Raw genomic sequence first — 72089 nt, 5'->3', positions numbered from 1 at the left:
GAAATCAGGTTAAAAATAGCAAAGCATTTACAGTGAAATTCTTTTGCTTGCCTTTTTGCTTTACTTTACTCTGAGGAATATGTTTCTGTTGCATTGGTTTCACATGTATATAAACATCCTGTGCTGTAGTTTGGGTTAGTCTGCTGAAGATATGGCTATGTGTGAGCAAGGCAAAACCATACAGAAATACCCATGTTAACTTTAAATGAACTACCTTGGAGATTTGAGGCAAGAGAGTTTCTTTATTGGGATCAAGCACTATTGTAAAAATTTCACATCACTACCATCCAGTACACAGACTGGCTTATTTAGGATAGGGTGCTCATCTAGCACTCCCCACTCTGAATTTACATGTGGTTGTTTTAATGGACAATCCTGGAAGGATAAATTCCTATGGCTTGGTCTAAGTCTACTGCTAAATTTTGGTTCAGAGTGTGTGAAGTTTGGACTGCATCAAATACCTTGATGCAGAAGACAGCACGTCACTTTTAGTAGGGCAATAGGGAGGATGCTGCCTGCCTTGCAGCCTGGCCAAGAAGCTGAAGAAGCAGATGGCAAAAAGATTTGCTGCACTATCATCTGCTCTAGCCTCACTCTCCAACAGTGATGGGTTGATATTACACTGCTTTATGCTTTAATTCAACTGCTCCTTTGATCTAGAAATTCTACAGCTAGACAGACATAAGGGATTTCCAGTTCAACATTTTTAATATTGTTATTTAAATTTAGTGCACTTTAATTCAGCAGTTGAGGTGGTCAGGAACAACATAACCATCCTCTTGGCATTTCTCAGCAATTGCCAGTATTCTCACCACCTGCTGAGTCACAGATGCAAGCCTGTGTCTTAGATACATCCACAAGTGTACATACATAGCTACATTAACTGTTTTGTTTAACTCCATATGAAAAATGTGTTGTTTTTTTTTAACAATTTTTGTCTGTATCTTTCTACCTTTTTTCATAACCTTTACTGATTCACTTACATAAATATTTGATTAGCATACTCAAGCATATGATTAAATCTCATCTGTATTGAAGTATATTAGTCAATATTTGATTCTCATTTGCTGCAGAATTGTTGAGGATCCTGAATACACAATATGTACACCCTTTACATCATGAGACATGCCATGTTTTGGAACACAATATCTACCACATTATCAAAAAATAGTGCAAGATTTGAGCTTCTATAAAATTGTAAGTGGGTTTAATCTCAGTGAATTTTTAAGCACTGATGCAGCAGGAAGGTACATCTGAGTTATCAAGCCAGATTCTTTTTATTGTTGGCAAGAAAAAGGCATTGCTAAATCAGTTTGCTGTTTTTGGCAGGGGTAGAGTCAATTTTCTTCATAGCAGCAGTTTTTGACTGTGTTTTTGATTTGTGCTGAAAACCACGTTGATAACGCAGAGGTGTTTTAGTTCCTTCTCAGTGGTGCTTACAGAGTCAAAGCCTTTTCTGCTCCTCACACCATCACACCAGCAAGGGGGCTGGATGTACAGAAGCTGGGAGGGGACATAGTGGAGACAGCTGACACCAACAGACCATATCACATCATATGATACCATGTTCAGCAGTCAAAGCTGGAGGAAGAAGAAGGAAGGGGGAAACATTTGGAGTTAGGATATTTGTCTTCCCAAGTAACTGCTACCTGTGATGGAGCCCTGCTTCCCTGGAGATGGCTGAACACCTGCCTGCTGATGAGAAGCAGTGAATTCCTTGTTTTTCTTTGCTTGCGTGCATGGCTTTTGCTTTACCAATTAAACAGTCTTTATCTCAGCCCACAAGTTTTCTCACATTTACTCTTCTGATTCACTTCCCCACCCCATTGAAGGCGAGTAAGCAGCTGCATGGGGCTTAGTTGCCAGCTAAACCACAACAATTGTATTTTATCTGAGACTTTAAAACTGTTAATTAGGATGAGATGAAGTGCTTTATAGGAGTATCTGTTTTCTTATAACTGTCTGTAATAGGAGAGTGGAATACCATGTTCAATATAGATTTCTACAGCCCAGACATGTACACTAGAGACAATTTAAAAGCTATCATTGTTATCTCTGACTGCAAAGGTGTCTTTTGAAATACAGCCCTTGAGAGAAAGCTATACTGGGCTCTTATGTACATACTTTAGGTTGTTGAGCTTAGTTACCAATTTTCCCTGTGATTTCTTTCAAATTCACCAGAGCTACTTCTTGGCCATATTTTTTCCTATGAATAATGCAGATCACATCCCTCTTTCCTCATGAAAAAAACAAAACAAAACCAAGCTTAAAACAGTTATATCCCCATATGAAAGGATTAAAGGAAAGGAAACTAAATATAGAGGATTTTGTGTATCAAACATTCTATTATTATATGTAGGATGAATAGGAAGATAGATAGATGAATGAACTTCTTGTATCCATTACCCTTCTTCAGGTATAATCTGTGGCAAGTATAGCATTGACTTCTGATAAGAGTGTCTGCTGCCCAAGTAAGATAGGAGCTGAAAAAGCAAAACAGGTGAATTTGATTTATGTTCTCAAGGCCAATTGCCAGCCCAAAACGTATTATTCCAGTACTCAATGGTATGTGAAATGACTCATGTTAATTCAACAGAAACCAGTCCAAAGACCTTTGCCTGTATCTTTTCCAAGCTGCACCACTAAACCGTTCAGATGAAAACAAATAAGAAAATAGATCATAAAGGAATTACAATACCAAAGGTAGTTGACTAAGGCTCAGATGCTCTTGGCAGCACTACAAATGATGGGCATATGATCAGCACAAAGCACAGAAAAGATGCAAAGGATAATGACATATTTTGCTATTGTGTTTGTTTTTCTTCTGTTTTGTTCATTAAGTACAAAATTAGAGGTGGAAGCCACAGCCAGAAAGCAACAGCTCAATACAAAGTAAAATATAAAGCCTATCCAAATAGCTGGCTGAAATAAACTGGGAACAATGAGGAGAGCAGCAACAACACAGAAGAGAGGCCTAGGTAGGGGAAAAGTTCCTAAAAACAAACAACAAAACAAAGCAAACCCTCATCTTTCCATGGCTCTCACTGGTGATGAAACAATTGAGAAAATAAGTTTAAAAAATAATAGTATCAGACATACTCAATGTTTAAGTCTAGCATCAAAGAATTCCTACCAGAAACTTCTGGGAGAATCCTACATCTTCCTTGGGGTCCTGCTGGTTCTCACCTTCACTTGACCACTCAGTCACCCTTGCCTCATCAGCACCTGCTGAACATGATGGCAAGCCCTGATGAGGAGCTGCAGCCAGGTACACAGGATAAGTACAGATGGACCTTGGGCAACTGTGAGATGTGAATTTCACCTTTTTTTTTGCTGACTGCTAGATGGTGGCTCCTGGTAAAGACTACAAAAGAGCAAATCATGGAATCTGAATACTACATAGCATAATTTGGCAATGAAGATAGGTAGATAGGTAGTAAGATATTGCCTGTCTCATTTACTCTACATTAAAGTGGATTCAAAATAGCCTACAAAAGCATCACATAAATTACTATAGCCTGAGAAAGCAAAGATGCAGCACTTCAGATAATTACAGATACACTGAGACTTACAGAAAGGGTTTCACCTCAAACCTTGCACTACAGGTACAAGTTTGATTAACAGCAACTGTCTTCCACTCAGTCCCACATAAAACTGAGGAAAGCATGGTCATAGTCATTTATGTAGGGTGGAAAATTTACTGGTCTAACCAGGGAAGAGGTCCATCTTTAGTTACTGTGAACTCTCATGAAGACTCAACTGTGGTGCTGATCACTCCTGGGAGAGGTGGGAAATCCTGCCCTCTCCCTGAGCATTCTTATGGACAGTCGATCTTGGGGAGGGGCTTGGAAGGAATAGAGTTTTTCTTGGAAATTATTTCAAGCATGAAGATTTTCCTTCCTGGGGTTTCTTTCCTCATATTCTTATACAAGTTAGAGTAATCACCCCCAAAACAGGTTAGACTTAGCATGTAATTAAATAAGCTTTTTTGCCACTTTCATAGCCAGAATTTTCTAAGTTGCTGGAAAAAATAATTTTCTTTCTTCAAAACAAAAACAACATGAATCCTACAAAATTATTTCCTACTTTTAGGGAAAATGTATTTACAAATTGTAAAAAAATATGAAAAGTCAGAGCATTAAACAACAACACAATCTAAAGTTTGTTGAAAGATACTCTATGCCAAATAAAAGTTTAAAATAAGTATTTCCACCATTTCAAATGTGTTGTTTCGGTGATTATTTTATGCTTATGTTTACAATGTTGTTTTGCATTCTTTAAATTCACCCAACCTTTTCTGTGGGCTGTAAAGTAGGATTTAGTGAATACAGGAGCCTCATGCAGCAATGCTCATGTCAGTAAGCTTTTGTGCTTTGACTCTAAGGAGATCTCCTGGTAGTTGTGCTTGTGATAGTGTGTCCTTGAAAACAGCCTTTTGCACAAAGGAATTAATAAAAAGCCAAGCACAGTGTGTTGTCTTGTTCTTGTGAACCCCTGCAAAACAGCAGCCTCAAGAGCTATCATTCAGATGAGCCCAGGGAATATAGAGCAAAGTAACTCAAGTGGCTTTTACCATCTACCCTTCCACTCTGTCTTCTGAGTTTCTCTCTTTATTTCACAGCTTCCCTGTGAGCCCCATAAAGCAAATTAAATAGAGAGTAAAAATAGTGCAACCATGTAATTTTTGTTTCCTTTTGTATTTTGAAGGATAATTTTTTATCCATCTTCATTCCCTCAGCTGTACCTAGTGCCTCTGAAATTTTGTGCACTTCCCTCTGCATTAAAATCCAGCCTGGTCTATGTTAAAAAAAAAAAAAAAAAGAAAAAATTAAAAGAGGAGAAGGGGAAGAGGAAGGGGAGAGAAGAAAAAGGGGAGGGGGAGGGAAAGGGGAAGAGGAGAGTTGAGTCTGAGGTTTTCTGATTTAATTTCCCCACCATCATAATTTTAAAGACAATTTTCCTTTCTTTTATGGGTTGATATCACAAACTGAAATTACATTACTACCAGAAAGTCTGTCACAGGAGTTTGGCAAACCAACAGAAATGGACGAGAGACTGAATCTCTATAAAAATGCATTAAAACAGCATTGGGGGATATTGCAGTTTAGGAAAGACTGCACTACTAGTCTTCATGACATCCTTGTTATGCATGTAAGGAGGGAAAATTGCTCTCTAGAACTGACAAAGTCACAAGCTATGAATTCTCTACATAAACAGATAAAATGTTAAATCATGCTTCTCCTTTCTTAGTATGAATTGCACTTGTAGCTTTCTTTTAGCAGCTAAGAAATCTATGCACACACAAATTTAAGGTGATTGTTAAAGACTTATATGTTAAAACTATAAATAAACTCTAATTAATCAATAGTTGTAATGTATCCCATCTTTTTGTTTTATCAGCCAAGTGTGAAACACAGGCACAGCCACTGAACATTGGTTTAATTGAATCACAGTTGCTTAAGTACTCTCAAGAGGTGATAAATTGAAGTGTTACGCATGAAATAAATAGGTTGCTGCAAGTTGGAGAAGCAATATGGCATGAACCTTGTAATAAATTGTTGGTTATGCACTAACAGCAAATTGCTACCAATAAAAATTATCTGCAGCACTTTAACAAGGAAGTAAACAGGAAATTCTGCCCCAGACATTACCATGGTTAACTTTTTTTTTTGTCAATTTTTTGCCAAGTTAACTGAAAAACTGGTCAATTTATATATTGAAAATTACTATTTCAGTGAATTTCAGAAGACTGTTCACTAGGTGACCTTATGGTTATTTTCTAAATTTTGAGACCATAACCTTTTGTTTTCTGCAATTTTTTAAATTAAAAATTCTTGTCAATTTTTAAAAGAATTGGAATTAAAAATTCAAGCTACTACATTTGTTTTACAAAATAATATTGCACAGATTATATAAATTCAGAGAAAATAGTTAAAGGTTTACAGACTTACCTACAAAAATATTTTCTATATTCTAATGTGGGTTTTTTTTTTGTTGTGTGGTGTTTTTTTTTAAAAAGCTTTTGGGTAAAATTCTGACCTGTCTAAAGCTAGTTGATTTCAGCAAGGGCAAGATATCATACTACATGTCTTGTAAGTAATTTAGAACAGCAATGGAATAAAACAGGAAAGACAGAAAACAACCAAAAAAGAATGTTATCAGGTAAATTTAACAATTTTGATCCCATGCTCCTTTTCCCCCCTGTACTGGTTTTGGCCAGGATAGAGTTAATTTTGTTCATAACAGCTTTTAAGTTGCTGTGTTTTGATTTGTGATGAAAACAATGTTGGCAACACCAGGATGTTTTAGCTATTGCTGAACAGTGCTTGCACAGTATCAAGGCTTTGGGGATTATCACAGCCCCATGCAAATGAAGAGGCTGGGGTTGCACCAGAAATTGGGAGGGGACACAGCCAGGATAGCTGAACACAACTGACCCAAGGTATTGCCTGTACCATATGACATTGTGGTCAGCAATCAAAGCTGGAGGAGGGAGAGGAGGGAGTGAAGAATAGGGGCAGGTCTGAAGGAATGACATTTGTCTTCCCAAGCAACCATCATGTGTGATGGAGCCATGATTTCCTGGAGATGGCTGAACATCTGCCTGCCGAGGGGAAGAAGCAAATGAAGTCTTTGTTTTGCTTTTCTGGCATGCATGGCTTTTGCTTTACCTATCAAACTGTCTTAATCTCAACCCATAAATTCTCACAGTTTCACCCTTCCGATTCTCTCCCCCATCTCACTGAGGGCAGTGACTGACTGGGTGGTGCTTAACAGCCTACTGGGGTTAAACTATGGCAGCCCCTTCAAATATGAAACATGAAGGCTCCCAGCATATTTGGCCAACAATCAGAGCAAAGTATGAAAAGATATTCAGTGCTGATTGAACTGAATGGAAAACCATCCCCTGGGCCTAACTGTACTATACTGGTATCCTGCAGATATATTGTACAGGGTAGAAGAGGATCCCAGTGGAAAAAAACTCCATCCCTTGAGTTAGAGATTTATTAACTCCTCAGATTGCAACTCCCACCAGCTCATAGTACTTCAGCTGCAGTCTTATCTGGACTCATTCTTAGCAAACTTCATAAGTGGAAAAAAAAAAAACCCCAAACAAAACAAAACAACAACCCAAACCCCCTCAAAAAAACAACCTCCTTTTTTCTTTGCTTATGTGTTGGGTTCTGTAGATGTATTTTTCCCCTCTTCTTTTTTTTTTTTCCTTTTTTTTTTCTCCCCCCCAGAGGTTTGTCTTAATCCTCTCTCTCCCTTTTCTTATTTCACACATGAGTAGAGGTCTGTTATGGAAGCAAAGATCATAGCCACAGTTTTACTAAAAAATTAAATGTAATTATGTAATCTCTTCAGGGGCCTGTTGAATAAATAATTGGAAGCAACCAGATACAAACACATCCCTAATAATACCAAACTGATAGATGCTCAGAGCTTTTCCTCCTTCTTCCCTGCCTGCAAACGGATACTGATGCTGCTATAGTTTCTATCACAGATCGGGCTGTGAACTCATTCAGCCAAAGACCTAAACTGCATTTGTGAGATAACAGTACTTGTTTTACACCCCACAGAAACATCCACCCAAGGGACCAATGCCTGGCTCCAGATCAACTGACAAAGGGTAGTTTGTGTGCATGCTGCTCAGGACAAGCTCTGCTACAAAACCCTGGCAGCAGCCCTACAGAGCAACTGTAAGCCTGAGTTGCCTTCAGGCTCCATTTGGCACTTCTGTAAATTTAATACACTATAAGTTCTGAGGCTTTTTACATTTTTTTTTTCCCCCCAGCTTTAACGCCCTGAAATGTTATAAGGAGTGTGTTACATCCTATCAAGCCAGTGCTTGTACATCATGATACCTACAGTGCGTGTTGCAAACCCCAGACCTTGATTTGAAGGCATATGAGAAGGCTCTGCAGGGAAGGACAGTGGCCATACTCCTTCCACAGCTGACCACTGGGAACAGCCTTGAACAGTGGTCCCCAGAAACTCATCTGACTTTCATCCCAGAAGAAACTGGTTGATTCATTCAAAAAAATTGATGAGGCCTGAATAAGGAAACTGAGGTGTTAACAAAGTGAAAGTATTCTCATATCCCTGAAGGTTTCCAACCTGGAAATCTCATTTTGTAGTGCTAGGAGTGAATCTTTCTGGTATATGATAGACAGGCATTTGATGTATCAGAGCATCAGAGATTTCCACTTCATCAAAAAACTGATAATGAGGTTTGGATATTTCTGAAAACTTGAAGACACTGGTTGAGAAACACCTTAAAATTTCACTAACAGAAACTAAAATTGAAAACACAAATTTAAGTAAAAAGCAAAGAAAGTAAAATAAAATTACTCTCTTCATTGTGCAGTCATTTCTAAAGGTCAACAACTTCTTCAGGTTTTATTGATAAGGAACAATATATTCTGGGGAAAAAAAAAAAAATATCTCTTTCCGTTCTGTATCTTAAGAAACACCTGTTTTTTTTCTTTTTGTTCATTTATCTGGGTGGTAACATAAAGTTATGAGTTTCCAGCAACAAAACATAATTTTTTCCATTCAAACTTACAAATTAAATACCTACATACTGGATCATTTTATAACAAATCAGTACATTAAATACAGTAATACTTCTTTGGGCTCACCTTTCAGGATTCATAATCAGAGTAAATATATTAGGTTTTTGGGGAATGTATGATTAAAAACCCCCTGTTTTTATATGTATGTGCCTAAACAGAGAGCTTCTAGTTCCACCTTATTTAATACAGAAATCCCAGCTGTTAGAACCTCATACACAAATAAATATTTTTCAGTGTATATTAGTGGTAAACTTGTTCCTCCATGATGTATGAGAAGAGCAATGCAAAGCAAAAGCCTAGGAACAATTCTTGCAAATCCAAGATGTTTCCCTGGGTTTCTGCCCCAGCATATTTCATTGTCATTAGAAAAACACAGGCACTTTCAAAAGGCTATCTGGACCTGATGGGATCAGCCAGCCTCTGTAAAGCAAAGATGACAATGCTTCCCTTAAAGCACTCTTCGCAAATGTTTCTGGAACAATAGATTGAATTAAGAAAATTTTATTATTATCTTTTTTTTCTCAATCTTTACAATTTCTTTTACCTCTAGATGGCTTTGTGCTCAGCTGATGAGAGTTTTGAGCAACCTTTTCATTTAAGGTATTATTAATAGGAAACTCAAAGCATTCTATTGTGAGAAAGCCAATTCCCTTTAGATTATGCTAGCTGCACAATACTTCAGGACAAAACCCTTCACCAAATACACAAAAGCAAAAATAAACCAAAAGCAAAAATAAACCAAAAGCAAAAGAAGTAAGCACCTATTGAGCTAATGCAAATTAATCTCCCAGCTGCAGGACAAAGCCACCTGCCCTCTTAGTGAAATCATGAGGAGTATGAGCAAGTCAGAAAAAGGAAGGATCTCTTGCACAAAGATGGACCTGACAGGTGAAATAACTTGGAACTGGGAAGCTGTCTCCACTTACTGAAGCAATGACCCTTTCAAAGAGCAAAATGCCTTCACCTACCTGGCCTTAGCTTCATGACAGAACACAGATGGAGAAGGAAAGGCATGTAATAAATACCCAAACATGGCAGCATGACAACCATTTCCACCTGAGGTTTATAATTCAGGCAATTATCAACTTGGAGAAAAGACTATATTTCTTTCATATGTGTCTCAGTTGAAAGCAAAATGGAGATGAACATGAAAAACAAGACCAATACATTTTGAAGGGACTTCATACGTGGGAAAACACTTTAAGAAAAATAGTATTTTCAGTCAAACACAACTAGGATGCAGACTAACGCCTCTCTGAGGCCATATGTGGTAGCTTCGGGGCATTTTCAACCATCTACCATTTGTTTTGAGGTTAATTTCACCCAGCTTTACCATCTAGCATTTACATATCCACTCTCTGTGGTGACAGAGGTTCTCTTTGAAGGGAGACTGATGAGCCAGATCTCCTCCTGGACATGCTGGTTGCGGGAAAGGCCCAAAGGATCACTCGGGTCATTGAGTCATAATCTGCCTTAATGGAAAGAAAGGCTCCTGAACCTCTGGATAGTCTGCAGCTCAAATGCTTTGTTACGTTCTTGAACTTAGATACAGGAGCTATTGCAGCAACCACATCAGACATGTAGGTGGTCTGAATATGACTCTATTTGCTTAGTTAATTACTTTCTGGGGCAAGTGGAGGTTTTGGCTTTTGTCTTTCATTGCTTTAGTCTTTATATAACATTTCAGGTTTAGGGCTAGAATGTTAAATTGGTACAGTGTCATTAAAACTAGTCACGCGTTTTAAACAACTAATATTCAGTGTGAACAGAACAGAGATTAGACAAGCTGAAATGTCAGAGTATGTTCATACTTTTCATTAAAATTCAGGTTTCTGAGAAATGGTACCTTTTGAACAATGATCAGATTGGTTTATTTTCCTTAGTTGTAAGTGCCAATTAAATGTTGGCTGCATGAGTGAGAAATTAGATCATTTTAACAGAAAGATCTAAACCCAGTGTCCCATTGGACTGTCACCAAACCCTTCAGTAGTCCTGTTCTTAACTGCTAGAACACTCACAAAATCTGAATGTAAGTAGAAATATTACCATTGATTTCAAACAAGGCCAACTTACATCAGTGTAACAAGACCTGCCTCAAAATAAGCCAGTGTCTTTTTGTGCTTCTGCTCAACAGAAATTAATTTTTCCCTTCCTCCAACTACATCAGTTCTTGTAGGCCTGCTGAACTTTTTTTGGGGCTGTATTATAGGCCCAGTGGACGCCACAAGATTTTTGTGAAACATAAAGGATACATATATATTAACTTTTTTTGTTCTTCTCACAGAATTCATTCAATATTTAACTCAATGTTCAAACTAAAGCTGTTTTTTCAAGTTATTGCCATTGTTGATCTTCATACAGTGATGTTTGGTTGGATTTACAAATTTAGAAGAAAGAGGTGACCAAAAAAGGATACTATATTTATTAAGGAAAAGACAAGTCATATTGAAAGAGAAATACAAAAATGGCTTCTTTAGCTCAGTAAGAGAAAGGCTGAGAAGAAATATGCTTGATCTTTATAAATGCATTGGAGTCTAATTACTGGATTCGTTCCACCCACTTTCAGCTACTGAAAAATGTTATTCCAAAGAGTAAATGCCTGTCTTGAGTAAACACAGGATGAAAATCAGACAGAGCAAGCAGAGCTACCTTTATGAGCAAGCATGTTTCAGGAAACATTTCTAAGTGTATTGGAGAAGGAAAACTCAAAAAACTTCTACAGAAGAAAATTTTCTGCAATAATTTGTCACAGTATTTGCAACACAGAACAAACTCTATCTCTAGTCCTCCCATTCTCCATTCCTTTTATGAGCATATAAAGTCAGCAGAAAAGAGTACCATGTTAATGATCTCAGGTTCAGCAACAGGTGTATCACAGATTACAATTCAAAAATCTGTTTTCCTGCTTGCAGCTGTTATAAACCCTTTTGGAGCTTTCTGAAGTCAGCTGAACTGTACTCTTTTTTTATTATTCCTAGTGAGGAACAAATACTGTTACAGAACAAGATTTACTCACATAGCCCTATATGATCAAAAGCAAGACTTAATTTAATCTGGTTGTCAGCAGAGCTGTGGACAGCCTTGAACAGCACTGCAGCCCCTCCTAAACGGGTTTCCAAGACACCCCGTAGGGGGAAGCATGTCCTGAGATGCCTATTGTTTATCCACTGAGTCCAGAAAACCAAGGCAGTTACAAGAGGCTAGAGGCCCAACTTTCCAACAGCTAAAATGAAGCAAAGATCTACATGTCTTTTAAACCCCTTGAGGGATGGTGATTCAACCATGTCCCTGATCAGCCTGTTTCAGTGCTTGATAGCACTTTCAGTGAAGCAGTTGCTTCTAATATCCAATCTAATATCCAATCTAATATCTAATATCCAACCAGACAAATTGGTTTTAAGTTATAGAGGATGTAGTTTTTAAGTTCGCCATTTTGCAACATGCGGGGCAGTAATTTTTAAAAGTAGGTGGATTTTGAAGTCTACTGAGAATAGAATTGTAAATTTTTTCTTGTATCAAATACTTTGATGGGTGAGAGGACCTAGGTTTAAGCATGCTCTGTTTGGTAAATGCTGGTCTAAATACTGATAAACACAGAACAGTAGATAGCAGAAAAAATTAGAATACTTACTGTTTAGTCTTCCAATTAAGTTAGCTGTTTTATTTTGCAGATTTTAAAGTCTAATAATCCTAGTCCATTGACAATTCTGTTGCATATTAATGAGTTTACTGTATTTGAAATAATAAGTGAAAAAGCAATATATATAACCATACTTAAGAAACTGCTTGTTTCCAAGCAGCTGAAGACAAAGTGTGTGAAGACATTGATAAGGCCAAATACTCCTTTTTATCTTTAACAAAACTTGATTTTCAAGTCCATAGCTGTGCAAATGAGCATTCCTTTATTCCTAGTTTTGTGTGCAGCTCACACGGTCCCAGCACCTGTGGACTATAAATATTATCAACTACCATAACTTGCTATTTTGTTCTAAATCATGTTTCTCTAGTCATGATTGAAATAATAGTTAAGAAAGAGGTTCTTAGGCTGAGCTTATTATTTGGTTGTCAAGCAGTAATAATTCCTAGCATTGATTGTAAGAAGAGGCAATATTAATAAAATTAGTGTTCCCAGAATCCAGCTTTCCTCTCAGGTAGCTCAGCAGAAAAGCTCAACAAATTTGCTGTGACATACTTCCAAATGCTCTATCCTTCGCTGTTGTGTAACAACTCCTTAGTAGTCCTGCAGTCATGGAATCAAAGGAAGTAGAGAGAAACTATTTCTTATTGGGGAAGGATGGTCTAACTCCTTGCCTGGCTTAGCATGTGTTCAGGTGGAGACCAGTTCCCCTAGGGGAGTCAGAAGGATCGGCATGGCCAGGCAGGATAGATGAGGCCTGCCTCATCATCATGGACCATTCAGTTGTATTAACTGTTTTGCTAAACATGATCATACCTTTAAGTGGCCTATGGACAAACAGAAAAAGGAAATATCCAAACATCTTGCCTCTCATAATTGTTTACATGAGGACACAGGAAAGCAAATAGTGTTGGGATAATGCACATTCCTGTCCTTGTCCAGTGCTGTGAACCATCGGCATAGCACTCCATTTCACTGCTGATTTCTCCTGAAGACAAGGAGCAGCTCAGCTCAGCCCTCTGAGGAGCAGCAGCTCATGGTGGGTGTCAAATGGCTCTTTCATCATCTGAAGTGCTGCTGTGAAGCTTGGCATGGCTTAGCAGGGCTGGCTTATACAGACAGCAGCAACAGACTCTTTGCTTCAACTTGCATGCACACATACTCTGAAACTTTGTTAGTAAGATTATTTTTATTTTAAAGAAGGGATTTAATTTTTTAATTTGCTTTAAGTAGCTGAACTACATAATGGAAGCCATGAACCACCCAAGAAACTCTTTAGGAAGATCGAGTACATGCAACCTCTACTCCCCACCCTCTACTACACACGTGCGTGCACACACACACACACACACACACTCTTTATGACTTTGTTTCCACCTGCACTGACATGGCTGGGAATTTTCAGCAGCATTGAAAAAGTTACAAGCAGTACCTCAGAAATTCCACATTTTACTGAACTGCATTACTATGGCACATCTGTCAGGCAGCCAAGTGCTATGTCAGCTCTGAAATGGATTTACAGCAACATCTGTAAGAAACTTTGGGGAAGAGGAGGAAATCAGTGTCCACTTTTGAATCCAGTGTTTCAAAGAAACTAATGGTTGTAAGAAATTCACAAACAGAAAACTCTAGAAAAAAACATGTTTATAGGGACCTATGCTAAAAGTTACAAAAAGAGGGGAGGGGGACATGAAAAAAAAAGTGCATTACTTTTCAGACAGGAGAATAAACACAACCTTTCCAGGCATGTTTTAACATAGCTATATAAAACACCTGGCCCTAAAAAAAGCAGACCTTTTTTCTTTTTTTTTTTTTTTTTTTGTCCTCTGGATGAAATATGAAGCTTAAACAAGAAGCCCACATAGGCTCAAAACTCCTTTGTGAAAGACCTCATTAAAAAAAAAAAAAGAAAAAGCAAAAAAAATCCCATCAAATTTATATAATAGTTACTTTGTAACTGCTATGAACTATATGAACAAATCCCTACTTTTCCATTTAAGAATGCTTTGTGGGGAGAAAAGAGGTCCAACACTACTGAAGAGCTAGAAAGGTTTGGGTGGAGGAAAGAGGTAGGAATGCCTTTCTCAGATCCCTCTCCTTAGCCTCAGCACATATAATAATTTGCTTTTCTGTTTGGTGATCAAAAATTTTGTCTGCCAGACAGTAAGATGCCAAAGAATGACAAAATGGTAGAACTGTTAACGTTGGAATGGACCTTAAAGATCATCTAGTTCCAATCCCCCCTGGTATAAGCAGGGAACCCTACCACTAGACCAGGTTGCACAAAACCTCATCCAACCTGGCCTTAAAAACCTCCAGAGTTGGGGCATCAACAACCTCCCTGGGCAATCTATTCCAGTTCCTCACCACCCTTATAGTGAAGCAGGGAAGACAGCTGATGATATTTGGGAATGGTGATTATTATTTCCACCATCCTGCAACATGGTACTTTTTAGATTTGTTTGTTTTTTAAAAAAACAAAGAATATTAAGTTGATCAAACATCATAAACTTGAAGAAGTTTCCTCAGTTGCTTTCTTTGAGACATGACTGTGATGCAGCCTTTTATTTTCACTTCAGCTGAACAGGAGGGATGATTTGGGCAATGCTCACACAGCTTCTGAAACTGAGGTGCTCTTTGAGACCTGCCAGAGCAAGGCACGGCCTGGGGTCAGGTTCACCTCTGTCACTGCAGCTGCCCTGCCCACAGCACATGTTGCAGCACCTTTGGAGAGTCCACTCAGTGCTTGTTCAGAAGCCAAACCAGCTTGGGTTATGCAACAAGTGGAGAGACTGGCTTCCTACAATTTTCAAAGTCTACAGAGACAAGCACATTTCTAATCACAGAGAAAAATATTAAGCGTGACTCCTTTCAACTACAGAAACTTGTTGAGTCAGAACTGTTAAGATGAAACCAGGAAAAGAAACATGCTCTGGCAGTAATGAAAATCAATCTGCAGGGATCTATCAAACTCAGATCCGATGTATTTGGGAAGAGGGATGTTCTGTGCGGAGAGAACAAGCAACAGGTCTGCCCACACCAGTCTCTGCGCCTCATCTGTGTTGCCTTAATAATCCAAAGGGCTCTGCACTCCAAATCCTGCATGGAAAACCAGGAAATTAAAAATAAAAATGAAAATAATTTTGCATCAACAAGTAGTTTCAAAGTGAAAAATCAAAGCTTTTCAATATTTTTCAGAATTTTTTTGGTGTTCTGAGTTAAGCAATTCAGCAAGATGAGTTCAGCAGCTCAGCATCACAGGGCTTCTTTTTTATTTCATCCTTTTTTCTTTTAAACCCACTTTGAATGAAAATGTTATTTCAGATGAAACTGCTGGAGTGTGCTGTTAGGTGAAACAACACAGTTGTTACAAGCTACAGAGCAATAAGCAAACACATTTTTAAAATGAGGTACTTTAGAACCTCAGTTTACATTAAAGCATAATTTTATCCATTAATTTAATACAGCTTTCTGATTACTCATATTTTCCATCATCGCCATCATTTTACTATTTTGCCTGCTGTGTGGTCACAGTTACATGAAATTTAATTCATTCTAAGTACTATTTTACACACCTTTTTGTCCCCTTGCCAAAATATGAGAGCAGATTAACTTTTCCCTGCTTACAGCAAATACCTATGAGGCTGCTGCAAGTGGCCCTGACACTTTCCATTCTTCAGCTGACTCAGAAGGCTGTATAAGCTAATTACGATGGGGGCCATGTTTCCCCTCTCCTGAGGGAAGGTTAATAGAGAAAGAAGTTTATGCTAATAAAGAATAGGATCAGTGTGTGGCAGAAGTGAGGCTCTGGGCAGTTGGCAGCTACAGCACTGATGCTTTCTTAATGCTGTTGGCACACAGACCCGCAGCAGGTAGCAGTGCAAGCACAGTTTCTTTTAAGCCAGGAGAAGCTAGTTTCAGTTATAAGAGCTGACTTGCTTGTAGATTGATCTTCTACCAGTTACTCAAATAGTAGCTTCTTCATTGCTATGCTAGTGAGCCACAGCTGTTAAAAAACTACAGAAAAAAACTTCCTTTGTTAAAATTATGGTGTGGTACAATTTTAATGTGGCATTGGTGGATCAATTTCACAGAATCACAGAATTTTACGGGCTGGAAAGGACCTCGAAAGATCATCTAGTCCAACACCCTGCTGGAGCAGGATCACCTAGAGCACATCACACAGGGACGTGTCCAGGCGGGTTTTGAATGTCTCCAGCAAAGGAGACTCCACAACCTCTCTGGGCAGCCTGTTCCAGTGCTCTGTCACTCTCACAGCAAGAAGTTTTCTCTGATGTTTACGTGGAACCTCCTATGCTCCAGTTTGCACCCATTGCCCCTTGTCCTATCACTAGACATCACTGAAAAAAGCCTGGCTCCACCCTCCTGACATTCACCCTTAACATATTTGTAAACATGAATGAGGTCACCCCTCAGTCTTCTCCAAGCTAAAAAGGCCCAGCTCCCTCAGTCTTTCCTCACAAGGGAGATGTTCCACTCCCTTAATCATCTTTGTGGCTCTGCGCTGGACTCTTTCAAGCAGTTCCCTGTCCTTCTTGAACTGAGAGCCCCAGAACTGGACACAATATTCCAGATGCAGCCTCACCAAGGCAGAATAGAGGGGGAGGAGAACCTCCTTTGACCTACTATCCACACCCTTTCTAATGCATCCCAGGATGCCATTGGCCTTCTTGGCTACAAGGGCACATTGCTGGCTCATGGTCATCCTTCTGTCCACCAGGACCCCAAGGTCTCTTTCTCCTACACTGCTCTCCAGCAGGTCAACCCCCAACCTCTACTGGTACATGGGGTTGTTCTTCCCTAGATGCAAGAATCTACACTTGGCCTTGTTGAATTTCATCATTTCGCCCCGCCCAACTCTCCGGCCTGTCCAGGTCTCACTGAATGTCAGCACAGCCTTCTGGTGTGTCAGCCACTCCTCCCAGTTTAGTGTCATCAGCAAACTTGCTGAGGGCACACTCTGTTCCCTCATCCAGGTCGTTGATGAAAAAATTGAACAGTACTGGTCCCAGTACCGACACTTGAGGGACTCCACTAGTCGCAGACCTCCAACTTGGTTTTGTCCCATTGACCATAACTCTCTGACTCCTTCCTTTCAGCCAGTTCATGATCCACCTCACTACCTGATCATCAAGACCACACTTCCTCAATTTATCTACAAGGATGCTGTGGGAGACAGTGTCAAATGCTTTACTGAAATCAAGATAAACCACATCTACCACCCTACCATCATCCATCCACCTAGTTACTTCCTCATAGAAGGCTATAAGGTTGGTCAAACATGACTCCCCCTTGGTAAAACCATGTTGACTGCTCTTAATTACCCCCTCATCCTTGATATGCTTAGAGATAGTGCCAAGAACAAGTTGTTCCATCACCTTTCCAGGGATGGAGGTGAGGCTGACCAGTCTATAGTTACCCGGGTCTTCCTTCTTGCCCTTCTTGTAGACTGGAGTGACATTTGCTATCCTCCAGTCTTTAGGCACCTGTCCTGTTGCCCATGACTTACCAAAGATGATGGAGAGTGGCCTAGCAATGACCTCCACCAGTTCCCTCAGCACCCACAGGTGTATTCCATCTGGACCCATTGATTTATGGATGTCCAGATTGCTTAACTGATCCCTAACCCAATCCTCACCTACCAAGGCAAACTCCTCCTTCATCCTGACTTCTTCTGGGGCGTTAGGGATCTGGGGCTCCTGGGAAGAGTCTGTAGCAGTAAAGACAGAGGCAAAGAAGGCATTCAGCACCTCTGCCTTCTTCATATCCTCTGTCACCAGGGCACCCACCTCATTCAGCAGTGGGCCTATATTGCCTCTAGTGTTAGTTCTATCTGCAATGTATTTGAAGAAGCCCTTTCTATTGTCTTTAACCTCACTAGCAAGGTTTAGTTCCAAGGAGGCCTTAGCTTTCCCAATTGCCTCCCTACATCCTCTGACAACAGTCCTATATTCCTCCCAAGTGGCCAGCCCCTCCTTCCATGATCCATAGATATTTTTTCCACTTGAGTTTGCCCAGCAGTTCCTTGTTTAACCATGCAGGTCTCCTGGCTCCCTTACTTGATTTCCTACCCATTGGGATGCTCTGATCCTGAGCTTGCAAGAAGTGGTCCTTGAATGGTGACCCACTATCTTGAGCCCCTTTACCGTTTAGTACCCTGTCCCATGGGACTTCTCTTAATAATTGATTGAAGAGGCCAAAGTTGGCCCTGCGGAAGTCCAGGGTTCTGGTCCTGCTAGGTATTCTGTTCCTCCCACACAGGATCTTGCACTCCACCATCTTGTGATCACTGCAGCCAAGGCTGCCATTGGCTGTCACTGCTTCAACCAGACTCTCCTCGTTGGTGAGCACAAGATCCAGCAGCACTCCTCTACTACTTGGTTTGTCCACCATTTGTTATCATCGATGCATTGGAGGAACCTCCTAGACTGTGAGTGGCCGGCTGTGTAGGCCTTCCAGTAAATATCTGGGTAGTTTAAAATCCCCCATGAGGACTAAGGCCTGTAGTTGTGAGGCTGCTTTCAGCTGCCTGTAGAAAGCCTCATCAACTCCTTGATCCTGATGAGGAGGTCTGTAATAGAACCCCACAACTGTATCACCCATGCCAGCCTAACCCTTAATTTGTATCACAGACTTGCTCCTCATCTGCCCCTGGACAGAGCTCAATACATTCTAGTTGCTCTCTCACATAAAAAACAACTCCACCTCACTTCGCTGACCTGGCTTTCCTAAAAAGGACATAGCCATCCATGACCACATTATAGTCACGTGAGCTGTCCCACCACGTCTCTGTAATTGCCACCAGATCATAACCCTTAGAGCGCACACAGACTTCTAACTCCTCCTGTTTATTCCCCATGCTGCCTGCATTGGTGTGCAGGCATTTCAGGGAGTGAGCTGAGCATGCAGGTGGCACCCTTGGAGGCGGGAAGCCTTCTGGTCTTCATTAATAGTAGAACAATGCCCCACTAGCTCAAACCCAGCTACAACCCCCTCCCACTTTTAATCTAGTTTAAAGCTCTGTGAATGAGCCCGGCTAACTCCTGCCCTGGAACCCTTTGTCCCCTGCGGGACAGGGTCTTCCCATCCAATGCCAGCAGGCCTGGTGTCCTGGAAATCAAACCATCCAGGACTTTTGTCCCCTACCCCCTTCAAGTCTAGTTTAAAACTCTCTCAATGAGCCCCGCTATCTCCTGGCCAAGAATCCTTTTCCCCCTTGTTGATTGTTCGATGCCATTGTTTGCTATTTTGCATATTTATTTATTTTTTTGTGGGAGCTCTCTGGCTTTCAGCTATGTCAGTCAATAGTCTACTATACTTTCTGCATGCAAAAAGGTGAGTCATGAGGTGAGCAGCATGAGGGAACTCCTGATGCCAAATGAAAGACCATGTCTTTCTGGTTATTTCTAGTCATCTACAATAAAAATGAGTTTTAAAACCACTTTCAAGACCTCCTCTAATATCTCTAATATGGGTAAAATGTCCATATCTCTTCAGATGCAATTCCCCCTGCCACCTGGAGGGCTCCTTGACAACAAGAATTTTGCCATATAGGGACTGAGCATCAAACAAGTATCTGAGTATCTTCAGCTCAAATCTACTCTGCTCTCTACACTCTGCGTCCTGCAGAATATGCCACAACTGCCCCATTCAAATGCTGATAAAGTGGCAGCTCTAACTCCCTGCGAAGTTTATTGGACTGTGTTATGAGGAATAAATGTTCAAACCTGCTCAAGTTACTCCCTTGGAACAAGGAGGCTGTTCAAAAGCACTTTATTACAGGAACTCCAGCCTTTCCCTGCATTCATTTTGGAGTATCCCTGTAGCTCTGACTTAGAGTAGCTCTGACTACTTCCCTTACATGTGATGTGCCAGCAGTTTAGCAACAGGACAGAATTAGATATGGCTGTCAAGTGCTGGCACATCTAAGAAAATCAACATGAAATCCCACCATTTGCTGACAATGGAGGCTGGAGTCACAAATTCTCCATATTATAGCAACAGGAAATGAAAGACAGAGGTCCAAACAAAACCTAGGTACATAAATACCAATTTATCCATTAGTCTTCTACAGTAGGTTTCTGAAATAAGTAGACTGGACACCAGGATTAGTACCAATGGTAGTTTCTTTAACTGGGTAGGAACTGATGTGGTTTTGCATCATTTTGCTGTAAAGGAAGCTGAAACCTCACAGTTCAAGTTACTTCAAATGGCTGTACAATCAATACCTGAGTTTTGATTATCCAGTAGTGGACCCAAGTCGTAAGTCGTAGCTTCTCCATGTACATCGACAAAGCAAGTGCTGAAAGTAAGATGCACATCAGGGGGTCTTATTACTTCTGTTAAGGAAGCAAAATCTTCATTTCCAGTGCCATTATATTTGAAATTCACAGGGTTTTAAATCAGTCACAATTCATTTGAGAACATACAGGTGCTCAGGTTGCAAACTCCTGCATTGCATTTGCTGGTAAACAGCCCACAGTCCAGACAAACTGAACAGGTATAACAGGAAAGCACTTGATGGCTAAGGAAAATGGTCATGCTGAATTGCTATCAGTGGTCAGTAATCTAGAGTAATTTATAGTTCTGTTCTCTGTTGTGTGGGAAATAAAATCCTGGACCCAAGTCACAAAGCCTAAATCTGTTTTACAAGCAGTGAACTTATATTCCTACCAACTTCACTCTCAGGTCCTGTTGTCCCACGGCATGCTTGAGTCACATTGATCACAGACATTCTAACACAGTGGACCCTGCTGACCACACGACTCTGGGAAACTGCATTGCACCAGCAATATTTAGTCTTAGAATCATAGAATCATAGAATCCTAGGGGTTGGAAGGGACCTCGAAAGATCATCTAGTCCAACCCCCCTGCCAGAGCAGGGTCACCTAGAGTACATCACACAGGAAGGCATCCAGGCGGGTTTTGAATGTCTCCAGCGAAGGAGACTCCACAACCTCTCTGGGCAGCCTGTTCCAGTGCTCTGTCACTCTTACAGTAAAAAAATTTTTCCTGATATTCATCTTAAACCTCCTATGCTCCAACTTGTATCCATTACCCCTTGTCCTATCACTGGTCTTCACTGAAAAAAACTTAACTCCATCGTCTTGACACTCACCCTTTACATATTTGTAAACATTGATGAGGTCCCCCCTCAGTCTCCTTTTCTCCAAACTAAAGAGACCCAGCTCCCTCAGCCTTTCCTCATAAGGGAGATGTTCCACTCCCTTAATCATCCTTGTGGCTCTGCGCTGGACTCTTTCAAGCACTTCCCTGTCCTTCTTGAACTGAGGGGCCCAGAACTGGACACAATATTCCAGATGTGGCCTCACCAATGCAGAATAGAGGGGGAGGAGAACCTCTCTTGACCTACTAACCACACCCTTTCTAATACACCCCAGGATGCCATTGGCCTTCTTAGCCACAAGGGCACACTGCTGACTCATGGTCATCCTCCTGTCTACCATGACCCCCAGGTCCCTTTCACCTACACTGCTCTCCAGCAGGTCAGCCCCCAACCTGTACTGGTACATGGCGTTTTTCTTCCCCAAATGCAAAACTCTACACTTGCTCTTGTTAAACTTCATCAGGTTTTTCCCCGCCCAAGTCTCCAGCCTGTCTAAGTCTCTCTGAATGGCAGCACAGCCTTCTGGTGTGTCAGCCACTCCTCCCAGCTTGGTGTCATCAGCAAACTTGCTGAGGGTACATTCTGTGCCCTCATCCAGGTCGTTGATGAAGATATTGAACAACACCGGTCCCAGTACCGACCCCTGAGGGACTCCACTAGTCACAGGCCTCCAACTAGATTCTGCCCCATTGACTACAACTCTCTGACTTCTTCCTTTCAACCAGTTCTTGAACACAAACACAGAATAACAAATGGATCTTGTTTTTTGTCTACTGGAAAAGGAGATTTTCAGATGCAGTAAGACATGACTCTCCAAATGACATGTTCCTTGATGCATAGCTGCTTTTGCCATTTCAGAGCACAGAGAAGTGGAATTAAATATATAAAAAGTTTTGTGAAGAGCACAGGAATGCATGTATTGCACTATAAATATTTTATATCTGTCTCTTCAGTTATCCATTTACTGCACATTGATACCAAGAACTTCCCAAAGCTGTGGCAACCTGCTTCCCCATGCTTCCTCTCATCTCCACCTAACCACTACTGACTTACTGTCTTCCAACTACACTGTGCTCTGTAAATTGAATATGTCTGTTCTACCCTGTAACCAGAGAGACAGAGTAAATAAAGATACTGGGAAAAAGAGTAGTGTGTGTTACCAAAGAGGGTCCCCCAAGGACATGGGAGTGATATTGAACTACAAGAGAAAACACAACATTGGAAATGGGAGACTGCTTCTGTGCACGTATGTTGTTTCAGCAGAACTACTGAACCTTAATACTTGGGCACAACAACCGTGAGAAACACTGTTCCACAACAGGTAAGGGAGCAAAGACACTATGGCTTTTATTCCTGGCTGTAACACTTTTCTAAAAGATAAAGGAAGGCATCAGGTAAGCTCTTCATGTGAGTAAAACCCTATGTACAAGAACTGCATGTTGTTAGACTTCGGTTTCCTCCTTCGACTAAACAGGCTGAGTCTCCCCCCACTTATTTTCTTAATAAAATGTCATACAGCTGCTAAACTTAATATCCAACCAGTGTGACACATTCTGAAGGCAACAGCCTTCAGCTAGGAACCTATGCAGGTATCCCCTGGTGTCATCTCAGACACACCATTTATTCAGTTAGGAAATGTCTGCTCCAGAGAGATTCTGGCAAACAAGTAACTCCATTTGTCTAAGTCATTAAAATATTATTCAGGGCTTCCAGAAACTATACCTCAGCAAATGTTCACGAGAGTTAATTGGGTAAAACACTTTGTTAAGAGGATACTGCCTTTAAAGAACATTTCACGAGTTTTAAGTGAGCCTATGACAAAATTCCAGTTGCTGCTGATCATAAAAACTACAAAATGTCTGTTTTGTCATTCAGGAACACTTGTTTCTCCTTCTAAGACTCAGATGCAGCATAAGCTTTACTCAGTGTTGGCTGCAATTTATTTCCCCATCACATCACCATAAAATTTACCTTTCAGCTGTGTAAATACCAACTACCAGCTCCCTAATGTCTGGATCTTCAGAGAGGGAAAGAAAAAAGAAACAGAAAAAAGAGAGAATGAAGGAAACACTTGTAAGCCTTTAAAACAGATGTTTGGTTACATCAGTAGTCTTGAAAGAACTATTTAGATATTTCAAGTATCTTGCAATTTACAGATTGCCACTGTATTTGGGCACACTCAGCTTACTAAATATAAAAACTCACACTGGAAAAAAAGGACTCAGGAGCATTCATTTCCATTTCTGGGTATTTAAGACATCAAATAAAGTTTCAGTCATTTGTATTTTTAGGATGCTAAATGAAACCTGATGGGAAATATTTCAAATTCAGTCATTGACCCTGAATATTTATCTGGGTACAGAGATCCATGTCCTTGAGAGATTAGGATCTTTATACTATCCAACAGCAAGTCAAAACAAAGTATTTGAGGGAGAAGATGTAGAAGGAATATAATTATATCACCGCTGTTGCCAACTTTCCCCCGCTGCAAAAAATAAAGTTTGTTTTTCATGACAGAACTTTTAACATGGAGTCTTAAGGATAAACATTGATTCTGGAATGAAATATATACTTTGTTTTTTAATTTCTTTTTGTTTTTAGATATGTCAAAAAGCAATGTCTAGTTACCAACACAAGTTATCATGGCCCCCAGCTCTCCTCCCCTTACAAAAAAGTAGGGTCACTGGAGGAAAAGGAGAGTTTTTGTGTGAATCAAATTTAAGATTTCTTGTCTTCCTGATTTATATCTCTATGCTTAACTCAGGAAAAATTAATCTCTCTCAAAATGCACTCAGTTACAATCAAATACCCGTATCAATGTCTGTCACCACATCATCACATCTGGCAGCAATGAATACAAATTAACAATACGAGTCAGAAAATCTGGCAGTATGATCAACTAAAGCACGCAAAATCCATTCTCTACGCTTAGACCACCAGTGACTAAGGATGGATTAAACTTCCTGCCTCTAATACTGGTGCCTAAATTAAAGGGAAATTGCACTGCAATCTGGGTACCAGGTTTCTGGCTACAAACAGAACACCCTTAGCTCAGCTGCACCAGGCAGTGAAACTTTTGCTCTAGCTTTAGCTGTGATGTCTGTGATGGCCTACTCCAACAGCTGCTTTTAATTTAGCTTAAAAGAAGCAATTTGACAACCATGTAAGTTTGCACCTTCAAAGTAGACAGATGTAAAGAGCTCGTGTCCCTGTAATATTAACCATTTTGAAGTCTCGCTGTTTTAACGCAGTGATGACAACAGGATTCACAACTTTTCAAAATAGTAGGCACCTGTATATAGAAAAGCAAAATAGAGTATTTTCACTTAGTTTTAATTACCACTTTATAGTAAGCAATCCTTCTTCTCTGGCTTCATACAGTTAAAATTATTGGGTTAACTATTGCAAATTTAATCCAGCGAGAATTTACAATTGTTCAATTTGACTGAGCAATTGAATAAAGCACAGATCTCATAAATAACCAGAAAATGTCAGCTGAATAACGAACAGAAGCATGAGTTAAACCAAAGAAAACATTATCTTGTACTTGGATTACCTCCTCATGTTGGGTGTGGAAGCAGTTGCAGAAGTAAAAAAAAAACAGGGAGAAAGGGTATGGGAAAGCAAAGACTCAGGCATGCACTGCATTTTTGGCAAACACTTAACACTAAGTCACTTAGAAGAGTGATGCCACCAGGCAGACATCCAGTGCCTTTTTCTTCTTCTACTAAATAGCTTGATATGGATTTGAGCATCTACTGTGCATACCCTCCACCAGATGCATGCACATTATTTGCACACAGGCATGGGCAGACTGTTGGTATTACAGCCTCGTGTGCATGAAAACTGAGAACATATGCACAGACACCTAACAGTGGGAACTAACAAAGTGAAAGATCTCCATACTTATTTTGGCATAAATAGCTTCAACCCACCTTAGCAGCCATCAGAAGTTGTGGCAGGATGACACTTGCTCTTAGAAGCTGAACATACTCAACTCAGTAAATCCAGAGATACAAGCTTAAGACAAATAAAGGTACAGACAGGCAACAAAAAGCACCTATAGATGCAACACTCCTCTACCTATAAACATAATTCACACTTTTCATTCTTCATACACAAATGTGGGTCAGAGACCACATGGCAGCATGTTTTATTAAAAGTAATGTGCAAATAAGATGCATGTTACCTGCAAACAGCATGGGGTTTCCATTTGTAAAAAGGTACAAGTAACAGTACAAAATTAGAATGAATACTACTCATTTCAATAAAATGAAGTCTGACATAGAAATACATATGCTGTATTATTTACACCATTAATTTACAAAAGATATTATTTGTATAAAACAAAGCTATAAAATAATTAGAAATATAGTATTTTTGTAAGGAATGTTTCCCTGTATAAAAACTTAGAACATTCTGGCAATTCTGCTTTATTTGAATAAAAATGCATTTATTTGTTCTGAATTCATTGCATCATGTGGTTTCTTTCTTCTCTTCTTCCTTTCCTTTTTAAATAAAATTTCACACTGAGGTAGTAGTAGTATGTCAAAGTATTTCTTTGGTTTCAGAAATCAATGGCAGGTCCAAAAGGAGCTATGTATCCAAATCACAGGAATGGAAAGTTGAAGTCCTAAAGTTTTCAAAGGATTGTTTGTAAGTATAAATGTTATTTTCTCCTCTACAGACTGTCCTTTCCTTTCCATCTTCGTCTGCCTCTGCATCAAAGTCCAGTGAGGCATGAGGATTATTATGGGAGGTTTTTGGTTGGCAAGTTGCTGGCTGTCTACAACTTGAAAGAGAGTCCAGCTGAGGCCTCCATAAAGGCTTTCCAAATGTTCCTGAAAGACAGTAAATGAGTAAGTAAGTACAGAAATACTGATGCTAACAGTTTTGTGTCTCACTAAGGGCTGTACGTTAGAATGCAAGCCAAGAACAGACATAAGCAAAAGTTCACCAAAGTTAGATTTTACTTAACTGTTATTTTACCCCTTAAAAGAAAACATGCACAAGCATAAAGCAAGATTCTGCCACCTGAGACATTAAAAACATTTCCAAAGTAAACATATAGCCACACACAACTTCATTACTTCTGTTTTCCTGACTAGTCCCTTGCCCATTTTTCTTTGGGAAGGGTGGTCAGGAGGGATGGTGGGCACATAGACAAAACTGCAAACATATCACAAGACAGTTTCTCATGTGAAAGTCAGAACAGTCTCCCTGTTATGTTCTTCAGTGAACAAATGGCACATAAAACCTGCCGTGCAGTTCAGCAAAAATTAAAAAGGAAAAAATCCAACATTTGCAGGGTTATACAACATTCTCTCACTATACAATCTGAATGCTAACCTAGTGTTTTTCTGTCCCACCAGCCGAATTCTCCATTCACACCTGTTCATTTCTTTGCCCACAGCTGGCTAGAACAGACATAGCCCAAAACGAAGTTGGCATTTCAGTTGAACCTTTATTAATGATCTGGATTTATCAGCCTGAAAATAATTAGTGTGCCTGTCACGCTTCACCATTGGGAAGGTGTTAGCATTAACCCCTCTGCAAGAAGGGTCTTCTCTTTTTTCACTGAAGAAAGAGATGACTGTTGCAAGTCATATTGTCTGTGACACCCAAAAGACTTATTTTCATAGCACAATGTGCCACCGGCTGATTTTTAAGAACTCAGTTTTTATCAATAATACTAATATGGTTCATAAATTTTACACCCAAAAAGCCATGCTTTTAGTTTTGCTTAGTTACAAATGTTTCAAGTGAAACTGTAATCTGAGATGTTACTAAAAATGGATTTGGACAAGGTCCACATTTGCCATCAATTATTTGCAGAGCAATTTTGCTGTTAACACAATATGAAAGGATGTGCCTCACAGCACCAAAGCTACAAATGAATCCTGTCTTGAAAAAAATAAATCCAAGCTGTGAACTTTCTCTCGTGCATCCACAGTGATGTCAATGCCAGCTGTCTTCTTCATTTTGATTGCAGAGGCACAAGGAGGGCTGAATTTGAACACAATGCTGAAAAAGGCAACCCACAACTAAAGAAGAGAAATCTATCAAGACTTCTTTGACAGGCATCACCTACAAAATCTAACCTTAGGTTCTCTGAGTGAAGAATTCTAATGATTATGACACATCAAAGGTATGAATATGCAACTTGGGTTGGGTAGTAACTCAGTGATCTGACAAAATAATGTAGCTCTGCAGAAATTTTTAGGGCAGAAAGTGGAATATAAGACCTCGAGGTTGCATTAACTCCTGTGTATATCCACATACAGTAGAACTACTTTCTGCAGGAGACATGTGGAAAAGCCCTATCTGCACGGTCCTACCAAAGCAATAGTGGTAGGCAGTCAGGAGAACATTGTCTAGTCCCAGGGCCTCTGCCAGATGTCATGGCATCTGCAATGTTTCACAGACCAAGCATCTGGCTTTTGAAGGGGGAAAACTTCAGAGCCTGTACCTCCCACCCCCTGAGAACAAAGAGTCCAGTGATGCACATTCCCTCAGGCACCCTTGCAGAGCCAGCAGACCTAGACCTTGATTAACCATGCTGACACACCAGCCAGGAGATGATCCATGGACCCAGGGCTGTACTTGGTGCTCAGATATCACAGGGATGAAAGCAGTATGTGGCTTTATATGTGTTTTAAACTAACCAACCAAACCAACACCCAAAACATGGGGAGCTTCAAAGGTAAAGAAACACTTTACTCCTTCCTCCCACCTCTCCCTGCAATCTGGAATAAAATTGTAAACCCTGAATTAAGCTTCAGGAACTCTTTTGTCATATGCACTGAAAAAAAAAGACAAAGGAGGGGTGGAGAGGGCTCATTGTATCATACAATATAGACTCATACACTGCCATTCAAGTATCTCCATCTGCCCTGAGCCCTTCTGGGACCTTGCACAGTTTTTGCCTGACAGGTAAGATTTCTGGCATGCCCGAAGTTTGTTAAGGTGTACTTAAGTAAGTACTCTAATTTTCATGGAATCTGGCAGCTATAAAAGCTAAGAATCACAGCAGTGATGTGATTTTTATGTAAGCATTAGCTATTAAGATCTCTCAGTAATCTAAATATTACAGTAAAACTGCATAATGAGCATAACTTTTCTGCTCCTGAATTTCAAACATTTTGGATGGTGTATCTAATGGCTCTTTAGAAATCAGGTTTCCTGAGGAGCAGAGAAGGCCTCACAGGTACATCCAGGGGTGAACCACCTCACTGGACTGCCACCTTTGACTTAAGGACTCATTCAAGGTATGTCAGTTATGCTTCTGATCCAGCCTCAAGCTGCTCCCTCTGTAACACAGGATAGAGAACATCTGGATAACTCCTGGTAGGATCCAGTGGGCAACCTGTGTTTTGGAACATCCAACTGTCCTCTTGCACTAGAGCACAGAGAGAGTGAGCCTGTGTGTTGTCCTGGTTTGACCTGGGATGAAGCCAGTTTTCTTTTTACTGTTTTTTTTTTTCCTTCAGCGAACTCTCTTTAAAGCAGCACACTTGCTGAAACTAACAGCAAGTTTTCCAGCTGGTGGACTGATAGCACTGGAATGCTTATAGTACCTGCTGAGAGACCAAGGATGCTTTGCTCTGCTTGTTGAATCTGCTGCTTTGACACTAAAGGAGCAGAAGGGCCATTATCTACAACCCTCCCATAGGGAGAAGCAGACTAGACAGATGGCAAAATCGGCGAAACAAAATATTCCATCTATATATTTATGTGGCACTTGGTATAAATTCAGGGATCACAGAAGTCAAGCCCTTTTTCTCTTCTCTTCAGTTCTGTCCACAGCCAGCGTCCAGGGAAGACTCCATCTATCCATCTCCTTTCATCCCTAGGCCCATGCGTTCCTGACCCTCATAACTACTCTCAGCTCCTGTTGGCTCTGCCACTCTCTCTGGCAGCGCTCCAGGACATTTCAGAACTGCTCACAGCTCAGAAGATGCTGTGGGAGTTGCTGAGGTTGGCGGGGGCGAGGTGATAGGGCTTTTGCACATTACTGCACCTACTTGTATATATTTGTACATATTTTCTTTTATCATTGATATGTCATGAAAGCTGTCTAGTTTAGTTTTTAATCTGCAAAGTCTCTCTCCATTCTCACTCTCCTTTCCCTACCTGGATGGCAGGGGGAGGGGACCGAGAACATTGTTGTCATTGATTTAATTGCTGATCCTGAGTCCACCCGTGACAGTGTACAGTTCAGCTGTTTGGGCCTTAAAAAATAGATACTGCAGTACTGCAAGTTACTCAGGGGAGGAAAAAGGGGCAAGAGAACAAAAAGACAAAAACACATGCAAAATGTCAAGGACAACTGCCCTTCCTCTGCTACTTCCACTCCTCCTTTCTGAAGTATTTATATTCCACATGCTGCATTATCTTACCAAATTCACAGACACCCACAAAAAGAAGCTCGCACAAAATGTTTTTCACAACACTAGCTATACGAGTATCTAAACACTAATTCAGAACTACCTATTGTAAGAGTGGAAAAGTTGAGAAATCAGCTCAGCTTAGTATTGGAAGTAGAAAATGAGACAGTAAGGATACCAGCAGCATAAAAGAAAGCCAATAGATAGAACATACCCATGAAAGTGCTGTTATTGATAACAGATGAGGGTTCCAAACTTCTGTTTACATCAAATGTTTCTGAGTTTAGAATTTTGCTTTTTTGTTCAGTTCCTTCATTTTGAGTACAAATGGAGTTAATCAATTTGCTACTTGTAGCCTGCATCCCAATAATGCCAACACACTGGTCAAAGGGATCTTCTGGTGAAGGTGAATATTGGTAGCATTCCTTTTTCTTTAAATATCCAGACTCATAAGGGTCCAGGCATGCTGTTCTTTGGTCAGGGCTGCAACCTAACAAAAACAAAAATTGTCTTTATATAGATTCATCATTGCACAAGATCAAATTAGGACTAAAACTTAAACCCTTCCCCTCAACTTACTTGCACTGTATGCTTCGAACGTCTCAGAGCCATATCTATTTCCTTTCAAATACAAAGTCCCTGAAGTCCCCAAATAGTGACAAAGAAACTGATCCGCAACACCCTCCAAGTCCGTTTCACTGCCGTTATCTAGATGGCAAATGCCTTTAAAAATAAAATTGACAAGTCAGGGTACGGTCTCTTCTTAAGCTTCAGTTTATAGTTTCTTGAATAAGTTTTTTTCTTTTAAGAATCCAGGCTGTTCAATTAGTTTCCTGGTGTATTTAGAGCTTACTTAAGTTTAACCTAACCTTTTGATGGTAGCTCTAATCCTAGCAAGTGTTCAATGAATTAGTTTAACAGAGAATGTGTCACACTTGGCATCATTACACAGTCCCTGGATAATGGAACAAATCCAATCACAGGGATCAGAACCAAGCACTTCCTTCCTTCAAAGCACTGGAAGCCAAGCTCATGCTCTGTCACACAGCCACCTTTCAGAGCACAGAGGCTAATGAGAAAGTCCCAGGTGGAAGAATCTGAGGGGGTCACTGGCTGCTCTAACAGCTATACTGACTTTCAGCTCAATGGTTCCTGAAAGCTGTGGATATGGTCTTGCTCCACAAAGAGGCTGCTCCTGTCATTACCCTACAACTGCAGAACTATCTCACCTCTGCTCCATTTCCACCTGCCTGAACTCTAGACTGTATCTCAACTCCAACCCCCTCCCAGCGAGGTGCCTTTTCCTCAGTAACCCAGTGGTCTGGATTCTCAGGGGCCAGATGTATAAATACCAAGTACAGGAGCTTTGAAATTGCAGTCACCTTAAATCCTTTATTGACTCTGACCCTAATGAGTTTTCTAACAGAAAAGTTTAATCACTTATATTATACTGAAGTTGCACTGATATTACCACCCGTTCCTACATTCCATTTAAAACAACCTTTCCAAGCTATAACAGAGGAAGCCATACTGTTGTAATTCCTTTTGAACACTCTTGTTTTGGAAATGTGATCATCAGTTTAAATTTACCCTTGAGATGAGAGAAAAACTTCATGATTTAAGCAAAGCCATTAACATCATTTGGATGAACAGAATGAAGCTTCTGTTATTATCTTGTTGAAGCAATCCCAAGCAGTAAATTTCATCCTCTCAAACTTGAGTAAAGATGTTTATTTAGTGTTTTTTCTATTAGTTGGAAAGACAATAGCCAAACTGCAGCTATTCAAGCAACACAGAAAATCTGCTTAACCTACCATTACTGTCCCTCTGCTGCAAAAAATACCCTCCCACAGAAGATGTGAGGAACTGATGATGACTGCCATTTTCCGATGAACCATATCCATCCTGCCTCTCAGCCAGTGTACCCTGGGATGACAGGTAACTTGGAATGTCAGCAGGCAAATTTGTTTCATCTGTGGGAAAGCAAAACACATAGAAAAGCCATCAGCATGCTTCAGAGTTTTTAGAAGTATTTTTTAACTTTTCAGCAAAGCCCCGAAGGTAAAAAGTAATTCACTCTTCTGACTCTGAGTCAAAGCACACAAATGTTCCTACAATAAAGTAATTGCAAAGCAACCACAAACAATTTTTTTTCCTTTCCAAGGCAAACCTTCAGTTAACTCACCTGTATTTGTGATGCTGCAATCTTCATTTCTCCTTCTGGTGTGGTAGATGATGACCACCCACACCAAGGAAGTGCCCACCACACAGCAAACCACAGCTATGATCACAATGCCAACTGTGGCCCATCCATCATCATCAAGTGATGGGGCAACGTTTTGAGGAGAATCACAGGTGGGAGTAGGAATTACATTAAGACGGATGTTGCCCCGTTCTGTTCCAAGTGTATTAGACATTTCACAAGTGTACTTCCCAGCATCTTCTACATCTGTATCCACAATAATTAGCAACTGATTGCCTGCAGCAAAGAAATGTCTTTCTGTTACCACGAGAGGGCTGTCATCCTTAGTCCAGTTCAGTCGGGGCGGAGGGCTACCACCAGCAATACACTGCAAGACTGCAGTTTCACCTTTTGTTACAGTTCGATCCAGCAAAGGCCGCAAAAATGATGGTGTTTCTGAAAGAAAGCACAAGCCTTATATTCTACATGACCTTGCAAGAATGGGAACATATCCCTTTACTTCACAGTTCAAGAGGAAAAGCTAAATTAAATGCATCAGTAAGGCCTAACGAAGCTTCCTCTCATTCTCAGAAAAAACACATTAAAGGAACTTTAACTTAGAGCCTACAGTTTACTTCTCAAGTCATCAGGCCTATCTGCTTCATTACCTTAGAACGTAAAAAGGACAAATCATACATGCTTGGAGAGAACTAGATTAAAAATGGTTAACAAAACATGAGGAAATTAAAAGTTAAACAAAATCTCCTGTCTCTAAACAAAAAATAACAGCCCCCTTTCTTTCCCCCTGCATATCAGACATTGTGTATACACTGAGAAATGTAACTAAATTCTATTATTTTTCATCATGATAGTGATTGTGTGCTGGAGCACATATTTTTCGTCTGTGTGTGTCAAGACAAATTATTTCAGAATATTTTTCTTTCTAAAAGCTGACCATTTGAAAGTGCTCAGCAATAGTACTGTTCAAAGAGATTGTGTCAAGGATTGCCAGCGTCTTACCTAGTACTGTTAATGTTGCATTAGCTGAAATGCTCCCAGCAGTGTTTTGAGCTGTACAGCTATAAACGCCCGTGTCCTCGATTTTTACATCAACAATAAAGAATACATCATCTTCAGGCATGACATGCATGCGCCTTTTGCGTGCTGCAGGAAAATCTGTTCCACCATCTTTCTGCCAAGCAATCTGTGGGACAGGATGCCCCACTGCAGCACATTCCAAACGTGCCATTGCCCCAGCCCGAATGGTTAAGTCCATGGGAATCTTTGTAAATGAAGGCAGCACTAAAGAAAAATAAGTGACACCAAAATGAATAAATGAAGCACAGTTTTCCTTTTTTTTCGCACAGCATATTCTTAACACCTTTCCCAGACCTAAAAATACAGAAGCATACAATCTACATTTATCAGTAGCCAGCAAAGACAAAGGGAGGGAGCCATAAAATACGTGAGACCACCTAGATCAAAACCTCCTTTCTGCTAACAGCATCCTCCATGACCTTTTAATAGTACCTTGAAACAGAGTATACACTTGCCTTCTGTGAAGAAAAGACTAATGTTTTCCCATCTTGTTACACAGACTTTGTCAGACTTATTATGAATTGGTTCTGTTATTTGTTTTTTCCTATACTATGTTTCAGCACAATGGGACCAGCTATAAAACAGTATGGTGACCTTGGAACTAGATACATTTTAAGAAATATTCTCAGCTTATGAAGGGATCTTCTAAAAGACACAGATGATGAGAATGGAAAAACTGTGTTTATATATCTTGATTAAAATCATTCTACTTCAAGTCCACAAGCAAAAAGTAAAACACTTACTGTTCACTGTAAGTTTGGCTTTGACAGAGTAGGATGAACCAAAATGATTTGAAATAACACACTGGTATTTCCCTTCATTACTGAATTCAACATTGCGCAGTCGAAGGATGGTAGTGTACTCCATTACTTCGCCGCCCTGTGCCCGGAGGTGTGCATAATTCTCCATTTCAGCATCTTGCAGTAATTCATTGTCTTTCTTCCATGCAAAAGTCATTGGGGAATCACTGCTGCTGGCTGCTGAACATACAAAACTCAAATTGGTGCCTTTGATTGCTGACTGGGTTTCTGGCTGGACAGTGATCTGTGGTTTAGGAAAATCATCTGCACATATGGGAGAAAAAGTAACACAGAGGAAGAGAAAAAAAAATTATGTGAGGCCCAAGGACTCTTTTTAGCAAGAGTTTGTAAGCCTCATTTTATAGGTTTGACAGAAGGACCAGATAATTATTAATAAAATGGATATGCAATGTTTTCATTTTAAATTTCCCTAGCCTTAGGCATTTTTAAATGCCATATTTATGAATGTATTGTGCCAAGTCATCATTTATTGAAAGGAAAGCATGCTTAAAAGCAAACTGTTTGTACAGTTTGCTCAAGACCAGCACTAAAGAGGAGAGAACCAGCCCCTGACGTCCGTAAGAACTATTCTGAAAGCCAGCCATGAAGCCTATCCTTCATCTTTACAATGCCTAAGGCTGCTGTAAGGTTTTTCTTTATTGAAAGCATAGTTCTTCTGCCATAAGAACCTGCAAGTTAAAGTGGAGGGTTTTCCTTAAAGCCACAAAAAACCCAAAACATGTACAAAAGTCATTTTTCCAGTTATCTATAGCTGTTTGTTCCACCTTACAAACACAGCAGTGCTGAAACCCCCTTAAGAAGGGCAGCAAACAAGAATTTCAAGATATTAGCTTCTGGGGGTTCCTTTACTATTGGAAAGTTACCTTAAAAGTATCATTTTGTGAGTTTACAGAATTAGTTGCTTCCTGAACTATTTATTCTGTCAAATGCGTATATGTTGCATGTACAAAAGGAACTGTCAATTATATGCTTGGCCTCCCAAAAGCAAAAGCCTTAGCATATTCCCAACTTTCAAGATGTCTGCTACATCTTGACAAAGACACAGGCACAAACTTCACAAGCACTGCAGAAAATGCCTTTGGCCTCAGCTTCTTACTGCAGACCCTGCCTGTACTGTAGAGAGTCAGGATTTAACCTAGCCCCTTTGCCTTCTTTCATCTCATCTGTTTGGGGACAATGTACCATGGCCAAAGTGTAATTTCCTTAAACAATCTCCCCACTGCATGTTACAAAAGAAAAAGGGATGTGCAGATAGGCTGAACTTGAGCTGCCTTGCAGGACACTTGTAAGTCTGGAGCTGATCTCCAACAACAGGGCAACATGGATCTCAATCTGGGACTCTAAGAATAGGACTTAAGAATCTCCCTGGCCAACTGGTTTTCATGCTTCAGATCCACGCTCCTCCATGACAAACTATACCATTTGCAACTTGAGTTGACAGTTAGCCCTGTGCAATGTCAATGAAGTAAGTAAAACATGATAAATACTTAAATTAGCCTGAAAGGACAGAAGAATGTTCTTCATTCTAATTTAGTTGTACTAGCAATTGGATAATAAAATATTTTAATATCTTATTTATTTTTTCATTCCATAGAAGCCACTTGGCTACTGTGTAACAGCAAACAAGCTATTCATCACCTAGCTGGTACTCTTCTAGCATCACTATATTAATTTGAAGTAATTCATACAGGTCAAGAAAGCATCTATTCTGTTTTTCTTTCACAGTTGTCTTAATACAGAAATGTCTCACCATTTGCTTCAGCTTAAAAGACATGATCTTCAGAAGCAAAATTTACACAGATTTTCAGGTTTTTTTAGTTTCAGAGATACGGAACCCTTGCCTAACACAGGCTTTCCTCTAACAAATTTAGGATTACTCCCTTCTATTTCCCAGATGCCTTAAAATATGTATTTTGGCATGATTTGGAGGATTTATACACTCATATAAATCATACATATTTGATTTTTTTATTTGAATTTCAGAGGATTTAACACTGTCCTGCTGAAAATTCTACAAAAGCAAAAGTGGCCATTGTAAAAGTGGCAAGGCAAGGTGTGCACCCAGACATATAGTGATGATGGTACACTTTAAAGATTTAATAAAAAATGAAACACTCATTGATTTCAGTAAGTTTTTAGCTACTTGTGCATGACAATTACTTTCTGTAATAAATCTAGCAACTTACTCTTAGTCCATCCCTTTTTGCTAATATATCTTAAAGGTTTTTAAATTAATTCAGTAAAAATGGCATTCAGCAGCTAAAAGAAAAATCCTGGTGCCCCATGGTTCAAGATACAAGATGTATTTATTTAAATCTCCCAATTTAATTTCTTGCCAGAATGAGTTTCTCATAAATACAGATGTCTACTTCCTCTATACTCCATTAGCTATTGAGTAATCTGTAATTTCCTGCACTGTGTCAACTTCTCCTTTTCAGCAGCACCTAGATTATGCCCCATCCATTCATTATTTAACAGTAATATAGTAAATATTTGACTGCTAAAAGGAAGAGAGAAAGCAACATTTTTGTGCACTATTTTATATTCTGTGCCTGCTTTTCCGTTGAAAAATAGGGTATGAGAAGCAACAGTAAAAATTAAGCAGTCTTACTTGCTATGAGAGGAAAGTTATTAAGACAAATATGGTTACTGTTTTATCTCTAAAGAATATGAAGTTTGAATTTTCTTCATTAAGAAAATAAAATGTATACAACACAAATACAGGAAACTGAGTTAGCTTTTAATTTCTGGACATTTTCCAAGTTCTAAATACACCAGAGTACTCAAACACACTTCTTTACTCCGAATGCTTAGCTTTGCTTTCCTTTTAACAGAGAACATAATCCATAGGTGATAATGAATACTACTAAACATACACAGAGAAATTTCATTTTTAAGGCAGATGCTATCACCTCAAGTTCTCAAGTCTTAATATTTTACTAGCATTTACTATCGGGAGTACTGAAATATAAAATATTAGCAGTGGAAGCATGGTAATCAGATGCTTTAAAATACAGTTTACATACAGGCAACAACTTATATGGTCCAAATAATTTTTAAAGTGGACAACAAACACACACAAAAAAGGCCACAGCTGAGGCCAGTATGGCTATTTTACCTTCACATATTCTCACCTCTGGAATAGCCTCAAGACTGATGAAGTATGAAAATAATTTACAAATAATCAAAACCAAAAATTGCATCTGAAGTTTGCCAAGAGACGTCTCATTTAAAATGTTCTTTAAACAATATCCATCTCTTAAATATAGAGGCATATACATTTACCACAACAAACTACTGAGCTTTCCCTTGCATGCTATGTTATGTACTACGGAAGCAAGCTGTTAATGAAATAAAAGTCAGAAAACAGTCACTCCTCATGTTGTACAAAGCCACAAGCTTTGAGCATCTACATCATAGTTTGGGAACAGAGAAGGAAATGTTAACAAATATTAATGCTCTCGTTTTTATTAGAAAGTAAAAACATAGCAAAGAAACCACAACAAAAAACAATGCATTCAGCAAAATTTGTTCTATGGAATGAAGAATAGAAGCTATACTCACCACAGACAAACCCATCCAGGCTGACAGCAAAAATACTTCTCCCTTTTAGCAGTTGAGGATGGGCACAACTGGCATTTACAAAGCTTTGAAAGTTGTTCTCTGACATCCACTGTGGTAGCCATTTTAACTGGCAATCACACAAGAGACTGGATGTGTTTAAGTGCCTAAGAAAAAGCAATTACATTCAAAGCCTGTTTGCTTGTTTTTTCTGTTTGCAATACAGATTTATATGAGTGTGTCAGTAACAAAATGGAATTTTTAGGCCAAATAGGTATAACACAAAAGAAAGACAATGTTATTTAGCTCATATCTGGTGACACCATTGGCATGACCCCTACATTCTGCAAATCAGACATGTTGTCCTGAACCCTGAGCTTCTGCTACAAATATGAGTCCAGGCAGCCCAGCATGTTTGTAGTGTCTTCATTACAAAACTACAGTTGGCAATAGGACACACAGGATGGACATGTAAGAGAACAGTCCAGAAGGGAACTATGGAAGCTAATATAAAAGAATTCTGAGACAATTTCACTCCCTCATTTCCATTTCAGTCAGAATTTATCTTGGGGAAGATACTTATGAAAGGGAGTGGGGAGATGAAGAGTAGTCAAGTGTTGAAATAATAAGTGCAGACCTAGTAATCAGCTTACCTGACCTAAGTGAATAGCTACTTTCACAGAGGGAAAAAACAACAAAGCAAAGGGATATTCTGTGAAACATCTAGAATCAGGAGCTGGAAGTAGGAATAGTTGTCAGTTTGGGCTGAAAACTCAGAATCACCCTTAAGAAAACGTATTAAAAAACACAATCAGCAATAAACCTCCTCTCTTCCAATCTTACCTGTTCTTGGAGAAAAAGCAAAAATAATTTATAGATCCAGTGAGAGAAACAGCTTTAAAGATAAATGAAGACATAACAATTCTTGATTTTTTTTCTGGAAGGAAGAGCATCCCTGTGCTCTTTTTTTCACACTAACACTGCATGGATAAAACCTAGCGGTGCCAGCTCATCAGTTCACACTGAGATGAAACAGGTCTTCCTCCACTGAAGTTCAAGGGGCATTCTTGTTATTCTTAGGCAGCAGAGAAAGCACAGCATTTTTTGCTAGCCTGATATAGTAGATATCTGTCATATTATTTTAAGATTTACTTTCTAGGGGCCTCAGAATAAGATTTCTAGATGGGAATTTAAACTAAAAAATGTTACTTCTGGGAAAGGACTTCCTACCATCTGTCTACATCTTCCTCAGCCATAACTGATGTCTAACAGGTGTTTCAAGAAAAGTACCAGAAAAAAAAAAAATCACCAACAAATCTTGAATAGTTGAAGTGTTCATAGTCTGGTATCTTGTACAATCTTACACCTCTTGAAGCAGTGTTAGCCTGTCACTCCATCACGTTTAATCACTCTTCAAATCATCTGTATCATTCCCTAATTGTCAGCACTGTGCTCCCACCACTTCTCTTGTGCCAAATACAGCAATTGTCCTACAACTGGCTCATTGAGTTCAGCAAACTGATCAAAGTGATACAACCAGACCCAACTCACAGAAGAAGAAAGGCTGAAAACACCTGGCTATGGGTAAAAGCATGGTGGCTGCTTTCTAGAACAGCTGAAGCTATGCCAAGATATGGGTAACATCAAACTGAACTTCAAATGAGCCAAGTATTGTCTAGATAAGAAAGATTTGACAGCGTGAAAAATAACATGCTGGAACAACCTTCCCCAGGGACATGGCAGAGTCCCAGCACTGGAGGTTTTCAAGATGCAACTGGACAGCGTGCTAGATAATCTCCCTTTTCCACCAACAGTTGGACCAGATGACCTTATGAGGTCTCTTCCAACCTGAGTTGTTCCATGACTCTATGAAGTACATACATAAGACTCCTTGTTATTTTCTCTGTGGCACTCAACATGAAGTAACACCATAAGATATAGTACTGAACCAGCTGCTAGGGTGATATTCGATAGAAATCTGGAGAACACAAATTAAAAGTTCCAGACAAGCTTTAGGCAGTCTCTACTCATCATGAGAGCAGCATCTTTTTGTTATTCTTCAGTTAGATAAGATTATCCATAGAGCAGTTCAGAACAGCAGATCTGACTAGAAAAGGCTGATGTGAACAGAGGAGACATTAAGATATATGCAAGAGGAAGAATTAGCTGTGCTCAAAACACAGGGAACAGTGGCAGCGTTTTTCTACATTGATCACCAGAAAAAGGGGATAAGAGGACAAAAAACCCTGAAAACTCACTAGAAGAACACATGCTTCCCAGTGACCGCTTCATGACTTCTCTGAAGATCTGTCCCTTTGCTACTACAGGATAGAAGGACCCAATTACAAGCACTGACAACCAGCTCTTTACAAAAGAAATACAGCATTGCATTTCACTGGTCCAGTAAGCTTTAGCTCAGTGATAGCACTGCTGATCTTATAGCACTTTACATCAAAGTCTCCCTTATCTAATACGCATTAGGGATCAGCCAATTTAAAACAAGGATTCTAGACACCACATGTAGCAGAAAACGAATGCCTGCTATCCCACACTATCTCTCTTAAATACAGTCATCACATAAAAAATAAAACCAAAACAAAACACTGACATAGCCTTTTTTACATCATTTCAGAGAGATTACAGTGGGAGTTTATCACTGTATAAGGCAACATCTCAAAGCTTTTTTTATTTGTACATTTATGTGGAAATATATATTTAATACAGGTGATGCCTTTAGACAGAAACTTACAATTCTTTGAGTTTCTTCATTTGTGAAAATGCATTTCCTTGAACTGACATAATTGCATTGTTACTTAGATCTCTAGGAAAAAAATAAAAAGAAAAATAGTATTAGAGGAGGAAAGATAACTTATTGAACTGAATGCTTTTAAGTATCAAGGAACAGTTTGCTACCTTAGTCACATACAAAGGATCCTCTCTATTTCAAAAACTAAAGAGACAGGATTAAGGAGTTTTACAGCATGCCTAATACACACCACTTTCTGCAGTAATTCCAAAATTCATTTTCAGAATAACTCCAAAATAAAATAACTTTCTCAAGACCACAGTAGCAACCAGGGTAAGTGTACTTCATTCAGAGTCCTAAGTAAAGTTTGTTAGTCCTACTTTTATTTCAATTATTATAAAAATTATTTTTTCCAATGTTGGATTAAATGTGAATGCCTACTACTTACAGGTGTTCAAGTGCATCCAAACCAGAAAATGCTTTCTTTGTAATGGATCTAATCCTGTTGCCTTGGAGTATCCTGAAAAATACCAGTACACAATGCAAAAAAAGATGCAATAAAATGGAAGCATTTTCTTGAGCCGAGTATTTTTGGCATTTATTTCTAAATTGTGACTAATATAAGCCATTCAGTCTTCTCCAATGCAGTAAAATGTCTCGCCTCTAAAATATACTAATTTACTCTCCTTGAGTGAACAACCAGGTTTTACAATTATTTTAGAAGACGTTTAATGTATAAAAGTCAGTGATATGGATTAGTCTATATGTATACACATAAGCCACTTTTTATTTCATAGATTTGCATTTGAAAATTTGGATGTAATGAAGCCAATTCTATTGGATGCGGTGTTACTTTACCAAAGACTATCCCTCTCATTATGCCACTGTTGTATGAACTTACTACTTCTTATTATGTGAAACCCTCATTTTTCCAGAAATTATTCCATAAACAGTAGTAATATTTAAAATAGTTCAGATTAGTTTGACTTGACAACCCAGACATTTTTTTAATAGAAAAGGAACATTTTATAGAGAACAAAATGGTAAAAAAAAAAATCGTATCATAAAGGCTTGTCCCTTGAAACACACATCATCTCAGCTAATTTTTTTAAGGAATGATGACACATAAATATTGTAGCAATACTCACAGCTTCCTAAGTTTATCTAGGCCAGAGAAGGCACCATTCATATCTTCAATAGTCCATGATATCTCATTGTTTTTCAGATCCCTGTTTCAAGGAGGGGAAATCAAATCACAAGAGCTATTAAAAGAACATGGTACATACTTCTTCAAGAATATGTAGTATTTTAAAACAATTTCTAAAAAAGCCTCCTGGAATGTTGGGTTTTGTTTGGTTTTTAAGTGTAGCTTTTCCTGATTAGCTATTTCATTTCAATTTTTGCTGAGAGACAGAGATTACTAGTACTTTTTCCAATGATAATTCAAAAGATATAAAACCCAACAATTTTAAGAATCATTAGAAAACAAACCCTTATTCTCCTACAGGAGTATTCAGATACAGGACTACAAAGAAGGAATGCCATAGGAAAAGCAGGGATCAGCTGTTGCCCCTTTGAAACAAAATACATTCATGCCTTTGTAAGTTAATGAACTCAGAGATTTATTAATAAAGTGAAGCTTTCCTTCCATCCTACAACATCCACAACACTAGCTTAATTCTCTGTGAAGCATAAAGATTTACATTTGTGAAAAGAACACTGTGTCAGCAAAGACTCAAGTGTAGGGCTAGAGAAGAAAAAAACGTATATAGGAGGAAAAGCCTAACACTTAATGCCTAGACACCTCTCAAGTCTCCAACTTCCTCTCTTTATGATCTGTATCTCTCTGTATACTTGAAAAACACAGCATATACCCCTCTGAATTGCATCTTTGCTAGATGCCCAAAGTGTGAATATGTAAGCAAACTCCTAAGAGTAAAGTGTAAGCACCCTTTTCAAAGCCTAGAAGGAAAGACAACCATTTCATTCATCTGGCGAACAGATGGGTCAATGGTATGCAATTGGAAGATTTTAATGAAACTGACTTTATTTACATTAATTTACTTCTTTCTTCTCCTTCCTTTAAGAAATGCTATTTCCAAAAATGCTCAAATGCTCAACGCAATTGTCCAGACATGACAAGCATCTGCATCCACAGAAACACACAGTTTTGAGTTTTGTCTTTTTATTTGTAACAGGAGGCCAAGTGTTGATTCAATTAAGACTCAACTATGATCCAGATCCCTAAAGCTGTGGGTAGCAGTGGTGCTTGCTGCCTTCGCATAGAGACATGCTTTTTCCATAATAATGCTACTGGAAGCTCTTATCATAATGTACACAATCCACTGTGCATTGCTTTAATGAAAAGGGAAGTCCTCCCTCCCCCAGCTATTCTGAAAAAAAAAAAAAAAAAATTACTGTAAGAAAAACATGCTGATCTGGGAAAGTTAACAAAAGGTTCTTGTATACTTCATAAGAAAAAAAAAAATCTGTAAACACTGAGCATTTTTCTTAAGGTTTTTGACCTTAAAAACCAAACCTGTCAACTTACAAAATCTGTAGACTGGAAAGTCCCCGGAAGGCACAATCGGCAATGTAATTTACTTTGTTGTTTCCAATATACAGTCCAACCAGCACACTTAAACCAACAAAGCTTGAATCATCTAATCTTGCTAAGTGATTGAACGTCAAATCTCTGTAAATTCAAGGAAAAAATATATTTTCATGTTTATGCTTCAGTGCTTATTACTCAGTTCAACCCAGGTGAATTTTCAGGGGGGGAGTTTTTTCCCTTACAATTATCACAAAACTTGTTACACCATTTATGACCACATACTTTATTTACCACTTCTGACAAATTACAAATTGCTGCAGAATTTATTTCTTTTGTTTGAAAATGACTGTGTTACAGCCTTGGTACAACTGCCACAGTGAGATGAAGCAGTCACGGTTGCCTTCAAGTTCTTTCAGTGAAATATAACTCTCTCACACACAAAAAAGTTGTTGTCACCTTGGTAACTTTGTTATGAAAAATTCACAGATCAGTGGTAAGAAGCTCGTGCTTTGGCATGTATCCTGCTTTCAAAAGTGGAATAGAATAAAAGCTACTCACAGCTCACTGAGTTTTTGGCAAAATTCCCAGGCATCAGGACTGATTCGGCTGATGGCATTTTGGCTGAGATGGAGTTGCTGCAGCATCAGCAAGCCATAAAGCCAGCCTTTGGTTACCTCTGTTAAGTTGTTATGGTCCAGCTGCCTACAAACACACACAAATACATACAAACAGATAAAAACCATAAGGTTCAGAAACTCAGTGGCCTGTGCGCTTTGCCATGGGTCCACATCTGACTTCACAACACTGGCTAGACAGCTGGAGCCTCCATTTACATTTAGAGTTGTATGTATGCATTCAGAACGTGCTATCCTACACAGTCACCAATGATGGCTTGCTGCTTTTCATACCACACTAGAACAATTTGAATAAAAAACATTTTTAAATCTTATGAAGCAGTTCTATTGATTTTGTGCAATTCTACTTAACATGTTATCAGCAGAATCTATCAGAAAAAAATTCATACTTACAAGACTTCCATGTTGGTCAGTCCCCAGAAAGCACCATCCATGAGCCTAGTAACCCCATTTCTCTGCAGTTTTAGTGATTTCAAAGCTGGGAGTCCTTGGAAAGTAAGCCCATCTATTTTTTTAATTTTGTTGCGATTCAGCTCCCTGCATCAACAAAATTTACAGTTACAGCAGAGTAAGTTTACCTGCACGTCAACAACTTTTCTTCCCTCTCTGGAAAGAAACCTTATAAATGCTTTTCTTGCAAATAAAACAACAGAGACAAGATGTAATGATAATCAAGCATTTTACTGTCATACATTACGTTTAACCATACTAATACTATTCTGCCTTTTTTTATACCGAGGACAAGTGTTATTCACTTGATATTCAGATTTCAAAAACCTTTGTAGACCTAGAATGTCATGGTTAATCCTGTTGGCAAATTCAAAAGTGAAAGCAAGTTCTTGGTGTTTAACCAGCAGTAGAGCTGTTAAGGTTAGCTTGTAACTGCAATCAATAATCAGTCAGATGGAGAAAGTAAGAAGTTTTACTTGTCATAACTAGGCAAATTTAAATATCCTAGGTGATCCATCTTTCTTCATCTGGAGTCAAGCATTCATTACACATTCCTCCCTCATTCTCCACAGCTAGCTACAAATATTTGCTTCCCTCTTCCTCAAGTAGTCTTGGCACTCACTCTTCTGCCACTACACACACCCCTTGTGTTTCTGTTTTCTTGCTCTCCACACCACTTTCTTGACTTTGGTCCTTTTTAACTCCAAACCCTGCACTAAACCCAAGCAGCTTTGCAACTTTCTGAGCCATGTGGAAAGGGAATTCAAGCCTCACACAGACACAAAGAACAATGATGTTAACTGCTTTTATAACAGTGAATTCTACACTAGTCACAATCTATTAAATTAACAGTTTATTTATTAGCAACTGATACACAGTATAGTGAGACAAGGTTAGACAATACTGAAAAAAGGCCCTCACACAACGAGTGACCATCTGCCCCTTTAGAGCAGATGAAGATCTTAGACCTTATCAACCTGCATCCTACCAAACCAAGAAGAATCTTCTCCTTTCAAAACTTACTTCCCCATGGGAAGCAATGGTGTAAGTAATTCTCTCTCCACTTATACCCCAATGCCTTTTGAGAGTCTCAGTCTAGTAAGAATTTAGCTTTCCTCTCTGGCAGCTTGATATGAATCCTACCTGAAAACAGGTATCCAACAAGAGAATCCTACTCCTCCTCTATTTAAAGGTGTATAAGCATGAAGAACATTCAGTAAAAACAGCCTTCAGTTCTTCCCTGTTCCTTCTCTGAATACCTCTCTCAGATGATAACACTAATTTTTGGCCTTCATTGCAGATTAGCTACCTAACATAACTAGGTCAGCCTACCAATTAAATTGTGAGTGAAAATTATGTTAGGCAAGAATATCACCAACTTTAAATATCTCAGTTGAATCTAAAGATCTGAAAGTCTGCTAAGATCATTAACAAACCCTGACCTTTGCAGGACTATTCTTGTACTCTTCTACTGATGCTTGAATCAAACTGTTTCTGCATTTATATACAGAAAAGACACAGTCACTGTTTCCAGATGCGTCAAGCACCCTAAGACCTCAATATTCTTACAATCTTTCACTTTCAAGGTTAACCTAAGAAAATTAATAATTTTTAGCTCTTGACTATCTAATATGAAAAAAAAAATTGTTCAGGATTTGAAGTGCAGTCCTAGCCCATCTTCTTATCAACTTTCTGCACTATTAAGTTTTCAATAAATAAATAAATATTTTAAAAAGGAAAAATATATTTCCCCCCTCTCTTCCATAGTAAATAACTTTTTTATTTATTAGGTAAAACATTTACAGACAGCATTGTGTCAGTGAAGCTATGGAAGTCTATTTAGTCAAGCACACTGCTTATCAGCATACCTTCTGAAAGCAAACTCATTCCCTTAATTTCACCATGAAAGCACAAAATAAATGAGAGACTGCTGTAGTGAACTACAGAAGTTTACCTCACTTAGTATTTTTACAATTATTTCTTACAGGAACACTGCTATCACCCCTTCTCTAGCCTTTCTTTCTTTTCTTTTAATAGGCAAGTATGATTTTAAACATAAAGACCATTCACATCGCACCAATATATAAGACTAGTTTTGTTCAGTACAAAGCTGCAGTTAGTAAGGGTTGTAGTAATATGTTTTCTATGTCTGTCTCACTCTGCCTCTGGTTAAATTAAAGGCTAAAGTTCAAGCTCTGCCAGTGCTTTGGAAAATCTGAAAACAATTAGTCAATTGTATGTTGCACTTACAGGTGCTGCAGATGGGAGAGTTTAAACATCTTTTGAGGGATTGCTGAAATTTTGTTCCTGTTCAGTTTCAATACTTGAAGTGTCGCAGACAAATTGTCAAAGGTACCAGGCTCCATGGAGGTTATTCGGTTACTGTTAATGTACCTGTTGAAACAATGTCCAGAAGGTTAAATTTACCATTATTTAATATATTCTTAATACCAAGTAGTGAAACTCAAAGCTCTCTTGCTGCCTACTCCTTGATAAATGGAATTTAATTTATTATATTAATTAGAGCTCTTGACAGCTCAGTCTATGGTCAAACAGTATTTCACCACCAACATTTTGCTCTACTCTGCAGGTGTATATTATTGGCAAACTATAGCACATTGCAACCCCATAACTTTATCCCCACTCAGTATAGCTCTGGCATTGCAGTAATACTGAATAAGGATTAAGGCAGATTCAAAAAAGCCCACCAAACTCCATGTAATTCAACCATGCAGCCCAACCATGGGGATCTTAAGCTCACTCTGTTATTTAATTATTCCTCTCAAGAGACATATCCATTTTTTCATCTCAAGATAATGACCTTCACCTTTTATGAACTAAAACCTCTCATTGCAACAACTGATGTCTTCAAGTCAGCAGCTTATGTTAAAGTCAACAGGTGAAAGAAAGAATAAACATTTAATGCATGCCCAATGGAAAGATGAAGAACCATAAAAAACAGCTGTCAATCTTAAGTTTTCCAGCAAGTTTTTTGAAAGTAACCTGAAATTTTAAAAAAGCAATACTAAGTTTTACTTACAGATACTTGAGCTGCAACAATGGAAATGATGATATTTTTAGCTCTGATAGGTTGTTGTTGCTCAAGTCCAATGTTTCTAGACTCTGATATGGCTTCAGATGTTCGGACAAGATATTGGCAATCTTGTTATTGGTCCTGAAATTTATGGACAGTAGTCAAAAGACTGTAATTTCCAGAGTAAACACTTGTTAAATACACATTACTGAGAAAGGTTAGTTCTTGATTCCCCTACTTGAAAATAATTTCTAGTTCAATAAAACCAAAAAACTATGATCTCTAGAAAAAACACTAATTTCTAGCCATCTCAAATCCCAGATTGGAATGCTATATATAGATGTGTTCATGCACATTTCTTAAAACATATTTGCAGCAAACAACACGAAAAAGACTGCATTATAATTCAATTACTGCAATGCAAGTTTTTTAAGAAAAGACGTAAAACTCTTATCTATTTCTGACTGGCAAAAACATCTAGTATTTGCACTGAATATTATGTCACAGTGTTGTAATGAAACAAGACTCAAGTAGTTTTCCATCTTAACCATATTAACACCATAGTAGCTAGACATGGTGTTTTGGTTTTTTTGAAAACTTTGTATCTTGAAAATCTGACTGTACTTCCATAAAAAAAGAGGTAGATAAGAAGAAATGGATGACAGAGTGCTCTCTCAGGAAGACATTACAGAAACTTCCAATTACACCTAGTATTTAATCTATAGATTTTCCTAGTGAGTTTGGAAAAAAATCTGTGCTTATTACAGAAGTTCTACATTACATGTATGGTCAAACTTCAGCTAAGCATCACACCCAGTTCCACAACTAAAATTCTGCCATTGTTTAAAGACATGGGTATTCTAGTGTACTATAAGGAACACCCCTTCTTTGACTTCCAAAGAAACGTACTTTTCCAATTATCACATTCCATGTTCCTACCGTGCAACCTACCAATTTTTTCATCCCAGTTGGGTAATGTACAGAATCACACATGCACATCAACAACATTAATAGCCTTATTCGTCTGGGGCTAATGGTACATAGGGGAAAACAGATGACAACCAATTAAGTGAATGCAACCCAAAATGATCCTTATTACTTTGGGAAGTTCAAGTCAGTTATGGCTGTGGTACATTCTGTATACATTTTAGTATGATGAATTATCAAAATTTAGGAGCTCTCCCCAACTCCTAGAGATTGGAGGCGAAGGCAAATTCAGTAAACTATCAACAAGAATGTTAATTCTGGAAGGTGTTTGCCTTTATTGGAAATACTTGCTCTGGATCAAATATTAAGCCACACATTTAGAACAGCATGGGCAGCCCTCACATATTCAAGGAGTGTAGGGGGATTACTGCTCAAGACAAGAAAGTCCTGACTCAAAAACTGAACCAAAGTTAGATTAATGGGCCTTCTGACCACATGTGGGAACGAGTAAGTGATCTTGCAGTCCCTCCAACTCCACACTTGTATCAGGTTTCATTCCTCAGGCTGTCTGGTAGAGGTACCCTGCATTTTTTTCACTCTTAGTCAAAAGTATTTATAATAAATGGAAACAAATTACTTTAATAAAAAGCAACAACAAACACCACCACCATATGTCAGTCCCACTGGCCAAATAAGAATGTGAGTTAGATAACAGGTCATAGAGCCTTGCCTTTATGCATTAGTTTGTTTATAAGGTAATTACTAACAAGGTATTAAAACTGCCAATTACTTGAGTGACGAATAAAATTTTCCTTGCAGTAAAAGTGTGCTCTAGCAGAAGCCAGCAATTTCCTGAACTGCACGCCTCTTAAATTGCAGTGTGAAAGTGTGCAGTTATAGAGACAGCTTGCACAGTGCTGTCTTTGTGTCAGCATTGCTCCATAAAACAGAAATTCCTCACAACTGGCAGGATAATAGCCCCTGTATTACAAAGTTTAGTTGGACCTAATGGAACCGAATAAAACTCTTATACAGCTTTCAGATTAGCACTTGAACTAACTGGCAAATTACCTGACACAGACTAGGTTACAACAAAAATAAATAAACAAAAAAACTCAGCTTATTTGTTTCAAGGAGCATTTTTCTTTTTTGGTGATGGTAAGGTCATATTGTGAGGAGAAAGTACCTTCTTTTGTTCACTGAAACAGAGCTACACATCAAAGCTCTAGTCCATCTCACAATGCAAACCAAACCAGCCCTCGCTGCACCTTCCTGTTTACTCTACTTGTAGAAGTTATTAAAATACAAAACATCTGAATGGTTCACTTCTTGTAGTCCAGTTTTCCCTTAAAAGAAAAATAAGTGCCATAGTTCACACCTAGGAGATTATCAAGCATTGGATATACCAAAACCAGTTCTACTTCAAGATCTAACTTTAGTTAAAATGAGCAAGTTCAATTCTAATTTGATTTTTCTTCACAATCACCACTTAAGGAAATCAAATAAAAACAATGTATTGGCTTCCTCATAACTGCTGAATTATCATAAAAATTATTCAAGAAGGATGTGTTTAAAAATGCAAGCCTATCTAATTATCAAGGCAGAACCAAACAGTACCCTGTGTCAGCACAATGACTAGCATAGAAGTTTGTTCACTGTGCAAAAAAATCCACACGAACTTTCCAGTTAAGTGCTGTTATTACTGTGCTCAGACAAAAGAAGCTGCACACACCACACTGGTTTCATTTAACAGACCCTCAAGGGGAGATCAGAGCAACTGAGATCCCCTGCAACAAGAGAACTAGCGCATCAAGTTCTCACAGAAGCAGACCTGCAGCAACCTGATCACCACTTCTTCATGTGCAAGGAACACCAACATGCTACAGCTTCCTTGGAACTTCTCCTGTTACAGTGAAAGTAGCAGGAGCATTAGGGAACACAGATAAAACCACCAAGAATACCTGCATAATTTTGAACATGTTTTTGGCAATTTGAGTGACTACACCCTGACTTGCAGCAAAAAAAACCAACACAACAACCCAAGAGTGCATACAGACTAATTTAATTATTTTTAAATAAGCCTGTGTGAATACCAGCTTAAGACAAAATACCAGTTTTTCATTAAGGGTATGAGAAATCTTAGCTTTCTGTCTCAGCATTCATGACTTTATCCACACCACTAGGCCAAACATCTAGAACAGCCCTATTAATCATGATCTCAAGATTCACTCTATATAACCAACAGCTACAACATACCTGACAAATCAACTTGTACTTTCCTTGCCTCACAGGAAATATAAAGCAGGACAGCAACTTCAGTATCCACTTTGTTAAGGATCTAGTTAACACCCTTTAGACCTAATAGTACTTACATGCTGAAAAAAACCCCAAACAACAAAACAAAAACAATTTTTGAAGAGCTAAGATAGCGTGATTAAGTATGTCTTGATAAAGACTGTCAATATGTAATGTTTTTAAGTAAGAAAAATATCTATGGAAGCTTCACTACTCTGATCCTGTAACAACAAAGCACCACGTCCTAAATGCATTATGACCTGAAGTCCTATCTTTTGTTTCTATTCGAAATCTCTGCACAAAAAAGTACTCTTGCACTTCCTACTGCAGCAAAACCCTTTCTTTCAGATAGATCTTGATCTGCTGTGCTTTGAGAACCTCTTTACATCATGATCCTGACAAGGAACATGTAGGAGCCTAGAGGTAGAGCAACCTGTTACAGAACAAGTTGCCTGGAAAGAAAAATTTTGAGACGTGTCTATGCAGCCTGTTCTCCAAAGCTGTTAGATATAAAATGACTGTTAAACACCTATGTGATTCTGGATTAAGATGGCACCTCATGTCCCTCAACTAAGCCCTGAGTGGCAGGATATATTGAAATTGCCTCACAAACAGGCAAATGAAATCATAATAAGAGTCTCTTGCTAGAGACTAAGAAAATACATAGAGAAGAAAAAGCACTCTGCTAGGGCTAGATATGTCTTTCTGAGCAGTGCCTGAAGGCAAGACAATGGAGTTCACAGATGATCAGTTTGTCTTGTGTTGACATGGCTTCCAGATTAGAGCTGGCTTGGAGGCAGCCACATCAGAGCACTCATATGACTGTCCACATCCAAGCACATACCAGGTGGTCTCCATTGTGCACCACTAACAGTTCACAGCCTCCTTTTTCACCTTTCCTCAAATCTTTGTGCTTGTTTCACCTGTTCTTCCCTCTACTCACCCACTGACATCATCAAACTGGAATATTGTTTCTTGCACTCCCACTCCTGCCCTCCCAAACTCCTTTGGACTTCTGGAGCTTTTCTAAGAAACAATCATGTCAAGACACTGAGCAGAAGAAAAATTAAACAAAAAGAAAAAAAAAATCATAGTAAAGATGAAAGATTAATACTGTAGTAAACTTCCTGAGAAAGAGACAGAAGACTCATCTTTTGTGGCTTTTAGGATAAGATTGAACAACTGTAAAGGAGAACATACCAGAAGAAAGGATCTCAGCAACTCCTACAAGAAGAGAGAGGAAAAAAACCTTTTTTTTTCCCCTTCAAATTCTACTCATTTGACTACTAAAATTAGCTAGGTTGTACTGAACAATTATATCACTTCAAATATTTCTATTACGGTTTCAAACAGAACACTACTCTTACAAAAATCCCCTGATATGAATGAGATTATACGCTCTTCTCACCATATGATACTCAACTGCACTGAACTAAGAACCTCATTTTTTCTGAATCTTTGCAACTTTGTTAGATACAGAAATATTTTAAATTAAACTGTTATTCTCCAAGATGAAGATGCCAGAAACAGAGCGAGGATTCTGGCTCACTACCAGTCCTACTGGTAGGTCTACAAGTCTGATGTCTCCTTCACACACAGGCTTCTCATATTTCTCGCAGCCAGCAGTTGTTGTTTCTTTTGAAGGTCTCCTTCATTCCATGATCCATGCCTGTCATTGCTTTTTCAAGCCAGATGTCAGGAAGTCTCTGCTCTTATTTTTTATGCTTTTTGTGGTATACAGGCCTCAACTAGAAAATGAAAACTCAGAACTCTGTAGGCTACTAAAATTCTGCCCAAAACTTGAGACCAAAGGTTTATTGCTTCCTAAACCAAACACAAACTGGGAAAACAAGAAGAGGAATATGTAGAATGAAACAATGTTTTCATCATCAAAAACAATAGAGGCAAATTTAAACTTCCTAACACATGAAACTTTCATAGCAATTACCTCCTGATTCCAGTCATAGACCTGATACGTAATTAATCAAACTTTCCTTCCAAACTCTCTTTTTGATACCATGGAGCTTTTTTCCCATTCCACTTTCTGACCCTTCCAAAATTATCACAAGTTACTTAGCACATGATAGACAAGTGAATGTGTAAAGTTAATTATTTTTAAGAAGGTAAACAAAGACAATGCAGGCATAGCTATTTCTACATAAGCTGACAACAGGAATAATAACACGTAGATTTGGTCCACTCTTTGACTGTTAGTTAACACTAAAATCTTGGATAATTATAAGTGTAACCTAAATTAAATCCAGCCTATAATAAATAATAAATCATATTTCTAATCTGATGTACAGTCTCATAAAGTCAAAAAACCTACCCTTTATTGTTATGGAGCAAACAAACCCTTTTGGGGGGTGCAGACCAAAATCTAGGCACTTCCAGACTGCAAAGCCTTCTAGATCTACTAATCTCAACTGCTAGTATCAGTTGAGGAATGTTCTCCTATCCACCTCTATTGCACTCAAGGCAATGAGTCATTACATTTAACTGCTCTACCACTTCTCTAAGATAACACCCCAGTACTGAAGCCGGACCTCTCAACTTCATTCTGACTTTCCTCATTCCTCATTCTCTGTAGACCATGCTCTACAACTTTGCACCTCCTTGTTGGTAAAATTTCCTACCATTCTTCCATTTTCTCACACAGGAACAGTGTTCTCTATTTTTCTGATCTTTTTTCTAAATCCATCTTTTTCTCTAACATTGCTGATCAGAAAACCACGCCAGTTTGTTGGGGGTTCCTTTTTCCACTATAAATAGCTCATAAAATTTGCATTCTTTTCCATTCTCACTGCAAAAGCATTTGTCATGGCTCTCACTACTTTACATTTTTGCTACAACAAACTCTGGGTTTCTATCATCTGGGTTTCTACATACTTCTTCCCCTTCCCATCGTTCAGCCTAAATTGCTGCCATAAAAATCTAGTTTCCATGTCTGCAAGTCTGACTAAGACAGGTTATTTTTCAAATTCTTTCATTTACTTCCTCTTAGTCTCCACACCAAATGTCAAAGACTGCAAGAACTAATTCCAGTAAGTTTCTTCACTTCAGCTTTTTGCTCACAACTTCAGCCCAAGTCATACATGGTTTACCACCACTCTCATTTTTGGGACTTTCTCCAAGTGGCCTTATGTCTGAAGCCCAGTCTAGCATTCCTCTGTCCTTTCTTTCAATCCTTCTTCAAAACAAACTCTTCCAGGCAGCATCCAAATCTTAATCCTTCCCATAATAAAGTGGTAGCTGAAGAGATGACAAGGATGTAAAATATTTGAACATTTTCTTAATACTGGGAGCCAGACTTTAGTTTAGCATGCTAGTTTTATAAACACACAATGCCACTTTCTCTGGCAAGCACAGAAGGGAAAGGCATCCACTTCTACTGAATGTAAGCTTTCATTTTCAGAAGCTGCATCTAAACTTCTTTCTTGTGACTGTAGCTTTCTAAATGTGCACTGAGCTTTCTCCTGGATCGTATACACAGCTTCCACTCTCAGCCTACTGTGAGACAAGAGAGGCAGATTTCTCATATCTATCCCTATTCCAAATAATCTTGCAAACAAGGATAATGAAAAAACCTTATCTTTACAGAAGGCTCTCTGCAGGAGTTTCCCTTATGAAGATACTGCCACACAGTGCAAACTATCACTCTTACTTCTACATTGCCAGCTAGGACAAACGTATAATCTATTTTGCATGTTTTCTTCAATTAATTGAATTCTCAAGATTACTATTTGAAACATGATCTGGGATGCCCACTATTGTAGAATGTATTTAAATACACTTTTCTACATTTTAAGCAGAAATCACACGTAATACTGAAATAAAATCCCTTCTAAACAGTATGATTAATCACCATTTTTCTGCAGTAATTACATTTGTGCATAAAGTTAGATTGGTATTTAAGCTGTATGTTGATTAAACAAACTTAGAACACAAGATTTTGGAAAAATAAGGGTTTTTTGACCAACAATGAAAATCAGTGACCAGTACATGCTCTGTTATTCCCGCGCCCCCCCCCCCCCCCCCCCCCCCGAATGAAGAAGGTAAGACTGTTTTATTCTTCCTGGTAGGGAGAGTGGAGGCAAACACAAAACTGCCTAAAATACAGATTAATTGACAAGTCCTTAGTCACAAGCTCAGCATCTTGTTTAGCAATGATCTATGAGAAGCCACTTAATAGTTTACTTAGTTTTAAGAGGTACAAAGAAAAATCCTTTCTCAGCTTACATATTTAAATTAGGTAGCATGAACCATCCCATCCACTTGGAAAGCCCTGCAAGTAAAGTTACTGACACTGCAGCATTGTGAACTCCAGTTACTAAAGGTTTGTATCACATCAGAGTTAGCTCTGCCTTCACTGCCTGATAGCACAATGCTTTACCAATCTCAAGAAACAACCACTTTGAAAACAGGTCTTTAATCAACAGGATTTTATTCAGATAGGAGCAAAGCATGCTATCCACTGAAAAAGTTTTACTGATGATTGAAAACAGGATTAATGAGCAATTTAGCAAGGCAGCAGGAAGGAGATAATATAGAAACATAGAATGCTAAACCTGGGCTCTTCTGGTAACTTAATTTAAAAATTTCAGGACTTATTTAGGAAGCCTAGGATACACTAAAACTTGCAGATCTCAAATCCCCCGCTGCAGCTGTGTTGGTTAGATCAACAACAAGTAGAACCTCCTATTCAGGCCACACACTACCATCTGGACCCAAAAACACTTTTTAGGCACTCCCTGGGTTTTTGTTTTCAGTGATAAAATAATAGGGTTTTTTAAGCAAACCATTGTTAATGGCTTAGATAATTTTGCTCTTTATTTTTCCTTTGAAGAGAATGAGCTTGTTCTTCTTCAGTACAGCAATTCACTTTCAGCTTTTAGGTTTCCTTTCATAACCAAATAATCAGAGTAATTTTATAGTGGCTGATCAAAAAGCTACATTTAAAGTTGAAACAATTTTGCTTACTATGAAAACTTGTCACCCTCCTGCAGTTTTCTAAGACTGGATACTTTATGGTCCTTTTTGTCCTTTTTTTATCTCCTGACCCATCTTTTTTGTTAATACCTTTTGTTCTTTACCTTTTTAACTATCCAGGACATAAGATGTGTCTTCAAACCAATGCATTTAAACTAAGTATATACCAGTAGAAAGATATTACAAACCACAGGCTGTAGATAGCCTACAGGAAAGTGTGGATTCAGTCCAGCATCTAACAAAACAAGTGGGCACATTTCAAGAAACCTCCTCAATACTGACAGTATTTTTCATCACCTTGGAACACAAAATTGAACAGCCATGCAATTTCTTGTTTTAACTGCCTTAAAGGCTCCCTGTACTGTTGGGGTTGAAGAGTCCTCTCAAGGTAGCAGAGGAAAACCTGTACCATGTTGCACGTTCTGTATGTATGTCTCTTAAGAAAAGAAGACTTCACTTGAGAAATGTTACTGAATTATGAAGCATACATGCTCCTTTTACTTCCACACCACAAACTATATTTTTCACTCTGGCTTTAGTAAGACCAAATATTTGTCTTCTAGACTAACATGATCTATCTTTACAACATACGCTACAAGGATATTTCCAACTAAGTCACCTGCACCATATTTACTAATGTTTTTAAATAAAATATTTTAAATGTAAAATCACTATTTAAAACATTCCATCATGTGACCAGGAGATCAAGAGAGGTGATTCTGCCCCTCTGCTATGCCCTGATGAGGTCTCACCTGGAGTACTGCATCCAGCTCTGGAGCTACCAGTACAAGAAGGATGTGGACTTGTTGGAACATGTCCAGAGGAGGGTTACAAAAATTACTAGATGGCTGGAGCACCCTTCTTATGAAGACAAGCTGAGAAAGTTGGGGTTGTTCAGCCTGAAGAAGATTCCGGGGGGACATTATAGTGACCTTTCAATACCTGAAAGGAGGCTATAATAAGGCTGGGAAAGACCTGTTCACAAGGGCATGTAACAATAGGACAAGGGGTAATGGTTTTAAGCTAGAAACTGGTAGATTTAGGTTGGGCATTATGCAAAACTTCTTCACTCTGAGGGTGGTGGATCACTGGAAGAGGTTGCCTAGAGAGGTAGTGAAGGCCCTACCCCTGGAGACATTCAAGGTTGATGGGGCTCTGAGCGATCTGATCTAGTTGGAGATGTTCCTGCTTATTGTAGCAAGGTTGGACTAGATGACCTTTACAGGTCCCTTCCAACCCAGTAAATTCTATCATTCTATTTAAAGCTAGTCTAATGTGGTATCCCTCAGGAGTCAGTGCTGGACCCAGTGTTGTTTAATATCTTCATTAACAATATTGATGGAGGCACTGAGAGTACCCTCAGCAAATCTGCTGATGACACCAAGCTGGGTGGTGCAGTCGATATACCAGAGGGACGGGATGCCATCCAGAGGGACCTGGACAAGCTAGAGAAGTGGGCCCAGGTGAACCTCATGAGGTTCAACAAGGCCAAGTGCAGGGTCCTGCACCTGGACATGAGCCACCAGTGTGCAGCTGCAGCCCAGAAGGCCAACTTCATCCCGGGCTGTATCAAAAGAAGTGTGGCCAGCAGAACAAGAGAGGTGATTCTGCCCCTCTACTCTGCCCTGGTGAGACCTCACCTAGAATACTGTGTCCAGCTCTGGTGCCCCCAGCACAAGAAAGATGTGGACCTGTTGGAACGTGTCCAGAGAAGGGCCACGAAAATGATCCGAAGGCTGGAGCACCCCTCTTATGAGGACAGGCTGAGGGAGTTGGGGTTGTTCAAGGCTCCAGGGGGACCTCATAGTGGCCTTCCAGTACCTGAAAGGGGCCTACAGGAAAGCTGCAGAAGGTCTTTTTAAAGGAGTTTGCAGTGAGAGGATGAGGGGTAATGGTTTTAAGCTGAAAGAAGAGAGATTTAGGTTAGAGATCAGGTGTAAATTCTTCAGTCTAAGCGTGGTGAGACACTGGAACAGGCTGCCCAGAGATGTTGTGGGGGCTCCATTCCTGGAGGTGTTTAAGGGCAGGTTGGACGGGGCTCTGAGCAGCCTGTTCTAGTGGAATATGTCCCTACCCATGCAGGGGAGTTGGAACTCTTGATCTTTAAGGTCCCTTCCAACTCAAAAAATTCTGTGATTCTGTAATTCTGTAATGTTAGAATTTCACTATGCACACTAGAGACTTTGGCATGCCACAGCTTTTCAGGTCCTTAAAGACATCAAAACAATTACTGTATAACATATCCTGAACGTAGGTAATTAGAAACACGTTTTTTTAAGTATTAAATCTCGTTCCACATACATGTTTTTATAAGAACAGTAAAATTTACTTGGAAGAGGCAGAATACTTTAATATCCTAAGCTGTTCTACCTAATGTCACTGCTGCCTTCCATTTTCCACAGTATGCCAAGATACAGAGCACTGATGATGTTGAAAGGTGTCCCCAGTTACGTATTTTTCTAAATTCTCAAAGTAAAGTAGCATGGGTTTCTTTTTTAAAATGTAAACCTTTAAACAAAACATGAAATAATGTTGCAGCATTTGCAAATCAGTGTCTTTTTTCATTACAAAGCAATAATCACACTAAAAGCAGTTAACATTTTCTGAAGAGTTTTAAAGTGAAACACCTGTGCAAATGCTAGTTGGTAATTAAAACCCATACAAGACTTCTATACAAGGTTACTGTACTTACATTACTCGGCTTAGGTCTATTTCTGGATTCAGCCTACGTACAAAACTTTACAGCAATGACAAACCTAAATGGCAGTACTAGCTTTCTTCTCATTTATCAGTTATTACATTATAGTAGATTTTCAGGATAAGTAGGACGGGACTGGTACGTCTTGGATAAGGAATGCCTTTAGAATGGGAACCAAGTTCAGAACCTTTGCTTGTTCTCCCACTGTGAGGGCACCAGTGCCCATTTCTCTACCTGACACAACTGTGATCCATCTATTCAAAAACAAAAAAAAGTACTTTGTTTATTCTCCCAGAACTGAAGAATTTTCTACCACAACCATAAAAAGCAATTCTACATTAATATAACTGTTTTTCCAAGCACTGCAGGAATACAAATTAGGAAATATCTAATATTTTACTTCTAGGGACAGATAAATACACATACATTACTGTGTGTGGCATCTGTACATTATACATTTGTGTTAATCTGTTGTTAAATCCAGTTTTCCTTTCCCCACAAAAGCTTACGTTGTCCAGGACTTCACGGGACCTGGCCTCCTGGCTAGAACTACTTGGCTGACTGGAGAGCTGGTGACCTGGTAAACAGCTGAACTTCTCATTTTCTGCCTTGATAAAATGTTCTCTTCCTGCCTTCTCTAGCAGAAGACAGAGAAAAGAGCTGGTTGGCTGAGCAAAAAGAACACCCTGCAATTTTAATTTCAAATAATCGACTTAAACAGTCAAACATGCTGAAAGATGCAATCAGACCTTTTCAAGTATTATCACGGTAAGACAGGCATGCCCAAGTACATTGGCTAGATGTTTCAAAATGAACCTATCTTCAAACATTAAAAGGTTTGATTGAAATAGCTATCTAGATGGGCCTCAGTAGGAAGATCATCTCAACTATCTTAGGGAAGACAAATCTCTTCAGAGAGAGCTTTTTCTTCTCCATTCATCCTGAAGATCTACAGTTAGTAATTTATATTTATAATGTTAAACTTTCAAGACCTTAAGGTAGGGAAGACAAACCCTACTCTTTGCTCTGTCCCAAATGTATTGTACCTGTGAGTGTCAGGCAACCATCATAGCTTCACAACCTAAAGCCTTCCTGACCAGAGTATGCAGCAGTACCAACTATTTAGCTCACAGCAGTTTCCAGGTTCCCAGGAGGCTCAGAAGCTCTCCTGCACCATGTGACAAGACACATACTTATCACATGAATAAAATCCTGGATGCATCTCCAGCCATATAACATGAGTGCGCCTGTGTGTGCTTGTATATTCCTTCACACAAACGTAAGGCCTTGCCAGGGTGTGGCTGCCTGATATTTCTCTCTCCCATGGTGTTCAACTCTCACCTGGCATTCATGAAAACAAAACGTTGGCATCGTTGTTTCATGTTATTGACAGACTGCAACCATGAGATTGGGAACATCTACTGCTCTGGATACGTTTACCCCGCATAATTCAACAGCATGTAAATATCTAAGCTAGATAAATATAAATTAGACACCTAGAAATGAGGTAGCTCCAGAAATGGAAACTACACTAACATGATAATCCACCTATGCTTGTTTATACTGTTCAAAGAATTCAGACATACAGAGCTGAGTGGAGATACCTTCCGTATTATTCACTGTAAACATACCAGCAGTGTAATCTCCTTTGCAGGGCAAGAAAATTCTTGCAGAACAGGTAAAATTCTAAGGCTCCATAGCTGAGTGACAAGTACTAAGAAGTGAAAAGAAAGTCTTGCGAGAAAAGAGTTTCTTCAACAATTAATATTTTGGCAAGAAAGAAGGGCACCACTTCCACAACATTGCTTCAAGTGTCCTTGGAAAAAACAACTGGCTTTTCAACTGACAATAATGAACCAACATATGTGCATCTCATAAGAAATGTAATGAAATCAAATTTCAGAAGACTAGCATCCTCTTTTCTGCTATTATTTGAAAGTCAGAACAAAGACTCGACAAGAAAACAGCGGCTTGTTTTGGAAAGGCTCCACAAGCTCCTTTCATATAAAAGTTTAAAGTCCTGAAGAAAGTCAACAGATATTTCAAGTACAGTTATTCTTCAAAGAGTGGTTCTAAAAATTAAGTTTTAATTGTTCCGTGTGTGTTTTCTTCACATGACTTAGATACCATTTTAACTCAGATTGATTCAACCCTTCCAAATAACAGAAAAAAATAAACATATTTTTATATCTAAAACACATGTATTGTTAGATTGAATATCTGTCTATGACACCACTATAGTACACAAAATTTTATTCCAGACAACTAGTGTATGTTCATTCCTCTTTATTAATATTCTTTTCACTAAAATAAGATTTAACATATTTTCATAAACAACTCCCAACTTTTAAGGTATCTTAAAGAGAAACCTTTGCAAAAGAAAGATAATGGTTTATTTTTTGAACAGTGTAATACAACTCAATAATTTTGTTTCTATTTGTACGTATGTTTTGATAAAAATGAAAAAACAAACATTTTAACTATTATACACTGACATTCATAAGTTAAAACGAAATCTTTCAATTACTTAATTTTTTCTCCCATACTAGTATCAAGGAACCTCTGCTGTGGTCACAGAATAGGTATTAAATCTCAGCTGGAGCACACTTATATTCAGTAATCTCCTGACACCACACAGAAGTAATGGAAATTAGAATAAGAACAAGCTAATGCCCAACCAGACCTATTTTAACTGCACTGGTAGTATGATAACAGCTTTTAGAAATATCTTTTTTTTTTCCTTCCTTTTAAGTATCAGCATATATAGTGCAGATCAGAGATCTAACAAAGATCTTCCTATGTTTAACCACCTGAGTAAATGAACTAAGATAGTGGCCTAAGGATATGGAACAACCAATCCAGCAGTGACTGATTTTAATTTATTCTCTCAAAGGAATACAACAATCTTTGCACAGCTATAGAAGGATGACTTTAGGTTAATCTAAACTAGTTAAGTTTCCATGAGAAGGACTAGAGGAGATGATAAGACAAATTCTCAACTTTGCATTCATCAGAATTAAAGCAGGAGGATATAAACCACTTAATTATGTTACTATTTCCAAGCTCTGGAAAAAGAACCTTAGCTAGGTGATGAAAAAAAAAAAAAAGAAAAAATAAATGTATTCTTTAGATCAAGTAGATGCTTAAACTATAGAATGCTATGCCAGTGTAAAAATAATGTCAACACTCATGCAAAATAGAAGATATGCTTAAATTCAACAGTTATTTGTCAGACACCGTCTGTTTTTTCTTTCATTCTTTTCTGATTCTGATCTGTAAGAAACCACATCAGTATCAAATGTCACTTAGTTCTTATTCAAACAGAGCAGTCCAGACACAGCGGCTGCACCAGCTGACTTAGCTGACCTGGGCCTAGAGTAAAAACAAACCCCTATAAATCACCAGATGTAAGCAATTGAATAATGATCAATTTAATTAACTGAACAGCTTTCCGAAGTTTACTGTATTGTTTTAACCCTTCAGGCTTCTTCAAAAAAAGTAACTTGCAATTTGTATTCAAGGAAAGGATTTGGCCAGAGGGCTACATATTACTAGCTTTAGACACTTTGATTCCCATTGATAAAACCCAAATCCCACACATAAAAAATGTGTCTTTTTTCCAATTAACTGTATGATAGTAACTATGTATGTTAGCAGTTCCTTCAACACTTTAGAGAAACTGGATAACTGGGGAGAAAAAAAAAATTAAAAATCAAACTTATTTCCAGTAAAATCCTCAGGAAATAAATTTCCTTTAAAATCAGCTGGTTTGGTTATGGGCCTTAAATGCCTTTCACAACTTTATACTCATATTACAGATGCCACCTACTAAATTCTTTCAAACAAGACAATAAACATAATTGTGTGTAGCAATTATATGTATTAACTGCAGCCATGAAAAAATTATGCCACACATTAAAACAGGCTCAGAAAGACACTTTAAAGATACTGGCAACACATCTTCTAACCTAGACACTAACCTAGACTGAAGATGTGTCTTGAGGGGATTTCCCCCTGTTGCCCACTGAAATTAATAGAATTCTACCATAATTTAACACAAGTGGGATTTCAGCCAAGATGCATAATGATAGAGTATAACTCTTGTTTTCATGTCTGCATTGTACAAGTTTGTATAACATTTACTTATGTTTGTACAATGCCTTGCAGAGCAGGGCTGAGGCTTCTGGGCCCTACCACAACATAAATTAATTCTAATTCAGTCTTTGCATCTGAGGGAAGCATAAAAACTAGAAGGATTAAGCTCAATTATACCGATTTTAAACAACGTGCTAAATAATGACATAATCGACTTCCTAACCACAAGCTGCTCTATTTCCAATTATTTCACTTTAATCTCTGTAACGCACATATTTCCATGAACCCTGTAGAGTTAGTTCCACTAAGTATGGACAAGAATAAGATCTACTTACAAAGACAGAAGAGTTGTATTTGCAGAGACTGGCCCCAGATCCGGAATGATCTCCAGTTCATTGTTGTTCAGCTTCCTATTAATATTAGAAAAGGGACAATCAGCCTTAATATTAATCAGAAATACATACATTGGATTTCCTACATTGCTGAACAGTACCACTCCAAAATTAAAAAAATAATTCCAGTTTCACTTAATGTAAAATATCAGAACAGCAAACATCTTTGTTGTTCAACCAAGTATCCCTAGAGAACTAGCTATACAATTAGCATACACAAACACTGGTTGGGTTTTTTTGGTTGTTTTTTTTTTCTTGTTTGTTTGGTTTTAAATTAAGACAAATTAACTTACACTTCCCGAAGACTATGAAGGTGATCCAAGAGACTGGTCTTGATTGAAGATAATTTGTTGTGACTTAAGTCCCTATGAGGTTACAAAAACAAACAGCCTGTCAGTTTTGCCACAAAATATTAGGTAAAGCAATACAATTTTAAGCAAAATATTACATCATTTGTTTCCAAGTTAATTAAAAAGTTGTGGGGATTTGTTTTAATATCAGTAAAATTAGAATAGAAACTCACTTGAGAATACAAAGTATAAATAAGTGTAAATACCTTGATCACTGCCAGCAATGTCAAAGAATTTCCTATACCTCTGAAGCACTTCGATCTGTTTATTGAGGTACGTATAACACTCAGAAAAACATCTCAAGATGTTGACTCATATCAACAATCTTTCTTCCTATCCCTTCACAACAAGATACAGCTAAAGCACCTTCTTTGCTTTAGCTTATGAAGGAAAACTCATAAACCAAGATTCACGGCAATCTCACTCCTTGAGTCAAACTTAGTATTTGTATCATTTACTCTTCTCACTTTCTTCTCTAAAGCCAAACACAGATCATAAGTACACAATGACGACTGTCCATAAATCTCAATTCTATTTTCATGCTTTCACACACTTTGGGACTCCATTCTTACATAACTCAAATTAATGGGGATCTTAGCAATATCAGAAGAAAAGAGACACAGGAAGGCCTAATTCTTTTCTAAGATGTCTATATACTAGTCACATTAATACTGCCCTTAATTGCACTTGAAGAAGTAGTTCAAGCAATTAGCATGCACCATCCTGAACTGAAGATCCCAAATATATATCAATGCAGTTTACAAGAAATCTTGTTAACATCTTTGCAGTTTGCTACAAAAAAAGCCAAGGTACTAAGAATGCAACACATTTTCTTGACCACCATCAAGGAATTATTTTCCCTACATACATCATGCATCTTCACCATATGTCCCCTCTAACATTAAACAATGCCATAGAAGTTCTAAGAAACTTTTGCTGTAGCCTCAGAAGTACTGAAAACATCACAGAAAAAAATAAGATGACCACTTAGTAGATGGCAGAGAAGCTAATTAGAGGAACAAACTTGCACGTTTAGAGAGCTTTGTGGAAGTGGTATAGATTCACAACTGATCCTGTAATCACGGCTAACCCCATTGAAGACATCCCCTTTCTTAGTCACTCATCCACCACAACAAGCACCTTCTTGCTCCCATACTGCCCTCTCTCACTACCTCATCTGTACCAATTCAGCCATCTGCAAAGTGCTCACTGGACATTGTAACACTGCATTTATCCAAGCCAGCAAACAAAAACTACATTATTTTTTAACGCATTCCTAAACTTACTCCAGTGAGAGTGTGCAATGCAGACACACGACGAATGGCACCAGCACAGTTCAGCAGTGAGCTGCCGTGGTATCATATAAAGACAAAGAAATTTCCCACACTTCATGACACTTTTTCCCATGCTAATGAAGCACTGAACAGTCATTGAACATGTCTGGGGTCTTCATCAAGCCACGTGCATTTCGAGCTGAATCTATGAGGAAACTCCAGATTCCTTACATTTTCTGGACAATATGACTCAGCATAGTCACCTACACTGAACATACGAGGCCTGAATGCTATGGACATGTCTACTTCTTCTGGAAGTGAAGAAATTTCATTATCACAGAATCAAGAGAATTCTTCTGGTTAGAAAGACCTTTAAGATCAAGTCCAACCATAACCTAACTTTACCAACCATTAACCTAACTCTATCAAATCCAGTGCTTAAACCATGTTCCTAAACCCCACATCAAGAGGTCTTTCAAATACCGCCAGAAATGGTGATTCAACCACCTCCTTGGGCAGCCTGTTCCAGTGTTTCTTTACCCTTCAGCTGCACAGAGACAAGAAATGCCTTAAAACAAGTCAGGTTCAGGGGCTGTGCTGCATGTTCTGCTCTGTGACAAAGTCTTTAACAACTACAGATCCAGAGAACTCTGATTTCTCTACAATGGCCATAGCAGATGCTTGGATACAGGCATAACGCTGCAACCCAACCAGGCACCTAAGGCTTCTTCAACAGCACACAGGGACAGTGAAATCATGTTTTAGGCTCCCCAAACAGTTTGGTGCTTTATGTAGTACTTGTTCAACGTTGCCAGGACAACTCCATTGTCCCTTTTGTCCTCCCCTGGACTCAGCAGTCCAAAATAATAAAAATCAAACATTAAAAATAAGGTCAGGAATGTACAGGCCTTACGAGGGACACAAGCAGGGCCTGGTTATGAGGTGTGCTCTGAGCCAACCAACTGGATCAGGCCCAGCAGGCTGCAGAGCTGTGGTAATGGCTCACAGCCATGGGCAGGGAAGAGATAAGTACTACATTTCCCAAGCCAGGGCTGCACATGAGCATGCACAAGGCAGACCCACAGGTGCAAAACGCATTTTCCAGCACAAAAAAAAAAAAAGGGGGAGGGCGAAGGCTGGGTTAAGACACACAGAAATGGGAAACATCCTCTCCTACCTTCAGGTGGCCACCAAGGGGATGTTTTCTGAGACTCGGCTCTGGACTCAAGCACCTAATAAATACCCGCAGCTCATTCCAGGTATCTAAACCCCTACAGATTTTCCTCTTAAAAGATGGAAAACCAATACAGTGCTAACATTTTCAAAAACCCACAAATGTTAGTTTCATCATTATGATATTGAGTTCTCCTGTAAATGAGGTTAACCACACTTGAGTTAAAGGACTGCATCTTTCACTGCTTAAAAATCTAGTGCAAATATTCGTCTGGCATTAGACTGGAGAAAAATCCCTTTGTTTAACATCTGAAGACATTCGCTGCATAGATTTGAAATGCTCATACTGTGTTCTTAAATGTAAATACTGAGAAAACATGCTGTTACAAAGACCTAGACAGGAATCTAACTTGGACCGTTAAAGCAGACAAAGTAGAGACAATTTTTACCGTTAAACTTTATTCAATATTTGGCTTTAGTCTGTAGGGATTATAAGAACTATGCAAATAAACAGCCAATATTTAGTGAAGTTATGGCTGTTAGTGCCTAAAACATTACTGTTCTTCATGCTTCAGACAAGACTTAGGAATCAGTAATTATTTCAACAAAGAGCTTTCAACGTTAGTGCTAAAAACCTGCATTTCTTCATTTCATGCAAAAACTCTGCAAAAGGTTTATTTAAAATATGTTTGCCTAAAGGACCTACCAGACAGTAACAGACGTGAGTAGATTTGTTCTGCTGGAGTTATAACATGTTTTAAAAAAAAAAAAATCTGGCAGAGTCCTTACACTATAAAAATCCTGCAATTACAACCACTGCTGTGCATGATCACCACACTGGAGCCAGACACTTTCACTCGTAGCTCAAGCTCACATCCATCTGGAGTCCATCAAGGCAACTGTGAGCGTAACAACTTATGCTACGTTTCAAACTATTTTTTTGGTGTTTGGTTTTTAACACTAAAGATACCCTCAGATTTTCCGTGTAGCTTTAAAATTATATATATGTACAAATTCCTCACTCCTGGTTTACTTACAGCAGGTTGTCAAATACAAGTTACAAAAATCCTCAAAGTAAAACAACAAAACAACCTCTCCAAACAACACTGAAGTGCCTGCTTCACACAGCTGTGTATGTGCTTGTCTACCAATTGTTGGATATATGAATTATAAATATTTTATTAAACATTATTTCATGAGAAATTTCCAGAAAAAAAAGCCTTGTAAGTCACATTTTTAAGTTAAATCAGTGTGGCTGGAAGTAACCCAAAAGTTAAAATATTTGTCTTTTACTAATATTCTAAGTGAAGCCTAAGCCTATAGAAGTTTCTGAAACTTATAATCACTGGATCTGAGGCATTTTTAAAATAAAAAAACCTATAATTCCTACAAGTGCATTGCATTCCAATGTATTTCTCAGTGTATCTTAACACAAGTATAAAGAAAAGGTTTGAAAGCAAATCAGTATTTTTCCTTCACAGAAAGGAAACTGACGACATTAAAACACTAAGATTATTACTATGCATTTTCCTTTTCTGAATTTTCCTTGTCTGTTAAAATCACATTACAAGTGGGGAGAAAAATCTCCTCTGTGATTACTTTTGCTAGCAGAATTTTGAAAACCATGAAAGATATAACACTGAATGCACTCAAAACTTCAGAAACCAGATTTATATTATGAAATTCCTTACAACAATAACATGTATATATACTTGATCTTCACCTCAGATTTCTTATAAAAGTGATTCAGTATATATGTAGAATTGCCTTCACTTGAAAAAGCTTGCCAGTTGTTGAGACCCTTTAAGAATGTGTTTTATGAAATAACGTATTTTCTATATTCCACTACATTTGTATTACTGTCTTTCATAACTTACAAGCCTCTGCATCAGAAAGCTGAACCGTAACTCTGAACATTAACATCTGTGTGATAAAAAATTGAAAGGAAGGCCTAACACACAAAGAGAGAGTGCAAGTACTTCTTCACACATTTTATAAACGTAACTTTTAGACTCTAACTTAATTTACAACACTTAGTCACAATTATCATCTTCTTCCTTTGAGAACTCAGAAACCTGAGCCCCAAGTCAAATTTTAAAATGCAAATCCAGCAACAGCTTCTTAATCAGTCCCACTGGGGCCTATAGAGCTGCTAATTCAGCAGAAATCAGGAGAGCTGAAAAACAAAAAGCCAGGCTGTAGCTGTTTTAAAACACTGATCCAAAGTGACTCATAAATCAGCTTGCAATGTTCAAGTTTTAGTCTGGAAAATATTGAAAAACAGCTGTGAAAACCATACGGCCCTTTTTTCTGGCAATCCTGGTAAAGAACTAGAGGATTTATAAAATGTAAATACTAAAGATGTAATACAAACACAAGTGAAAACCATCTTTCAGACTTTCCCTCCTGCCCCACCGACAGTTTTAGCATTCCTCAGTGAACCTGGGTGGGGTACAGCCATGCCACCAAGAGTTTGCACACATGGAGGACACGGGCCAGCACTCAACATTCCTCCTCCTCTCTCCCTCCCTCCATGTCCCGCTCTGCTACAACAGTTCTAAAAAAGCCACACTCCTGCAATCTTGGGATACACATCCTAGAGGTAAATTGAAATCTAACTTTGAACCTATTTGTAGACAAAGGTATTACAAATGTTCATCAGTTTTCAGCAGACTGTTACCTTCTATGAAGGCAAGATTTCAGAAGATGGTATTTTGGGCTGAAATCACAGTACATTTGGCAATTACAGCCTGTGTGCACCCTATTTTTAAAGCCACTTCCATACATAGCAGTATCACGCTTGCCATCAAAAAGGAGACATAACTCCATACTTAACGCTCACTTTTTTTTTAATTTCCCTCCTTGTCTACTCTGAGGTCATGTAGCCTTTCCACATTAGACACTCTCATTTTATAATACCGAGGGATCTGAACACAAGAATAATGAAAAGCGAAACAGAGCTTTAGGAAACCAGCTTCATCTGACCTACTCTATCTGGGTGAGAAGACAGATGGGCCAAGGACCATGTAAAGTCCAACGCGGGCCTAGACCTTCTGAGGCACTGAAGCTTATGCTCTCTTGCTTGGGAGATCTCGTCTGCATAAGTTGAGACACGGTGTAATAGCTATTGTTTCTAAAGAGGATTGGAAAGCCTGCAATTAAACTACTAGCCTATGGCTATACCCACTGTGGACTTCCTCGGAAAACACAGTAAACATACACTAATAAAATTTATAAACAGTCTTTTTACAATTTCTAAGTGCACAGTTTGTTCCAACAATTATCCAGGCTAGTCAAACCCTTTTTGCGTATGTAAAACTGAAATGCACTATAATCTTGCAGATTGCGCAATCCCAGGTCCAAGTACTGGGGTAGCTGAAGGTAACAAGCAACCCCACACTCTTCCTTCTTCTCTTAAGAAGAGGGGAAGTAAGAAAGAGCAGGGCACTTCTAAGGCATTTGACACAAACAAAAGAAATATTTACACAAAAGCAGCCAGACCACATGGTTTGGTGACACCTACAAAGATGTACTCCTGTGAGTTTAAGAGCAGTGACACAGCTGTCCAATGAGTAATCACAGCAGGGTTTCTTACAACAGACCAAAGCTTATTTATACAAGTGGAACTTATTTTCTCACACTTTTAAAGGAATGTGAACTTACATAAGGACAATTTACACTACCAAGGGAATTCTAATTAGAAAAACCTCCCTTTAGCTAACAAAAAAGCCCTGCTATGTGTTTTATTGTCTCTCAGTAACATAAGTCGGAAAGACAAATTTGAATTACTGCTAATGCAAAATGCTTTTTAAAGTAACTCTAAAAACTAAAGTTCGGTGATTTTTGCCCTCGTTTTTTTGTTTGGCATGCTGTTACACCTGAACACACTTAACAGTGCTAAAGTAACCTAAGCTACGAAACTAAGCTTATAAAGCTTAGATTAGTATAAAAGAAACCCTAGGTTTTGTCAGAAAACTTACGTTAGTGTTATGAAATAGTTCAAAAGAACAGGAGGGATGAAATTTAACAGGAAGCAAAGCCAGTTCCTGAATGTAAAGCAGGTCCAGTATTTGATTCACATGCTTCAATCACATAAACCAAAAGAAAGAAAAAAAAAAAGTTCATTTCTCCTCACACTTTCCTATACCACTCCTGGAAATATTCACCTCCCAGGGCCATTCCTATGTTCAGTTCCATATGGTGTCAATACAGCCATCCACATTTCATGAGTGAAGCAGCATGACCTCCAGACGAGGCAATTGAACAGAATTAGCCACAACTAATTGAAAGTCTTCCTGTTTACTTTAAAGTCCTTATCTCAATCTGCTTTGGAAATGTAACAGAAAATTAATACAACTAATATATAAGATCTCTGAGTGACAACAGATTAAAAACAAATGTGAGAAGTCCCTCAGCTATTTTCAGTTTTTTTAGAAAGATCCCGTAATTTATGCTGTGTCCATAAAAGTTTAGCACTGAAAGTAAATTTTGCACAGATGGGATTTCAGGATGTGTTGCTGCAGATTCGGTGGATCCGTGCCACCGGACGGCGCGGGGCAACCTTCAGGGATAGTAAATCCATCAAACCCCAAACTTTCGGTGAATGGAGAACTCCACAAACAAGACCGAGACTAGTTTTGAATCAGTATTCACTTGATGATTACTGCACGTTTTCCAAGAAAGTCATCAGAACTTTCCTCCTCCCCCTCCCAGTACACGGACCAGCGCTCCCGGGCCCGATCTCAGCCCCGGCGCTTTATCGCCAGGGCCGCCCGGAGCCGCAGCCCGCCCCAGGGCCCAGCGCTGTCCCGCTGCGGCCGCCGCCCCCGCCGCGCTCGCTGACAGCTCGGCCGCCGGCCCCAGGCGCTGCCCCCTCCCGCCCCACGCACCTCCCGCTTTGCCATCGCCTCGAAACATGCGCTTCCCATCCCCAGACCCGCCTGCCGACGGGAGAGCGGCCCCCGCGGGCACCCCGACCCCCAGGCGCCGAAGATGGCGGACGGGTGCAAGCCAGCACCCCCAGCCCCCCGCGGTGCCTGCCGCCCCGATACTCACAGCTGCACCGCCCCCCGCGGCAGCCGCTCGGGCAGCCGGCTCGGATCCAGGCGGTTGCAGGCGACGAGGTGCCCGGCGCAGCGGCAGGGCGAGGGGCAGCGGGCGGCGGCACAGCCCCCCCCCAGCCACGGCAGCAGCAGCAGCAGCAGCAGCAGCAGCCGAGCGGCGGGCGCCGCGTGGGGTCGGCGGGGCATGGCGGGCTCGGAGCCGCTGCCCGCGCTCCCGTCCCGGGCGCTCCCTCACTGACAGAGCTGGGCGCGGCGCGACCTCCCGCCTCTCAGCGCGGGTGGCGGCTCTAGCTCATGCCCCGGAGCCGCCGCTAAGGGGGAAGGTGGTAGGAGACGAGGGGGGGTGTAGAAAAAAACTAATGGGAAAGAGCGGGGAGGGGAGCCCGCACAGCCGCCGGCCGCCAGCCACTCCGCAAACTTCGCACCGCCTCAGCCCGCCTCCGCCCGGCCGGGGGAGCCCCGAGCGCGGCCCGCCCCGCCGCAGCCCCCTCCCCCTGCCATGTGACAGCCGCAACCCCAGCCCGCCGCGCCGTGCTGGGGGGAGGCCGGCCTGACCCCACGGGGCCGGGACAGGGGTGGTGTGGGACGGCGGATCGGGACGCGGGTGGGCTGGCGTGGGGCTCCCCAGGCGCACAGCCCGCCCCGAGGGGAAGCCGACGGCCGCCCTGGCGACATGGCGCGCTCATGTGCGGGCTCTCGCTGCCGACCCCGGTCTCTCCGGGAGCGGGCGGGAGAGGAGAGCGGGTCCGGCGTGCCCAGGGCGTCGGGCCCTCAGCGTCGCCTGCCGAGCCCGGGCTGAGGCGCGAAGGCGAGGGCGCCCCGGTGCTTCCCGTGCGGGATTTCCCTTCGCCGCTCAGAGCGAGTCGGGGCAATCCAGAAGCTGCTCCAGAGGCCCCAACAGATTCCCAGCCAAGCCTGGGGTCACTGGCATGTAAAAGGTGAGGTAAGGTTAACTCCTGCCTTCCGGGTCCTGCGCGGCTAGTCCAGACACCGTAATTAAGCCCATTACGTTCCCCACAGGATCCCAGCTCCAGAGGTTCAGGGAAGTGGGCAGGGCGTACAGATTCCACATCTCTGAGGTAATCTATGTAATTTAAGTAAATACCTATTGTTCGGGTTCCATATGTACGCCCGGACCCTGCGATGGATTCAATTAATGTAGGCTTCGCACACCTGTCTGCTCGGCAGCAGCAGATGTCAAACAGCTCACGGACACTGTGCTTTCTCTTCCATCTTTGTGTATTTCACTTGGAAGATTGTAGACATCTGAGACATCATTGGGAACCTGGAGCCTCAAAAGCCTGACAGCTCCAATATCACCATTTCTAAGGCTGAAACTTTATCCCTCTTTTTACCATTCCCATGTGTATCCCAGGACAGAGATTAAATTGAAGAAATGAAACTGTTTTATTCTAAGCCAGGAATCATGAATTTGCAAGCCAAGCAGGCAAGCCCTGAGTAACTACAAATATTCATGTGCCACTGTCAACACGCCTGTTTCAGGTGCATAGATGTGCAGAGCTGTGGTGTGTTTTGTCACCTCGTGCTCCACTGACCAGCCGTGTTCCATAAGAAGGTTACCCCTGGTAAACACACACTGCAGGAACATGCATTTTTTTCTACACATAAAAGCAAACAAACTAAATACAGTATAAAAATTAATTAGTATATATTTACAAGTTACTCTCATTTATATCTTGTAAATCAAAGCTTTCTTGGCAGCATTGATCCATCATAGTTGTTCACTTCTTTTCAGACTTTTGCTTCCTTTCAAAAATGTTAGGTTGGCATTAGACTAACAAAGCCCATGAATCACAGAGCTGTTCTAAATAGCCAGTAGGCCCATGCCAAATTCAAGTTTTCAAAACTATCCGTCATTAGCCTGTACCTGTGCCCATTGAAGTCACTGGTAGAGCCTCCTACAGTTTCAAAGGAGCCAGCATTTGTTCTGTTTGTCCAGTTGTTTCACACCATCATAGTAAGATAACAAGATACTTGGAA

At 39.4% G+C, this 72089-nt stretch overlaps 1 protein-coding gene across 1 annotated transcript; it reads right to left on the bottom strand.

Moving 5' to 3' along the window:
• Window positions 1-25500: 25500 nt before the first annotated feature.
• Window positions 25501-70487, bottom strand: LRIG3 (leucine rich repeats and immunoglobulin like domains 3). The gene is made up of 19 exons (XM_051632571.1): window positions 70081-70487; window positions 62522-62593; window positions 62172-62246; window positions 46839-46973; window positions 46049-46192; window positions 43742-43885; window positions 43272-43415; window positions 42711-42854; window positions 41308-41388; window positions 40608-40679; window positions 40163-40234; window positions 37417-37580; window positions 33775-34095; window positions 32954-33235; window positions 31937-32389; window positions 31566-31724; window positions 30331-30474; window positions 29966-30241; window positions 25501-26205 (listed from the first exon to the last, which is right to left on the bottom strand). The coding sequence occupies exons 1-19, from the start codon at window positions 70272-70274 to the stop codon at window positions 25961-25963; spliced, it is 3321 nt and encodes a 1106-aa protein (XP_051488531.1). The 5' UTR covers window positions 70275-70487; the 3' UTR covers window positions 25501-25960.
• Window positions 70488-72089: the final 1602 nt, after the last annotated feature.

This window comes from Apus apus, chromosome 1 (genome assembly GCF_020740795.1).
Source record: "Apus apus isolate bApuApu2 chromosome 1, bApuApu2.pri.cur, whole genome shotgun sequence".
NCBI classification, from domain to species: Eukaryota; Metazoa; Chordata; class Aves; order Apodiformes; family Apodidae; genus Apus; species Apus apus.
Note: the sequence above shows the minus strand (reverse complement) of the source record. Positions and strands in the feature narration are given on the sequence as shown.

Excerpts from the sequence above, each read along its gene's own strand:
- LRIG3 (XM_051632571.1), bottom strand. The coding sequence starts at position 70,274 with ATGCCCCGCCGACCCCACGCGGCGCCCGCCGCTCGGCTGCTGCTGCTG. Across the intron at positions 62,247-62,521 it reads CTTCATAGTCTTCGGGAAGT|GAAGCTGAACAACAATGAAC; the intron begins GTAAGTTAATTT and ends TAATATTAATAG. Across the intron at positions 33,236-33,774 it reads AGCCAAACTTACAGTGAACA|TGCTGCCTTCATTTACAAAG; the intron begins GTAAGTGTTTTA and ends ATTTTTCTTTAG.